Source organism: Topomyia yanbarensis, chromosome 3 (assembly GCF_030247195.1).
Source record: "Topomyia yanbarensis strain Yona2022 chromosome 3, ASM3024719v1, whole genome shotgun sequence".
Classification (NCBI taxonomy): domain Eukaryota; kingdom Metazoa; phylum Arthropoda; class Insecta; order Diptera; family Culicidae; genus Topomyia; species Topomyia yanbarensis.
In genome coordinates, this window is record NC_080672.1 from 146577617 (window position 1) to 146648094 (window position 70478).

Sequence of the window (70478 nt, forward strand, 5' to 3'; positions counted from 1 at the left end):
CGTCCACGGAAACTGATATTAAATCCTCCATCCGACTTCCGGCTCCGGAGTTACGGGTTGTGGAGTGCGATCACATAGAAAACTCCGATTCAAACCGATACCGCGATGAATGCAAAAAGGTGCTCTTATATACTTACCAAGTGTAATAAGAATGAAAGACATTTCCATAATGTTATATTTTACGAACCAGCTATTAAATCATAGTTTGGAGAAATGAGAAAGGCACAATTTCACCTCTAGGTGGATTAAAACAGGTTTTTAAATTCAATTTTACCGTGCCTGGTTTTTCTTTTGCAAAATTTTAGAACTCGAATAAAGATTCATGTATAATAAAATTGTAATTGAAAGGTGTTAATAAAGATAAGCAACTAAAAAATTCTCGTGTTCATGATTGAAAAGGCACAATTGCACCGTTAGGTGGATTAAAACAGTTACTTTTTTTTGAAACTACATTTAAATACCTTTCATTTCACCTATAACCCATGAAAATCGGTTCAGTGGTTCAAAAGTTATGAATTTTTAAAAAAAGTCAACTTTTGAAAAATCACGATTTTTTGAACCCGTCTAACGTGGAAAGCGACACCCTAATGACGAAATAAAAAAATATGTATCTGATATTTTTCGGTAAGGAACGATTCTAGCAAATATTGCAGAATTCTGAGAGATCATATAACTTGTTTCATGGAATGCTATGTATACATATATATATATATATATATATATATATATATATATATATATATATATATATATATATATATATATATATATATATATATATATATATATATATATATATATATATATATATATATATATATATATATATATATATATATATATATTACCGACCTAAGTGTATTCTACTTCACTTTTGTTATGTCTCTGACATTACCTACCCATCTTTTTCAAATAACTTTTTTCCTTTGAAAGTGCCCAACTTGAATTTTTGACGGTTGGTAGGGAACATAATTACCTATCTTGGAAAAAAATATCATCCAAATCAAAGATGGGGTTTTTTTGTAAATCGACTTTCAATTTTTAAAGTCGTTTTTTTTGGTGTAGTAGTCGATGAAATTTTTTTTAATGCTTTTATTCAAAAATTCGACTAATTTTCTTAAAAATCACTCCTACAATATTTTTGTGTAGGATTTGTCATTTTTAAACTAAAGCCATTTGAAAAAAATAAAATGGAAAAAAGTTAGACCCTTTTTAAAAAACAGTCTAGATCATTTTTGGAAAAACTAAGTATGCAAAGCGGCTTTCTGTGACAAAATTCTCGTGTACAGAAAGTTTCATTAAAATCTGAGAGGGTGCTACCACCATTTGTCCGAGTTGGCGCGAAATTCGTCAATAGCGCGAATGGAAGTGCAAGCAACATAAAAATACTGCAAGCAGCACTATAAAATCCATGCGTATGGTGAAAGTTTAGCCTATACACGCACCCGGCAACAGTTCGCTCCAGCATTATGGCATTGTAGGAAATAGTGATTGCTCACGCCATGCACAGTAGTGCACAAAAATAATATAGGCAACACCATGTTAGGAAAACGAGATTGTTTGAAAGGTGCCAGCTGAATAAATAAATTGGATATGTAGCCTTTAGTGTCATAAAATAATGTTTGATGTTGAAATTGTTATGTTAGTTATGTTCCCATAGTAGTTACAAGGCGTCTAATGTTTCGTATCGTTGTAGTTCTGAGGTTTTTGTGTGATTTATTCCAAGTTGGGCTACTTGGGAATCTTAGCCCCACCACTCGTGTTTCTTTGCGGTTTAGTTATTTGATTATTGAAGTGTTCTACCAGTGATGAGGCACACGAGTGGTGTTCTGAGGTATTTTGGGTAGGGAAGCAAACTTCTTTCGGTTTATTTGTGGGTACTTTGATGCATGAAATTGAGTACATCTCGATTCAGTTGTGTCTGCTAGATCGTTCCACTAAACCTTCACTATATCAACCCGCCCTTGGGCCGGGTAACAATAAAGTACGGCAATTGAGCCTTAAAAGAGCTGGCGCTTAAGCAATTTGTTCGGAAAGGTGGGACGGTTGAGTAGAGTAATTCCTTAGCATCGTCAGGAGGCTACAAAATATCAATGTAAAAAGTAGACGATATATTTCGCATTTTGCATATCTTAGACAAATACTTCATTTAATTGCTCCAGTGGTTTAATTTGAAATCTGCGATACACAACACATGCTAAAATTATAACCGGTTGACGACCTACATTTACAACAACCATGTCATGCTGATAGAAATGAGCAGCATCCAACGATCTTTGAATTCGGCATAAATATGAAAGGTTCTTTTCTTTTCCGAACCACCATAATTATCATAAAGAATAATTAAAAAATTTCCCAGTCGAACATATTATTTCAAATCTTATGATTCCGTGGAATATCATTAGATTTGAAATAACATATCCGTAGTGTAGTCACGTCGGTTATAACACAGATATGACTCTTTCAATGTTTTTGCAAAAAATTGTTTGAAAAGACATTGTGATCATTACTTTCATGTCAAATTTGTCAGGGTAATAAAATTATTTAGCTGAACTGTTTAGCCATCGTACCAGCTTGCCACTGCCAGTAAAGAGAAATTAGGATTGTTCCCTTTATACTTCAAAATAGTTTCCAAATATGGATTAAATGCTGCCCTTTAAAAAGTCCTGATTTGCTTTGGAGTTTATTATCATGTTAATTTTTATTGCTCCGAATTGAAACTCACGTGATATAAGATTCTTTTGACAGATGACAAAAATCCACCAAATGCATGTTTGATTTTGCATTTTATGTCATAATCATATTGCTCGCACGTCCTCACGAACTACCAAATTAAAATTGACAGTGCTGTTGTATTACTATATCGCCGCAGCTGCCAACGAGCATAAACAGAAAGGCTATATGATAGACTGGCGGCACTTTTAATCGATTTAAACGTGGTGTTCTTTACTGGTTTTTCTGATGGCTGTCCCAATTTGGGATATCTCTTTAAGGTAAAACCAACTAATGAATCATATCACTCAATGCTCCACCTGTGTTTTGTCAGTCTATTTATGTTTATCCATACTTAAGGTGTTGTTGGTGTGAATCCAGCTGTGAAAAGGAAGTTTGGATGAAACGCATCAAACACGAAAGCCATGTTGCAAGTTTGAGAATTAATCGTAGACATTTCAGAGGAACCATGTATAGCCGATTTGAGTGCGATGTTTATGACTCCATTGGTAACGTTTTACACCGGTGCCTCTGTTCAAATCACGAATGGATCAACGACGCAGGCAGCAGGCACAACGATTCAAGGCAGCCCGTAGATCAAACACCCGTATACGGCAAGATAAATAATCACTTCGCTCATTCCTCAAAACAAGCATCCAACATTTAATGTTCATTTATCATATTTCTTCAATACTATATTTAATATCATTTTTTTTTTGGGTTACACCTTTTCAAATGTTTACAATATTTTAGTGATACAGTTTTGTTATTAGCTTTTCATCTTTTTCCTTTTACATATAAATAAAAGGCTATGCAATCATTCAAAAAAACAATTTTACAACCGAGGCCCGGTGCACAGTGTTTCCAAATATGCAAAACCTGTTTTAATCCACCTAGCGGTGCAATTGTGCCTTTCTCAATCATGAACACGAGAATTTTTTAGTTGCTTATATTGATTAAAAGCTTTCAAATGTATAGATTACAATTTTATTATACATGACTTGACAGCTATATACAAGGAAAGAAATCTTTATTCGAGTTCTAAAATTTTGCAAAAGAAAAACCAGGCACGGTAATATTGAATTGAAAAAAGGAGCGAAATCGGCAGTCCCAAAAAGTCGATTTTCATAAAAAAATGTTTTCGAGATTACATAAAATCTCGACGTTTCATGCATTTTAAAGATGTTTGGCATCAAAAATACGAATTCGATTTCTGAAATTTCATGGGGTCCCCTTGAAAAAAAAAATTGACCTCCGGCATATATGGGAATTTCATATGTGACCGGACGGTTTAGTCTATATTTCCGGACCCATATAAACGATCCGTACGAATTTTATAGACATCTATGTTAATCCCTTCCCTTCCTACCGCTCTCTCGTGTAACAACGTGCTTCATACTTCCTCCTTTTACCCTTAAATGTGTGATGTAATTTTTGAATGACCTTGTAAAAGGGTTTAATAGTCGTTTTTTAAATATATGTTTTTTCATGCAAGAGACAGCATGCGACAAATGGTTATCTCTGTATTTGTTAGCGTTTGCTTTATAGATTCGAATGAATATGGCTTTGTCTGCGGAAATTTTCGGATTGAAGTGTTATTTCATACCAAAATGTTGCTTTTTTGGCACAAAAACTTTCCATAACTCCACAGATATAAGAGATAGAAATAAATTTGCATAACAAAAATTGTGCATTTTCTTATGCCGAATAAAATCTTAGAACATTTTGAAATTCTATAAAAGTACCCTGAAAAGTTATTTTGAAAAAAAAAGATTTTCAAGGGTGTATCATAGAAAACTCCACAAATGTGTATTAAAATCAAAAGATAGATACATAGTCTCTTTGGTAAAGTTGTTTCTTATTATATTCCCTACAACTTTGCTGAATACAGTTTTTTTTAATATTTTCATAAATGACCAAACAAAAATTTGCTTCTCAGCTTTAGGGGGATAATTCACCAAACAAAGACTTTAATAAAATGGGGAATAGTTTATAAACAAACTTTGCTGAAGACACTATAGCTCGAAATTTTTTTTTCGTGGTCAAAACAATTTCGATCACGTTTTTGCCTATTTGGAAACACTGTGCGGTGCAGAGATGCCAACGGTACCGGGAAACTACACTTTTTTCGGTATTTTTACATTTGTACAAGCCGCACAGCTACAGCGACGCATAACTACAGCTTTTGCCAGACCGGTATCACAGTGGCACGACTTAGAACAAAAGGTGGACTAAAGTCCAAACTTTTTCGTATCGGTTCATATAGGACGTTTTTATATAATTTTGGTACGCTGCATTCGTTTTCGATATTAAAACATTTCAAAAATGAACATTTACTATTCATTAGGGTGCCTTAAGTTTTTTTTTCTAAATCGTTCGTAAAATTTGTGTATATTAATTTTCGTGTGCTAAACCGTTTTTGATATTAACATCTGCAAAAAAAATTATACATTAGGGTGGCTTAAAAATAATTATTTTGCTGTGAATGTTAAAAAAAAATTTAAAGACATTTTTGTGCGCTGAATTCCTATGTTGGTTATAGAAAATAGAAATTAACTTTACTATTTATTAGAGTGGCTCAAAAGTAAATATTTTGTCTTTTATAAAGATTTCTTTCATTTATAATTTTGGATTTTATTTTCCGTATTGAAACGAATTGATTCTCATTATGTGGCTTTAGAAATGACTATATTATTTTTAAGGATGAAATAAGATGTGATCAACTAATTATGGAATGTTTAATTCATTAGTGGGTTACTTGGTATGAAAACTCAATTTGTTTCATTTTCAAAACAAACATTTTGAGCGTCTTAGTGGAATGTTGATTACATTCACTAATCAACAAGATGGTTAACGATTTTGTTTTCACAGGTGTGTTTTAAGTTGCTTAGATTGCTTATTTCATACCTTAAATTAAAATAAATCCAAAATTCTTTTTTCGCGTTAATGGTTCGTTTAAAAATCCTTAAAAAATTTAAAATTATTTTATTAGGATAATATCGCATACCCTTAAGCTATATCAGCGCTATGCAAACTCGGAAAAAATAGTCTCACCAAATGACTAGAACTCAACTGTGTTCACTCAATTTGACAGTTATTGCGTAAGTTAACAAACATAGTTCATGAAACATTTTATGACACATTTCAGATGGTTGAAAATATTTACTGAATTTTAAACATTCTTAATTCCTTTACCACTTAAAAACCATACTTCCCATTCGGCTCCTTAGTCTTGATCACTAGTAAAACCCTTGTAGATTATGCTCTAAATGCTATTTGAAAATTGTGCATAAATTAGTGTCATTATTTTAGTCATAAAGTGAATATTCAAATTAAATATCAGTAATAACCATGTGTCTCCATTCACAGTTTTTTCAAATTTTGACTGCTTATAAGCTGCTTATAATTATCGCAAGTTTTCGCAAAACTAGCATAGGCTCATTTTAAAGAGAAAATGAAAAGCTTTCGAATGAGCATAGTGTGATCGCGGGCATTCACGGACGTCGTTGTTGTTATCGCTTTAGAAGTTCGAATTCAATAAAAATCCATGACAAACAGTTATCTAAACACTAACAAAACCAACTAGTGACTTATTTTTGGTGATTTTACGATGTAATTTTATCACACGGATAATTTTGGTGAAGTAATGCAATTCATAAAATCAACCGTTTCTTTGAAAAACGAGAATAACCGTATGTAATTCCTATGGTCAAATAATGCAAAAAACACTTGAGTTATGCCCTTCAAAAAGCTGTCAAAAATTCATTTTGCATTCAAATCACCTAAAATCTCGCGAAAATGTCTCTGATGGCTCAGTTGATACGAGAAAAATACGAGTGAGAATATCGCATAACCTTCATATATGGACTTAAGTCCGGGCTCGTCCCACTGTGATATGGCGGCACGTGCAAACTGAATTGTGGAAAATAGGTTAATTTGAACCTTCTAGCAATTGGAAAACCTTTTCGGTGCTATCCAATCGAAAGAAAACTTCTCTCTATATAAAATTATTTCATTTTTGTATATATTTGCTCGAGCGGAAGTGCTCGTAATTTGGCGACCTGCGGAAAACGTTTCAGTCGGCTGGTCCTTTGTTGAAAACTTTCGTTATTAAAATTACTAAAACAAAAAGTTAACGGGTGGCAACACACATTTTGGATTTTTTTTCTCAACCTGTCAAAAAAAAGACAAACGATTTGATTGAAATCGAAATTAGAAGATACGTTCTCGAATTGTTGATCACCAAATTAGTGAACATTTCAAACCGATCCGTAATTGGATGCTGTCCGGCGAAGCTTCCGTTTGATGTCGGAACAGGCGCGTAGTACGGCGTCTATGTCAACTTTGCTAATGCATTTCGGGATCTTCCACCAATCAACTGTTTGCAATTCGTGGCTCTCACAACAAAAAACTCCCGAAGAAATCTGCGATTGGGCGACACTGAAGCAAATTGTGAAGCGGGTTGTGATTTTTAGGGTACAAATGGGATCGAATGGGTATTCGGGAACGATTTTTTTTTTGCGTTTTTTTTTTTTGGCGAGGGAAGTAACTTGCTTCGTGCAAAACAAAATATTTACCCAAAATAATTTTTATCAACCGGCAAGCGGCATTGAGATTGCAGCGTCGAAAGGTGTTGTAAACAGTCGATGGCGCAACGTTTTCCCCTTTGAAATATTGTACCGTGCACTTTTCGCCGAGATTCTTGTGTTGCTCGTAGAACCGTGCGCTCGCGAAATGCTTTCTTGTTTCGACGGCAAAGAGAGACAGAGAGAGATAGAGAGAGAGAGAGAGAGAGAGAGAGATAGAGAAATACCTCGAAAAAAATCCAACATTTTAGTTGCGGATTTTGATTTTAGTACACTTATAATTAGTGTTATTTCGAATTGCTTTGGCTAACTCAAAATTCTATTATTTAGGATATACTGATCAACTCGCTACATCGTTGTGTAGCATACTTCTCGCATACATAGTCGTCGACATGGCTGTGAGCTAATAAACCGCACGCGTCGACCATCACACCCAGATGCTTCAGCGCACGCATCGATGGGAACGATTCAATAGTAATTCTTCAAAAGGGCTAATGAGACTTTTGTCAACAAACTTATTTCGCTCATTATTCCGCTACCGAGTTGAGTTTCATGAAAAATACACATGAATCAACATCTTTGTCCTTGGTAGAATCAATTTCAAATGTTTTCTGTGTTGAAATGATAACAAATTAGGAGAAATCAGCAAAACAAAAGTTTGTTTACAAATCTTATTAGCCCTATTCAAATGTTGATATGGGATTGTCCCCCGACGCAGATCACAAGCTGGACTTTTTTACGGTTGCTCAATCTCTCTTCCTGTGTGTGTGTGTGTATGCTGTAATTACTTCCTGATTGATTCAGTATTAACTCACCAGCCATCAACTTTACCTAACATTCAGACCAGTTAAAGGTACGCAAATTCATAGGTAGACAGGTAGGTGAAAGCGTGGTAAGCTGAAACGCGCGCTCGAAAAAAAGAGTCGGTCGGCGGTTCGTTGCTATCGAGAAACGAGCAGTTTTGTCCCATGATACGCAAGCTCGGGAGAAAAAGGAAATGCATATATGAAAAAGGGAAACCCAGCGACTGAGCGCGTTGTCGTAACACTGGTCTCTCGCATATCCATCAAAATCGCACATTAAACAGTACGCCCCTGCAACGTGGATGAAAACTATGAAACATACATTTCAAACTAATTCTTTTTTCTAAACATTTGGTGGCCCTGAAAAGGGCCTTTTGTGTTGTAGTGAACGGTAGGGGGCTTAACCACCAAAACCGTACAATGTGCGTCCCTGGCGTTTAAGCGCATAGACGACATCCATCGCAGTGACGGTCTTCCGTTTGGCATGTTCAGTGTACGTCACAGCATCCCGGATAACGTTTTCCAGAAAAATCTTCAGCACACCACGGGTTTCCTCGTATATCAAACCGGAGATTCGCTTCACTCCTCCACGTCGAGCCAGACGACGAATGGCGGGTTTGGTGATGCCCTGGATATTGTCACGAAGCACCTTGCGGTGCCGCTTAGCAACTCCCTCGCTGAGCCCTTTGCCTCCTTTGCCACGGCCAGTCATCTTCTTGGTTGTTGTAGGTAATAACTTAGTAGGCTAGCACAGCACACCTGCAGCAGCGAGATTCCAATACCGAATGTTGCAATTCGGCTTTTTTTTTGCATTAAATTTTTATTAATTTTATTTTTTGTTACATTTCTGTACATTTTTGTTCAGTTTAAATGATACAGTGCTACTTTTCATCTTTGGTAATCTTTCTATTTTTACGTTTTTAATGTTGTGGTAATCTGCTTTAGTTTTATAACTGATTAACAGTTTGATAACTTAACCTAACTTAACTAAACTAAACTATTACGGCTCTAATAGTGAGCTAATTAAGGGATGCAAAGATAGCACACATTTCTCGTGAAATTTATTGCTTACTGCTAATAATGTTTCATGTATAGTGGCAACATTAGCCATCTGATGTACCGTTGTTGTTCTTGTGTGCCATGGCAGGTCTAGAACCATTTTCAAGGTTCTGTTCTGCATGATCTGGATTTTATCTCTATGGGATGCGGCACATCGCCCCCACACAGGCATAGCGTATTTTACAACTGGGAGAATTATCTGGTTGTATATTACTAATTTGTTCTTCTTATTCAAAGCTGACCTTCTTTTTACTAATGGATATAAGCGTTTTATGAGCAAGTTACATTTGTTTTTGATCTTCTCTACATGTGAGCGGAAAAGCAGTTTACGGTCAATGGTGAGCCCCAGATATACCACCTCGGAGGACCAGTCTATAGGCAAACCATTCACGATTATTTTACAATCAGCTGCTGGAGTGTGTTTCGGTGACAAACTGAGCGGAAACAGAATCGCCTGTGTTTTCGACGCGTTGATTTTTATTTTCCAAGTCTGCATATAGATTGCAACAGTGTCCAGACAGCTCTGGAGCTTTTTTGTTAGTTGTTTTGTGTTCCTACCTTTACACAGAATGGCAGTGTCGTCGGCGAAAAAGCACAACTGACACCCATCAGGAAGCTGTGGGAAGTCTGACGTGTACACATTGTACAACACCGGTCCGAGTATACTCCCTTGCGGAACGCCAGCAGGAATGTTGAAACCGTTCGAAAGTGCATCGTTGACGCTAACGTGGAAGCTTCTGTTACACAGGTAGTTTTGTACGATTTTGATCACGTAATTCGGGAAATTGTAACGGTACATTTTGTAGACGAGACCATCATGCCAAACGTTGTCGAAGGCCTTTTCGACGTCCAATAGGGCCATGGCAGTGGATTTCGCAACGGACTTGTTCTTATCGACGATGTTAATCACTCTTTTTAGTTGATGAGCTGTTGAGTGACCTTTGCGGAAACCGAACTGTTCAGGTAGGAAGATGTTGTTGTTTTCGATGTGGGTTAACACGCGATCCAGTATGAGTCTTTCGAAAAGTTGGCTTAGCGCTGAGAGCAGGCTGATAGGACGATAGCTGGAGGGGCTAGTTGGATCCTTTCCCGGTTTCAGTAATGGGATAACCTTAGCAATTTTCCATTCCGATGGGAAATAATGGAGGTCCAGGCACCTGTTTAGGATATTTGCTATGTGAGTGTACGTATTGATGCTGAGTTTTTTCAAAACGATGTTGAAGATCGAGTCGAATCCAGGGGCTTTCATGTTTTTTTGAATATTTCAGCGTAGCAGCGATTTGTTCAGGTTTTATCTTCTGATTCTCGGGTACGTAACACGGAGTGTCATGCAGGGTGGTTATTGTCTCTCGTACGGCTGTTTCCATCGGACTGATGATAGTGTTCCCCAGGTTGTGTGAACAGTGGATGTTTTCTCCAATTGCGTTAGCCTTTTCAGAGGGGGTGACCAGTTGGATATCATTTTGCACTAGTGGTGGAATATTTTGCGGTTTCGATTTTAGGACCTTTGACACCTTCCAGAAGGGTCGAGAGAAGGGATCTAATCTGTTCACCATACTTGCAAAGTTTTCATTTTTTAGCTGATTCACCCTGTCACTGATCAACTCGGACAATTTTTTCGCTACATATTTTTTGGAGAGGTCTCCAGTACGCTGGAATTGACGCCTGGTTTTGTTCCTCTGTCTAATGATCGCTTTCGTCATCGTATCGAGTTTGAGCAGTCTACAACGAATCGGAATGTTTCGCACGCACTGGCTCTCTGTCTCTATCAGAGCAGTCTTCAGTTGATCAATCGCCTGATCAATCTCCTCGATTGATCCTAGGGTTTGGGCCACATTAATACGTTGGTCCACTCTACGCGCGAACTCTACCCAGTTGACGTTGTGGTAGTCCTTTCTCGTCTGTTGTTCCCTACGCACAATACTGCCTCCGATTTGAAGGGAAACGGCATAATTATCAGAGCTGAGATCATTGATCGTGATAGGCTGGTCGATCGCATCCAAATTGGAGAGAAACAAATCCAGAGTGGATGAAATACCAGCAGGAGAAAGAAATGTTGGTTTGTCAGGCGCATGTATCGTGTAGTACCCTAATTGAGAATCGTCGAATAGCAAACATTCATTATTGTTCCTGCGACAGTTCCTCCAAGACTCGTGTCTGGCGTTCAGATCGCAGGCGATTATAAATTTACCGCGAAAACGTGTTAGTTTGGCTAGATCGTTTTTGAATTTTCTTGCCATACCGTTACTGTCGTAACATTGCCTGGGACAATAAGCGGCTATGACATGCAAACCTCCCATATCAGTCGACACTTCAACTCCTATAGCTTCAATTACGGTTGTTTGATAGTGTGGTTGAATCTTATATTTAATGGTGTTTTTGATCACTAAAGCAACACCACCTCCGCCCGAGTGGGTTCGATCAAGCCGTACTATAGAGAAACCTGGCAGACTGAAATTAATTCCAGGTTTTAGATGGGTTTCTGTTATAAACGCGATTTCCGTTTCTAACCGTTCTAGTAACTCTCCTAGCTCAATTTTCTTCCGCAGAATACTACGGGCATTCCAGAGTATACACTTTATCGGATTAGCAAGCATACTGGATAATAAACTGCCCCAACGTCGAAATTTGATCTTGCCTAGTTTGTCAATGTTGCAATTTATCGCACATTTCCGCAAAAATAGGCAGAAGCTGTGCGGCGGTAAACTTGGGCGGAATTTGTTGGTCCTCCGGAGGGGCACTAGATTGGGGACTCACCTGTGGTGTGGCTCTTTCAGCGAAGCCCGATGACGAAACACCGATACCGGCTGGTACCGATGGCCAAGGTTGCGAAACACTGGTTGACTGCTGATTCGAACTCATCAGCGGCTGATGCTGCGATGCTGGAGCGCCGACGACTGGGCGGTGATCTGATGGCAACGATGGAAAATCACCTTCGTTGAAAACTGGTCCTTTATTTGGCTTCCTGTTCGGTTGATGGCGTTGCGAAGCATCTCTGCGAATACGCTTGTAGTCCTCGCGCTTGGGACACAGTTTGTCTGTTGATCGGTGCGCTTCACCGCAGTGTACACATTTCAAGGGGATTTTTCCCTTAACGGGACAATCCAATGTTAGATGGGCTTGGGTACAATTGTTGCATCTTGGCTTGATGTGACAATTGCGTGTACCGTGTCCAAAATTCAGACAACGGGTGCACTGCGTTACGTCACGGTTTGTTCCTCGATAGGGTTCCCATCGGACGACCATACTGCAAATTGTTCTTACTGCTCTCAAAGCATTCAAGGTCACTGTGCCTTTCTTGAAGTGAACTAGATAAAGGCGGTCATAGTACACTTTGGTGTCATCCTTCCGATTTATTGGATATACAACCAACGGTTGAAGTTTGTATCGATCTTTCAGTTCCATTTCAATGTCTTTGCTCTGCATGATTGGCAAACCTCGTATGACAGCCTTGAACGGCTTTTCCGTAGCAACATCGTGCGAGAAATATTCCGCTCCAACCCGATGGAGAAAGCTCTGGGCTCGCTGGTATTCTTCTTTGGTACGCACCATAACTTTGACGCCAATACCGCTCAGTTTATACTCAGCTTGAATCCCAGCTGCAAAAAACTCTTTCCTCAGAGAGGAGAGAGGAAACGATTTAACCACCAGCGGTGGAAATTTGGTCGTAATTGCTTCTGCTGGTGCGTCCTCCAGTGGACCACCAAATCCATTCAGGTCGCTGACGTTCATTGCAGTCCGTGCATGACTGCTAATGACGCTGCCGATTGCCGTTCTTGCTGAACGTACTGACGAAACATCGCTGTCCGGTGGCTTGTTCACGTTACTGGACACATTGGGGCTGCCCACAACTTTTTTGTTACGCTTCGGGTTCGGTTTCGGGCTCGCCTTCGAGCCACCCGATCGTCGTTTATGCTTCGACATTTCGAAAAACACGCGAAATTTTTACGAGCGCGAAAATATAAGACTATCAGCACCGGTGCGTAAGCAAATGCGTGTTTATTTTGATTACGCTAAACGATAATATTTTATTTAGACACCCGTTTTCGCACCGGTCGTTGGTAAATAGGTTGCTAAAATAATAATCTGTTTTTACACCGGTAGTTGTTATTATAGTTACGTTACATTTTTTTGCAATCATGCAATAAAATAATCGTTTTTTAATGATATGGACTTTATTCAGTGAAAAAAATATTGCTAGAAAGAAAATACATTTATTTATTGAATTCAATAAAACCCTTTCAGTAACAAACATCGTTCTCTTTTCTAAAAATATTTTATTGCAATGATTGTAAAATTATTCAAACTGGAAATGTTTATTGAGATTAAAAGTTAATTATTGTTTCAATGAAAAAAATGCTCATACCATTAATTTTGCCGTTTGAAGCAATAAACATTGTATTATTGAATTGAATAAGACATTTTTTTGTTCAAATATGCTAAAATTCTCTATGTAATATAAATTCTAAGAAATGTTATGGGTTCGGAACGGACAACGAATTCTAATAACTAATGTTTACCCAGAACTTATTGTCTGAAGCACATACTACGGAGTCTACTGAACCAGGAGTGTAATGAATCAGGAGTGTAATGAAAAGGATCTCATGCTAGATATTACAAACAAACTTGCGGAGAAGGAACCTTTACGACCATTCAACGATTGTTTTGCGGAAACAGTTTATACGAACGATCAGTTTCGAATACGCTTTCGTTTTTATGTATTTCGAAGCCTTTGAAGAGGAGCTAATACTATATTGAAAAGCCAGAGAAAGTTGGGTTTTACCAAATTATACGGAAGCCATCTGACGTACGTCCTTCAGACGCTGCAGTCAAATATATTCGGATGGGAGAAAAATTGCGCGTTGATGTATGTGAGAATACTGCCATACCCCAGTAGCCTGGCCCAAAATACCTTAAATCTCAGAATCAAAACCTTGCAGCTGAATATGATAGTTTGGGTGACTAATAAGCTTCCCTGAAAATTTCAGCTTATTTGGTACACTGGAAGTGGTTCCGCAAATGGCTCAAAATGTGTATGGGAAAAATTGACCAAATGTATGGAGAAATGCATCACTTTCACATTTTCACATCTAGGTGGCGCTGTAATCGATCAATGCTTTTCGTGAGAAAAATTAAGAATCTTCTTGTAACAACATATCGACTCGTGAAGACTGCAAGTCAATCCAACAAAAACTGATAAAGTTATAAGCGCGCAAAGTTGAGCGTGTCATGAGTTGTAGTTTGGGTGGCTCTGTCGAAAGTGAAAAAAGGTAGATAACTACATGAATTTCAACTTTTAATAACACGAAATGCTGACCATTTGGAAGGGTAGTATCTTGGGCAAACTGGATCAGAATGTCAAGGGCTTTCCGATGAAGAACAGAACAATGCAGAATTATCCCACCAGGTGGCACTAGGGAGTAGGCAAATGACCTATAGTTAACTTATATATTGGGTCATATCTCATGATCGGGAACACTTAGCGGGGTGGACGCTTCGACAAAGTAAATCCTAAAATCCAGGGCTTTCCGACGGAGCATATTTTTATTGTGAATTCTTCCAGTGGGTGGCGCTATAGTGCCTGAGCATTTTTGATACATTTGATATTGGGGCATACCTCGTGGGTGGAAACACTTGACGGGATAGTCTTCGACAAAGTAGACTATATAATCAAGGGCTTGCCAACGGAGAAGTTTTATTTGTCAGTTTTTGTTGGATTGCAGTCTTCACGAGTCGATTTGTTGTTACAAGAAGATTCTTAATTTTTCTCACGAAAAACATTGATCGATTACAGCGCTACCTAGGTCTGAAAATGTGAAACTGATGCATTTCTCCATACATTTGGTCAATTTTTCCCATACAAACTTTGAGCCATTTGCGGAACCACTTCCAGTGTACCAAATGAGCTGAAATCTTCAGGGAAGCTTATTAGCCACCCAAACTATCATATTCAGCTGCAAGGTTTGAAATTTCGCACTTTGCATTTTTTTCATACAACTTTGGGCCACTCTAATACCCCAGGTAATAGACGTTTACACTGATTTTTACATAAATTTTGTAGCCCAAATGTCCATCAGCTGTGGTCATATTGTAGACAGCATAGCCGGGTAAACATATCTGGGTTTTAAGTATATTCAAAGGCAATTTTGAATCGCAGAATAGTGGGCTTATTCATGAATACTTGGTACGCTGGACTATAACCATTCGAAATGAAAACATTACTGTACATTATGTGTATTATAGAGTCCCGTGCAGAGGAATGCGCAACGCTGCCTAAAATGATGCCATCTTCTTTGTTTCTGGCACCGATAATTTTTGCTGCAATTTTGAGTGACTTCAACCGAGTTACACAAATTAATATGGAGTAAATTGAAAACCCACTATTTCGTGGCTTATAGCACTTTATTCTTGATACTATTCCGTGTAATTTATTTTACATTGTTACAAAAAAGCATAATAAACTGAATACAGTGTCTTGTTTCGACGATTGAAATATTTCGCCATGATATTAACTAATACATTTCTTGCTTGTTCTCCGAAAGAAGAATATTTCAATATTAATTCGTCAAAAGGGCGAAAGTGTTTTTTGTAAACAAACTTGTTTCGCTCATTAGTCTGCTGCAGAGTGGAATTTCATGAAAAATATGCGTTAATGTAAATTATTACCCTTCGTAGAAGTAATTTCAATTGTTTTCTGCTTTAAAATTACAGTAAATTAAGAAAAACCATCAAAACAAAAGTTTGTTTACAAATCTTATTCGCCCTTTTGCAAATTTAATATGGATTTGTTTACTTTGCACGATAGGTAGCCCTCTGACTGTTCGATAGGTAGATTTGGGTTCACTCTGTGCGAGCCTTTATAACACAAACAAGCAGAGTTAAAAATATTCAAATTCATTGAATGAAAATTGATCATATTCAGCCGCATTCATTTTCAATATTCAGTGACGCAGCTGAAAACGTCAAACGAACAAACCACCCATTCATCTATGCAGATTTTCATTCGTCTCCGATTATTACACGAAGCGAACGTGCAGCAACGAATCAAACGCATCAAAGTAGGCCTTGACACAATGTAAGCGATGACAATTGTTGTTTTATATGCTTTACCGGCATTTGAAAACATTTTCCTAGATAATTAGTGAAATGAATATATTGTACGATATTCAACTGAATGAATAACATGGATATTTGAATGAATATTTTTTCTATTTACCGCGAGTAGCATCAGGTTCATTTTCAGCCGTCAAAAAAGAGCTTCGATTATTTTTAACTCTGCAAACAAGGCCTTTGGCAACAAGTAGCCGCTAGCCGGCGCTACTATCGGCCAATAGGCTTCCAGTAATCGATATATGAACTTTGCGTGCACCTATGGATAAAGTAAAGTTCAATCGGAAATTCTGGTTGGTTCTAATTGGTATTCGTAATTCGTATTCCGGCCGATTTCCCGAAAAAGCTTAACTGTGTAGTATTCCGGCACCAATAACACAACTAATTCTAATTACAATCGGTTGTATCGCTGGAGCTGAAATACTAACTACAACTACATCTACTTCAAGAAATAAACATTAAGTGCGTACCCTGGAGCAAATTGGTACACACGAATTTGTGGCAAGTTAATACAGATATATATTAACTGAATTCAACATTTTGTCGTCGATACGGTAATTCCAAAGATGGAATCAAATAATGAGTTATTGCTCAAAAATTATAAATTTGATTCCAATTTATCAGTATGGCAAATGACATAACACGGAATCTTGCTTTCAAACAACAGTACTGCGAGGTAGTGCCAAATTTCGCTGCTTACCAAATTGGTCATCAAATCCACATCCATGTATCCACAGTTTGCATAAAATTGTCGGGGTAAGTCAAAAAATATTGCAACGAATTAACAAAAGAGGCTATCCTAGAATTATAGGACATTTCCACATTGTTCGACGCGGAATACTTCTAGTAAATTTATAATAAACGTCTTGAAACAAGCAATTTCATTGTCCAACAATAAATTATAAAGTTAATTAACATTTCGTGTTACTGTTTCTAAGAACAATATTAGAAATGTTGAAATGTATTAAAAAATATCATTTTTATAAGTTAAGCACAACCCCCCACACAGTCTACTCCCGCCCTCCCCTTATTTACAGACTAAGTGAATTGAATTCCAAGTGCATTCACGTTCATGCATTTCACTATACTGTCTATGCTCGCAAGTCAGTCCCATGAAGATAGGAAATCCCATAGAAAACGGGGCAAATAAGCGATCTTGGGTAGTATACAGTAGAAAAACTCTAGAAAGAGAACTGCGGAGACTCCATTTTGGATCGTTTGGATTCGCGTTTAGCTGTCAAAAAACGAATCCAATCGAACATTGGCTATCCTTATAACATTGGACGTGTTGCCATACAATGCCGGGGCATACGTTGCCAAAAATGCTGTTTTTCTCTCCGCAGTTCTCTTACTAGAGTTTTTCTAGTATACAGTCGTGATTCGCTAGTTGGACCGACTGACAAATGTCAAAAACTCTCCAAAGATGTTGGCAGTGTAAATGCATCTGTTCTTATCTCTAAATATCGTCAGATTGATTGTCAAAGTAAATTTGGCACGAGATTTTGATGTTCAGATGCTTTTTAGTTGGACAATGGTCCAACTAGCGGAGGTCCAACTAAAAAGCGGTCCAGTTAAAAAGTGTCCAACCAGCGAATCACGACTGTGCAACCCACAACACAATATTATCCCTCGAAAATATGATGAACCACCGGATGAAATGAGATGGTGATGATGTAACAGGTGTGATCTGTGTCCTGCCATGCGTACCTATTAGCAATTAAATCCAGCGTTTTTGAACTAAGCGCTGTGTGATAAACCATTATCGTTGTGATCTTCTTTTTACTACTGGTCCTGAATTAAAAACTTTGCGCGAGAAAAATACACGCATTTTCTTTCTTCTCGAATCTTAGTTTCCACAGTCCCCACAATCATCACCATTTGTTCGCAGCGATTTTCGATTTTCGTTGGACACTATCATTAGCTTTCGTATTGGCCTCCACATATAAAAATTTTCGGGCTTTTACAAGCTTCAAAGCCAATGAAATTCAGCTTCTTGCTAGCATCCCATCAATCGGATCCTGGGACACATCATGCCCAGCTTGACATAATGCTACATCTTCCAGTTCAATGCAAGCTGCTTAGATGCACTAATTTTTACTTCCACGCAGAAAACATACAGCATAATCAAAACTGTGGGTAATTGAATACAAACAAATACTGTTCATTGTATCAAACGACAAAATAATTGGTGTGAATCGAGGTTTGAAAGTATATTTTCATTAAAGTTACAATAAACTTTTAATTTCAATAATTGTTTTCATTTCTGTAAACTTTAAAAAAATGTTATTGAATTCAATCAAATAATTTATTGTCTCACAACCGATAGTTTTATTTATTGAGCTCAATCCATAATTTTATTTAAAATAAAAATCTTTCACGAGTCGAATCAAAATTCACGCAGAACACTTCTGCATAACATTTATCGCGAGATCCCATTTTTTACATTTTCCTTTGTTTTGCCTCCTTTCTGCGAATAGCAACGTTGGCGTCAGTTGGAAGAAGTTACCAAATATAGACACTCGCTGTAAACCGAAACGATAAGTTTCCATTTCCCAACCTGTTTACCAACCGCCGGTGCGGTGTTGTGTTATGATGACGGTTAGTAAATTGCTTATACCCACGCCCGGTGCTGATAGTCTTACACTACCGACGTAGGACGCCAACTGAGGTTGCAATTCGGCCCATTGAGTAGCGCTTTTTGCCTTTCTCATATAAAGAAAGGCTATGCTATCACTGTAAAAATCGACTTTTTAACCGAGGCCCGGAGGGCCGAGTGTCATACACCATTCGATTCAGTTCGTCGAGATCGGCAAATGTCTGTGTGTGTATGTATGTGTGTGTGTATGTGTGTGTCATTTAAACTCACACAATTTTCTCAGAGATGGCTGAACCGATTTTCGCAAACTTAGTTTTATCTGAAAGGTATAACGCTCCCATAAGCTGCAATTGAATTTTTAGTTGATCCGACTTCCGGTTCCGGATTTACGGGTTGAAGAGTGCGGTCACACAGCAAATTCCCATATAAACTGGTACCACCATGATGTTCAAATGATGTAAAACATATTAAAATTGATGTAAAATTACTCTAGTTTGCGGGTCTGGATCACTAATGATCAATCAAAGCAGCTTTGACCACATTGGCCACCTATGACGGTTCATGACGCCCCCGGGGAACCCGCCAAGTTCCTAAGCTAATATCACACCCATTCCACAACGAATTCTCTACCGATTTTTACAAACTTGCTTTTAAATGAAAGATACAGTAATGCCATTGATTGCTGCTGAATTTCATTCCGTTCCGACTCTTGCTTCCGAAGTTATAGGGGTGTTAGTAAGGATATACTGGAATTTCCCATATAAATCGGTACAATCGTAATACCTCAGAGGGTAAAAACTATTGAAATGGTCACCAAATTACTTCTAATCGCAGATCTAGACCACTGATTGCCAATCAAACATTCTTTGAATATATTGTCCACTATCGACGATTCCGGAAGTCCGGGCATATTCCACAATTAAAGTCACATCGGTTCATCGGTGATGACTGAACCGATTTTCTCAAACCAAGTCTCAAATGGAAGGCAAAATATGCAGTTGAGTATTGCGTCGCCGCACCTCCCCCCCCCCTCCTTGCCCTTACACCTCCCTCCTTCATCACTCCCCTCCTCTTGGACCACCCTCACGCCCGCATTTCCTTCATCCACCTCGTATACCGAAATAAGATGAAGGATTTCTGAAGCATCCTCCACTCCCACTCTACTAACCCCCCATTCCCTACACGTTCAAACCCATTCCACCAACCTTTCCAAATTATAATCACATGAAGATAACATTGAACTCATGCTTATTAAGCTAATCAAATATTATTCTTTTGCCTTTCTTTTATAGAAAGGTTATGCAATTGCTCGGAGGGCCGAGTCTCATATAACATTCGACTCAGTTCGCCGAGATCGCAAAATATCTGGGTGTATGTATGTGTGTATGTATGTATGTATGTATGTATGTATGTATGTGTGAATGTATGTGTATGTATGTATGTATGTATGTATGTGTGTGTATGTGCGGATTTGTTAACAAAATGTCCACATCGGTTTCTCGGAGATGGCTGAACCGATTTTTACAAACTAAGATTCAAATGAAAGGTAAAATATTACCATAGGTTGCTATTGAATTTCATTTTCAACCGACATCTTGTTCCGGATTACGAGTTGAAGAGTATGGTTACAAAACAAAATTTGTTGATTTGTCCACATCGGTTTCTCGGAATTTTCTGAACCGATTGTGACAAACTTGATTTTAAATGAAAGGTTCATCAGCTGCTGTTGAATTTTGTGTGGATCCGAGTTCTGGTTCCTGAATTACAGGGTGATACGTACGATCACGCAGCAAATCCCGATTCTAACGAATTCTGCGATGAATGTAAAAAGGTGGAATTTTTTCCAAAATGTAAACACAACTGTTGAATTTGTAGATCTAGGTCCCCAACAATCATTCAAAGTCTCTTTGGCCACACTGGCCACCATCGACGGATCCTGAAGTATCCAAATTCAGAATAACGGTTATATTGGTTTCTCGGAAATGGCTAGACCGATTTGATCAACTTAGTCTCAAATGAAAGGTGTTGCGTCCCCGGAAACTGATATTAAATTCCATCTCCATCCGACTTCCGGCTCGGGGGTTACGGGTTGTGGAGTACATAGAAAACTCCGATTCAAACCGATACCGCGATGAATGCACAAACGTGCTCTTATATACAGGGGCGGCGAAACACTTTACGTCCGAGTGGGTAGAAAGCATAGGGTTAGGGGTCCATTAGTAAGGATTTTTCTCTTTTCACAAAGCACACGCTTACATTACATTCACATTAAATCACGTTCGTTTACGCAAACGAAATTGTGGTACATCGATGTTTTCAAATATGTGTAGTGCGAGATACATGCGTTGCACATCTAAATTTTTTGAAATGGTTCAAAATTTCGAGTGGGTAATACCCACTCGGTTATTTTCGAGTGGGTATTACTACCCATACTACCCACGCTTTCCGCCGGCCCTGCTTATATATACTTACCAAGTGTAATAAGAATGAAAGACATTTTCATAATGTTATATTGTACGAACCAGCTATTAAATCATAGTTTGTAGAAATGAGAAAGGCACAATTGCACCTCTAGGTGGATTAAAACAGGTTTTTACTGATGCACACACATTCTCAGTCGCCGCCGCATAGGTGCTATCTATATGCTTGCAGATGTGTTGGTTTGAAGGGGAAATAGCGCGAACACGAAGTTCACTGTTGCCACTGTTTTAGTATCTTGGGATTGCCGAAATCTGCTTTATCCGGACTAATGCTGACATGGTAGCATTTTCCCTGGAAAACGATTGCCCGGAAATTGATTCTCCTGAAAAAGAAAGAAAGAAAAAGTAAATCGAAAATAGCAGACTCTACTCTACAAACGGGTTTTTTTTAAACGATTTTTAAAGATTTTCTATACATCCGTCTACATGGTACGTTATTTTGGCTTCTATGGTACTTAAATATCGATATCTGATACTGATCTATGATGGAACAAATTGTTACTGTTGAACAAACCATTTCTGGTTTGATATTCTTCTACTGTTGGAATTTTATTGATTTCTAGGCGATTTTTTGCTCATACATACAGTTTTTCTTTTTGGGAATATTTTTTAGCAAATCTGATGAAAAGCTGAAAAATTCAAGCCTGGCAACACTGGCTCCGGAATGGAAATGGTGGGGGAAGTATAGTAGCCGAATCGAACCGTATACAGAACGAAAAGGCACATGGCACGGACACGAGCGAGACGGGCGATAGTAGTGTGTATTCGCGACTATAAAAAAAATCGGTCGGTCTGTTTTGGTCATCCATCATTCGGTTTTCGTTCGTCGCGTGACGCAGTCGCTTTTCGTAGTAGCTTAGTAGTTCCGCGTATATACTTTTTTTTCTTTCTTTTCGCGTATTTTCTCCCTCTCCGCAAATGGGTAAGCGGAAAAAACCGGCCCGCAGCCCAAAGCACGGTCATCGGAAATCGACCAATGCCACAATCAGCACAATAAAATCTGCAGATGTTACTGCCAGCACGCCGGGGCAACCAGCGAAGAAAATTCGAGAGGATGATGAAACGTCAATACTCTCCGCCAACCATTACAGTATTCTGAGTGAAAATAATACAGCAGTAAATGTCAGCGATCTCAACGGCTTCGGGCAGGAGCAAGAGGAAGAGTATCCCCAAAACACTGTCGCCGTCAAATTACCCCCGCTAATCGTCAAATCGATTCCGCTCGAAAAACTACAGCAGGATCTCCATTCGAAAGGTGTCACGGCTCAGTTCAAGCTCACCAGAATCGGCATCAAGGTGATGCTGCAAACTAAGGACGAATTTACCAAAACTAAAGCACATCTAAAAGAACAAAACGCGCAGTTTTTCACCCATGACATGCCGTCGGAGAAGCCATTCAAGGCTGTCGTAAGAGGCCTACCGGTAATGCGCCCAGAAGACATCAAAGCCGAGCTAATGGAACGGTATAAGCTTCAACCGTTGGCAGTGTACGTCATTGCTAGGAAGCAGCCTGGTAATCACGTGTACAGAGACTGCCTGTACCTCGTACACTTTCGAAAGGGAACAGTGACACTAGGAGCCTTGAAAGCAATGAAAATCATCGGGAACGTCGTTATTTCGTGGGAACCTTATCGTGGTATCCACAAAGATGTCACGCAGTGTATGAAGTGTCTTCACTTCGGACATGGCACACGCAACTGCCACCTGGCCGCTAGATGCAACTATTGTGCAGGTGATCACGAATCATCGAATTGTCCCATCGAAGGGGCTGTAAAATATAAGTGCGCAAACTGTAGAAAACACCATCGCGCAACAGATCGAGCATGCAAATCACGAGAGGATTATAAACGTATTCGGAAGGAAGCGTCGACGAAAAACCAAGCCAACCATCGCCAAAACAAGGTACCACCGTATACAGCAGCTAATTTTCCTACACTCCCATCGATCGGTATGGGTGAACGGATTGCACGCGAAACTATTCAGTACAGCGGACCTCCACCAGGGTTTCAAAGAACCAGCAACACACCAGTTCCAGTTTGGGGACAATCTTCTACTCAACCGAATCCCAGCCCGGATTGCTCGCAGCCAACCCCCAAATATACTTCTGCGGAACTTCTGCCGATTTTCACCACCATGTGGACCAAACTTCAGCAGTGCGACACACGTGCTGATCAAATACGTGTATTGGGCGAGTTTATCATTCAGTATGGGCACTAACACGCTAAAAATCATGCTGTGGAACGCCCATGCTGTCAAATCCAAGCACATGGAATTCATCGAACTGGCGACAAGGGAAGACGTCGATATTTTAATAGTTACTGAAACATTCCTGAAACCTGAGATCAACTTCAGCATACCAGGATACAGCATAGCACGACTCGACCGCACACACTCCAGAGGGGGAGGAGTAGCTATTGCGATCAAAAAACCCATACATTTTACCATTCAACCTCACTACCAAACATCGGTTATAGAAGCGTTAGGTGTGGAGATAGGAACGCGCAGTGGCCCACTTCTGATCATCGCCGCCTACTGTCCCCGTCAATGTTATGACGGTAACGGCCTGGCCAGAAAATTCCAAAACGACCTGGTTAGATTGACGAGGCACCAGAAAAAATTTATCGTTGCTTGTGATCTCAATGCCCGGCATGAAATGTGGGGCAACCATCGGCGAAACAAGAATGGATGCATGCTGTTCGACGAAGCGCAGCTCGGATATTTCGTCGTTAACGCTCCAGATCAACCAACATACCTGTCTCCAGCTGGCGTGCCTTCTACAATTGACATCTTCCTGACGAACCTGAACATACCTAAGCCGAATACCATCAACGAGCTGAGTTCCGACCACTATCCGGTGGTACAGTGCATCGACGAAACCGCCACACGTGGGCCCAGGCAATATCGGAAAGACTATCACCATGTCAACTGGATTGAGTTCCGTCACAGAGTGGACCGTCGAATCTCCTTCGAGGATCCTATTGTAACAACTGAAGACATTGATCGTTCTGTGGAGCAGCTACAACATGCCATCCTCGCAGCTGAAGACGAGTGCGTCCGCAAGGTGCCGGTAGTAGGTAAGCTCATTAAACTTGACCCAACCACACAAAGCATTATCCGAGCAAGGAACGTCTTTAGAAGACAATTCCAACGAACCGGCGATCTTCAAAAGAAAAATGCTGTACAGTACCTTAATCATCTCATTGCACATCATGTTACACAACTTAAAAACGATAGATTCCATAGTGAAATTGAAAACTTAGACCCATACTCTAAACCGTTCTGGAAAGTGACTAAAATATTAAAGTCAAAACCACAGCAGATTCCCCCTTTAAAATCAGGCACTATAACTCTAGTTACACCAAACGAAAAAGTTAACGCTATAGGCAACCATTTTGTAAACTCCCACAATCTCGGTACCTCTATCATCAGCCCGATGGAGGGCGTAGTCAACGATACAATGATCACTTTGGAAAACAATGCTTGCTATGTCCCAGCCAACAAAAAAATCACCATCGACCAAGTAGCATCCGCCTGTCGTCGTTGCAAAAATATGAAGGCTCCCGGCTTCGACTCTATTTTCAACCTCGTATTAAAGAAACTGAGCACAGAAGCATATACACACATCGCCAAAATTTTCAATAGATGTCTCGATCTTTTATACTTCCCCTCGAACTGGAAGTTGGCTAAAGTTGTTCCGGTGCTAAAACCAGGGAAGGATCCCACAAGCCCCACAAGCTACCGTCCAATAAGTCTGTTGTCCGCGATCAGCAAACTTTTTGAAAGAATGCTGTTGGATAGAATACTCGACCATGTGACTAGCAACAACATCATCCCCCCCGTTCAGTTTGGATTCAGAGCCGGTCATTCCACCACTCAGCAACTATATAGGGTAATGAAAATTATCCGCAGAAACAAGGCAGTGTCGAAATCCACAGCGATGGCCCTGTTGGACATCGAGAAGGCCTTCGACAGTGTATGGCACAAAGGTCTGGTTTACAAGCTATACCGGTACAATTTTCCTGTTTACCTAGTCAAAATGATTCAGAGCTACCTGTCAAACCGCTCCTTCAGGATCTCGTTAAACGGTGTTCTTTCAGAAGCGTTTCATATTCCAGCTGGTGTTCCTCAGGGAAGCTTGCTGGGTCCCGTGCTTTATAGCATCTACACGGCGGATATCCCCCAGCTGCCAAATGACTGCTTCCTTTCAGTCTTCGCAGACGACACAGCCATTCTGTGTAAGGGCAGGGTCACGCGTCATATCACCAAGAAACTTCAAGGCTGCCTTGACAGCTTCTGCCAATACTTGAACACATGGAAGATCAAGGTAAACTCCAGCAAAACGCAAGTAATACTTTTCCCATATCGACAATCACCAAAGCTCATCCCACCGAACGACTGCAAAATAGTGCTTAATGGAGTGAGCCTCGAATGGTCGGCCGAAGCGGTGTACCTTGGTCTGACAGCTGACTCCAAACTACTGTTCAGAAGCCACATCCAAAAAATACACAACAAATGTTCTCTATTGATCAAACGTTTATACCCACTAATCAACAGGAGGTCCAAACTAATCAAACAGAACAAGCTAGCAATTTATAAACAAATAATTGCACCCGTGATATGCTACGCAATGCCAGTTTGGGTAACCTGTGCCAAAAGTCACAAAAACAAACTTCAAATTCTACAAAATAAATGTTTGAAGATGATCCTGAATCTACCATGGAGAACACGAACAGCAGACGTACACAGATTAGCCAATATAGACACCATAGAAGACCAACTAAGAAAAGCATGTGAAAATTTCACAACCAAATGTTCAAATTCGGAGTATCAAATCATACAAAGTTTAGTAGTTTAGGTTAGTTTTAAGGCCCTTAATCATTCAACAATCAGTTATAAACGACCAATTAGGCTATGCAAAAACACAATCAAACGAATATCATCCCACAACAAAGCTGAAAAAAAAATTTTTTTTGTGTCACTTAAAATGTAAAACTTCACAGAAATGTAAAGAAAATGTACCAATAAAATATTGAATGTAAAAAAAAAAAAAAAAATTGTTTTGGTCATCATTCGTCGTTTGAACAGCATCACAGTGGTAGCAGAGCAGCATTTTCGCGACATGGCCCGTACGAAACAGACCGCCCGCAAGTCCACCGGAGGGAAAGCTCCCCGCAAGCAGTTGGCAACGAAGGCTGCCCGTAAAAGTGCCCCAGCTACGGGTGGCGTTAAGAAGCCCCATCGCTACCGACCAGGAACCGTCGCGCTACGAGAAATTCGTCGCTATCAGAAGTCGACAGAGCTACTAATCCGCAAGCTGCCCTTCCAGCGTCTGGTTCGTGAGATCGCGCAGGACTTCAAAACCGATCTGCGCTTCCAGAGCTCAGCCGTCATGGCCCTTCAAGAAGCCAGCGAGGCTTACCTGGTTGGTTTGTTCGAGGATACCAATCTGTGCGCTATCCATGCCAAGCGAGTGACCATCATGCCGAAAGACATCCAACTGGCTCGCCGGATCCGTGGGGAGCGGGCCTAAATTTGGTGTGTGCCCAGAACGAAAAAAAACAGCAACAAACGGTCCTTTTCAGGACCAACCAATCATATTTTACTAAGAATTATTAGCAGAAATTTTCCGTTTCCCTCCAAAAATGCTCAGGCACCTGCATGGCTGTGTGTGTGCGTGTGTTAGAAAGCACGCGGATGGGGGGATTTTTTGCCAGCACCACCTCGTACCGATCGACAGTAGTAGCGTGTGCAAAACAGGACCCATTGAGGGAAAACTTGCGCGGCCGATTTGTGATTTAGCACCAATTCGATGAGTGAGAACTTTTGAGAGATAAGAGTGCGGGGTTAAATGAAATTGTCAATGCCATGATAATTATTATTAAGTGTCTGACGAGCATTGCAAAGAAACTTGTGCAATGCTCACAGAAATGTACGTTGATGATTATCGGAGTGAAAATCAAATTAACTCTTTTTATCAGAAGAAAATAGTCGCCCTGAAAAGGGCGGTTTTTTCGGCTAGAAAGGAGCGGGATTTAGGTTGCTGCGGAGGCCCTCTTTTCAGTCTTCTTCGGCAGCAGAACGGCCTGTATGTTAGGCAACACGCCACCCTGGGCAATGGTCACGCCGGAGAGCAGTTTGTTTAGCTCTTCGTCATTTCGAATGGCCAGCTGCAGATGACGGGGGATGATTCTGGTCTTTTTGTTATCGCGAGCAGCGTTTCCTGCCAGCTCCAGTACTTCGGCGGCAAGATATTCCATCACAGCTGCCAAGTAGACGGGTGCTCCGGCACCGACACGTTCAGCATAATTTCCCTTCCTCAGCAGACGGTGAATTCGGCCAACAGGGAACTGGAGACCGGCACGAACTGAGCGGGATTTTGGCTTTCCCTTCACTTTTCCTCCTTTACCGCGTGCAGACATTGTTGTAGGTTTATCGCTGTGCGTGTGTAGTCACGTAGACAATACGAGTAACACTGATGCCACTCGCGCACACAGCACCCCTTGTTATGCATTCGCTTCATTGCACATCGTTCGCCAAAGGGGCGGAGTAGCGAACGAACGAAACGCGCTAAACACAAAAAAGGACGAACCTTCGTCTCGCTACACGATCGTATATAAGCGATATGTAGTGATTTTTGCTACCAATCAGTCAGCGCAGTTCGCATCGAGAGCGTTAACAGCAGCAGCAGCAGCACCACCACGTCGTTACTATGGCACCGAAAGCCAGCGGAAAGGCTGTGAAAAAATCCGGCGGCGGCGGTGGCAAGGCACAGAAAAACATCGCCACAAAAGCAGGAGGAGGAGAGAAGAAGAAGCGAAAGCAACGGCGCAAGGAAAGCTACGCTATCTACATCTACAAGGTGCTGAAGCAGGTCCATCCGGACACCGGTGTCTCGTCGAAGGCGATGAGCATCATGAATAGCTTCGTGAACGACATCTTCGAGCGTATTGCTAACGAAGCATCTCGTCTGGCCCATTACAACCGACGGTCGACGATCACCTCCCGCGAGGTACAGACCGCCGTTCGTTTGCTGTTACCAGGAGAGCTGGCGAAACATGCCGTATCGGAAGGTACCAAGGCCGTTACCAAGTATACCAGCTCGAAGTAAATCGTCGCCCGCCCCGCCGCCGGATGCCGCACACCCCATCGTCATCGGCCCTTTTCAGGGCCACCAAAACACGTTCTGGTAAAGATTTTTTTTTTTTAGTTTTATTTACGTGACTTTAAATTGTAAAATTCATTCGTCACGTTACGATAAAAGATAATTACATGTCATTTAACAAAATAATAATTTATAAGTTATATAAGTTTTATAAGTTTTTCTTCTTTAATAAAATTCAGCAGTCTATCTTCGTGTTCTGGTCCTAGAATTTCTCCTAGTGTCAAGTTGTTCAGGAACCTATCCCTGTTCTGCTGGTAGCGCTGGCAATCTCTTAGAAGGTGTTCAACCGTCAGGTCCACTCCACAGCATTGCGGCTTCTCTTTCCGGTCGAATAGATACCCGTGAGTGAGCATAGTGTGCCCTATGCGAAGTCTGGTGAGGACAGTTTGCTCCGAGGAATCGGACAGGTCTTTCCCCGCCATGGTCGTTGGTTTTATCCTCCGGGTAAATTTATCACACGTTCTCCACTGGTTCTCCCAAGCTTGTCGAAGTAATAGTTTGGTGAATTTGTTGAAATCTTTAGCTGGTACCGGTACGTTGTCGCATTCTTTCATTCGTCCTTCTCCAGCTAGACGATCGGCTTTCTCGTTCCCTTCAATGCCGGAATGACTTGGCACCCAGCAGAAACTGATGTTTTTGTTTGCTGAGACTTCTTCTACCGCTTGTATCCATGGGTGTCTTGATTTTCCATGTTCCAACGCTTGTAGGCAACTGGCTGAATCGCTGAAAATGACTGTGTGCTCGGAATTTGGTGCAGTCTCTGAAGCTACCAGTAACGCAAGCGCCTCTGCAGAAAATATTGAACAGCAACCGGGAATCCGCATGGCAATGTTCGTATTTCCACCGAACACTCCAAGTCCAACGCTATCCTCGTTCAGGGATCCATCTGTGAAAAACTTCACTGATGATGAGTATTGGCTCTGCTGAATTTCGTAGAAGATTGCTTGTGCTTTGGATGGGGCTTCGTGAGCACGGGTTTGATGCTTTATTCTCCAGTCGATTGTAGGTGCATCAGCGTTCCAAGCCCGATCGCTCAGCTTGCTAAGAGCGCTGATTGAAGGTATACTCTGGCCTGTTAGTTGTTTTAACCATTCCGACGCTCTCCTAACCATGGGGCAGACGAGAGAATCCTCAATGGGAGATTTCTCCAGCCAGCTGGTCTGGTAAAGAGTTGAATTGAAATGTGTACACATAGTTTATATAAACATTAGTTGTTGTTGTTTGTTTGTTTCATTAGAGCAAAAACGTCGTTGTCATTTTTGTTTCTCTGTCCATTTTTCAAATCATCACCAAATCAATTGCTGTAGTTTGTGGAAGTAGTCTTTCCCCTTACCGCTAGTTGATTGTTTTTGCACGTGCCGCCATAGACGGAAAACGGTCTTTTTGTCGTCTATTCTATTCAGTTTAAAACAGCCCATTATATGACCCCCAGCGTGTGAAAATTCTGCCGCAAAAAGAACACACTTCTGGATCATACTTGTTAATACAATAAACTTCCCAGTCTTCAAACTTTTGATCTTCGTTGAACCCGTACCCAACACAATTTGTAATCTCAAAGTTGATCGATCAATACAATACGTTCGTCAATTTAGGCTAAACAAAATCGGTAATTATCGTTCGTTCGTTTGTTTATTGTGCGAGCCAATTTTTCTCTGTTTTATTATAGCCAAAATAAGCGCGTTGTTTGCTAATCAGAGTAATATTATACTTGCTCTGTTTGTTTGTTAAGGCAACAGAAAACCACGGCCTACTATTAATTTACCTGTACGTGTATCTGAGCAAGAAACCGCGCCTATTTACTATAGTGATTTGTGTAATCAAGCCTAACAACTGATTTATCTTGCCAATCGGCGGGCCAGTTGAATGCGGGTGTGAACGCGCGCTGCTGCTCAAGCTAGAAAACTCATGGGGGGAACGGAGCATCAATCAATTCTTTACAATTTTGTTAGTCCTGAAAAGGACTGTTGTTTTGGGGGGACGCGCACGTTGTCGGGAATTTACTTCCTGCCGGCGGTGACCTTCTTCGGGGCGGTGGCGGCCTTCTTTGGCTTAGGTGCCTTCGGCTTGTTCGCTGCAGCCTTCGATGGTTTGGTGGCTTTCTGTTTAGTGGCAGCCGTTACCGCCTTTGCAGGGGCAGCAGCTTTTGCTTTCTTCGTAGCCGATTTCTTAGCGGCCGGGATCGCCGCCTTTGGCTTGCTGGTCTTCTCACCACCACCAGCCGGCGGATTTTTCTTCTCCCCGGATTTAGTAGCCGATTTCTTCGGTGGTTTCTTATCGCCAGCCGGTTTCTTTGCTTCGACCGTCACCTTAAACGATCCGGAAGCACCGGTACCCTTGGTCTGGGTGATGTTTCCCTTCTCGACACCCGTTTTCAAAGCCTTCCGGATAAACGGAGCCAGCCGGGCGACGTCACACATGTAGTTGGCGGCGATGTACTTTTTGATCGCCTGCAGTGATGATCCGCTCCGTTCCTTCAGGGTCCGGATGGCAGCCAGAACCATCTCACTCACTGGTGGATGGGTTGAAGATTTTTTCGGTTTCTTGGCGTCACTCTTGCTAGCCTTGGCCGCCTGCTTCGGTGGTGCTTTGGCAGCTGGCGGAGAGGCGACGACGGCAGGGGCCGTAGCAGCAACGTCGATAGCAGTTTCAGCCATTGCGTGTTCGTTTGGTTATCTTCCACACACAGTTGTAGACGACGAGTTGATGGATGCACGATGATGCAAGTCTGCGAATATGATAACCGGGGGTCCGGTGTCTGTTGTTTAGGATCGTATTCATCGGCTCTGTTTGGGAACGCGTAGATGACGGTTGAAAGTTACTATTCGATCGGTGCCGGTAAAATTTTACGGACTGTTGTTTTAAATCAACCAAAATCGAATTACTGCTTGTGAAAAGTACACTGGAAGTTTGCATTCAATTTACTGCACTGTCCGCACCGTCCAAACTAACACCCGCTGAACATTCTGTTTTAAGCGTATGGCCGAATATTATCAAATCATGTATCCGACTATGGCGGCACGTGCAAACTGAATTGTGGAAAATAGGTTAATTTGAACCTTCTAGCAATTGGAAAACCTTTTCGGTGCTATCCAATCGAAAGAAAACTTCTCTCTATATAAAATTATTTCATTTTTGTACATATTTGCTCGAGCGGAAGTGCTCGTAATTTGGCGACCTGCGGAAAACGTTTCGGTCGGCTGGTCCTTTGCTGAAAACTTTCGTTATTAAAATTACTAACACAAAAAGTTAACGGGTGGCAACACAAATTTTGGATTTTTTTTCTCAACCTGTCAAAAAAAAAAAAGACAAACGATTTGATTGAAATTAAAAGATACGTTCTCCATTGTTGGCCAAAAATTAGTGAACATTTCAAACCGATCCGTAATTGGATGCTGTTCGGCGAAGCTTCCGTTTGATGGCGGAACAGGCGCGTAGTACGGCGTCTAGGTCAACTTTGCTAATGCATTTCGTGATCTTCTACCAATCAACTGTTTGCAATTCGTGGCTCTCAAAACAAAAAACTCCCGAAGAAATCTGCGATTGGGCGACACTGAAGCAAATTGTGAAGCGGGTTGTGCTTTTTAGGGTACAAATGGGTATTCGGGAACGATTGTGTTTTTTTTTTGCTTTTTTTTGCGAGGGAAGTAACTTGCTTCGTACAAAACAAAATATTTACCCAAAATAATTTTTATCAACCGGCAAGCGGCATTGAGATTGCAGCGTCGAAAGGTGTTGTAAACAGTCGACGGCGCAACGTTTTCCCCTTTGAAATATTGTACCGTGCACTTTTCGCCGAGATTCTTGTGTTGCTCGTAGAACCGTACAACGCGCTCGCGAAATGCTTTCTTGTTTCGACGGCAGAGACAGACAGAGAGAAATACCTCGAAAAAAATCCAACATTTTAGTTGCGGATTTTGATTTTAGTGCTCTAATCATCAGTGTTATTTCGAATTGCTTTGGCTAACTCAAAATTCTATTATTTAGGATGTACTGATCAACTCGCTACATCGTTGTGTACATGGCTGTGAGCTGATAAACCGCACGCGTCGACCATCACACCCAGGCGCTTCAGCGCACGCATCGATGGGAACGATTGTCCCCCGACACAGATCACAAGCTGGACTTTTTTACGGTTGCTCAATCTCTCTCTCTCTCTCTTCCTGTGTGTGTGTGTTGTAATTGCTTCCCGATTGATACAGTACTAACTCACCAGCCATCAACTTTACTTTTATCATTCAGACCAGTTAAAGGTACGCAAATTCATAGGTAGACAGGTAGGTGAAAGCGTGGTAAGCTAAAACGCGCGCGCTCGAAAAAAAGAGTCGGTCGGCGGTTCGTTGCTATCGAGAAACGAGCCGTTTTGTCCCATGATACGCAAGCTCAGGAGAAAGAAAAAGGAAATGCATATATGAAAAAAGGGAAACCCAGCGACTGAGCGCGTTGTAGTGTTACGACGGTCTCTCGCATATCCATCAAAATCGCACATTAAACAGTACGCCCCTGCAACGTGGATGAAAATTATGAAGGATACATTTCAAACTAATTCTTTTTTCTAAACATTTGGTGGCCCTGAAAAGGGCCTTTTGTGTTGTCGTGAACGTCGTGGTAGGGCTTAACCACCAAAACCGTACAATGTGCGTCCCTGGCGTTTAAGCGCATAGACGACATCCATCGCAGTGACGGTCTTCCGTTTGGCATGTTCAGTGTACGTCACAGCGTCCCGGATAACGTTTTCCAGAAAAATCTTCAGCACACCACGGGTTTCCTCGTATATCAAACCGGAGATTCGCTTCACTCCTCCACGTCGAGCCAGACGACGAATGGCGGGTTTGGTGATGCCCTGGATATTGTCACGAAGCACCTTGCGGTGCCGCTTAGCGCCTCCCTTGCCGAGCCCTTTGCCTCCTTTGCCACGGCCAGTCATCTTCTTGGTTGTAGGTAATAACTTAGTAGGCTAGCGCAGCACACCTGCAGCAGCGAGATTCCAATACCGAATGTTGCAATTCGGCCCATTGAGTAGCGCTTTTATACTGATGCACACACATTCTCAGTCGCCGCCGCCTAGGTAGATTACCATTTTGCTATCTATATGCTTACTCGTGATGTGTTGGTTTGAAGGGGAAATAGCGCGAACACGAAGTTCACTGTTGCCACTGTTTTAGTAGCTTGGGATTGCCGAAATCTGCTTTATCCGGACTAATGCTGACATGGTAGCATTTTTCCTGGAAAACGATTGCCCGGAAATTGATTCTCCTGAAAAAGAAAGAAAGAACAAGTAAATCAAAAATAGCAGACTCTACAAACGGTTTTTTTTCTTCTTTTTTTAATTATAAAGATTTTCTATACATCCGTCTACATGGTACGTTACATTGGCTTCTTTGGTACTTAAATATCGATATCTGATACTGATCTATGATGGAACAAATTGTTACTGTTGGACAAACTATTTCTGTTTGATATTCTTCTACTGTTGGAATTTTATTGATTTCTAGGCGATTTTTTGCTCATACATAGTTTTTCTTTTTAGGAATGTTTTTTTGCAAATCTGACGAAAAGCTGAAAAATTCAAGTCTGGCAACACTGGCTCCGGAATGGAAATGGTGGGGGAAGTATAGTAGCCGAATCGAACCGTATACAGAACGAAAAGGCACATGGCACGTACACGAGCGAGACAGGCGATAGTAGTGTTTATTCGCGACTATAAAAAAAAATCGGTCGGTCTGTTTTGGTCATCATTCGTCGTTTGAACAGCACCACAGTGGTAGCAGTAGTAGAGCAGCATTTTCGCGCCATGGCCCGTACGAAACAGACCGCCCGCAAGTCCACCGGTGGGAAAGCTCCCCGCAAACAGTTGGCAACGAAGGCTGCCCGTAAAAGTGCCCCAGCTACGGGTGGCGTTAAGAAGCCCCATCGCTACAGACCAGGAACTGTCGCGCTGCGAGAAATTCGTCGCTATCGGAAGTCGACAGAGCTACTAATCCGCAAGCTGCCCTTCCAGCGTCTGGTTCGTGAGATCGCGCAGGACTTCAAAACCGATCTGCGCTTCCAGAGCTCAGCCGTCATGGCCCTTCAAGAAGCCAGCGAGGCTTACCTGGTGGGTTTGTTCGAGGATACCAATCTGTGCGCTATCCATGCCAAGCGAGTGACCATCATGCCGAAAGACATCCAACTGGCTCGCCGGATCCGTGGGGAGCGGGCCTAAATGTGGTGTGTGCCCACCCCCCAGAACGAAACAGCAACAAACGGTCCTTTTCAGGACCAACCAATCATATTTTACTAAGAATTATTAGCAGAAATTTTCCGTTTCCCTCCAAAAATGCTCAGGCAGGTGGCTGTGTGTGTGTGTTAGAAAGCACGCGGATGGGGAGATTTTTTGCCAGCACCGCCACCTCGTACCGATCGACAGTCGTAGCGTGTGAAAAACAAGACCCATTGAGGGAAAATTTGCGCGGCCGATTTGTGATTTAGCACCAAATCGATGGGTGAACTTTTGAAAGATTGAGTGCGGGTTAAATGAAATCGTCAATGCCACATGATATGAAGGGAAACTATTATTAAGTGTCTGACGTGCATAGCAAAGAAACTTGTGCAATGCTCACAGATTTCTGTACGTTGATGATTATCGAAGTGAAAATCAAATTAACTCTTTTTATCAGAAGAAAATAGTCGCCCTGAAAAGGGCGGTTTTTACGGCTAGAAAGGAGCGGGATTTAAGTTGCTGCGGAGGCCCTCTTTTCAGTCTTCTTCGGCAGCAGTACGGCCTGTATGTTAGGCAACACGCCACCCTGAGCAATGGTCACACCGGAGAGCAGTTTGTTCAGCTCTTCGTCATTTCGAATGGCCAGCTGCAGATGACGGGGGATGATTCTGGTCTTTTTGTTATCGCGAGCAGCGTTTCCTGCCAGCTCCAGTACTTCGGCGGCAAGATATTCCATCACAGCTGCCAAGTAGACGGGTGCTCCGGCACCGACACGTTCAGCATAATTTCCCTTCCTCAGCAGACGGTGAATTCGGCCAACAGGGAACTGGAGACCGGCACGAACTGAGCGGGATTTTGGCTTTCCCTTCACTTTTCCTCCTTTACCGCGTGCAGACATTGTTGTAGGTTTATCGCTGTGCGTGTGTAGTCACGTAGACAATACGAGTAACACTGATGCCACTCGCGCACACAGCACCCCTTGTTATGCATTCGCTTCATTGCACATCGTTCGCCAAAGGGGCGGAGTAGCGAACGAACGAAACGCGCTAAACACAAAAAAGGACGAACCTTCGTCTCGCTACACGATCGTATATAAGCGATATGTAGTGATTTTTGCTACCATCACCACCCACCATCACCAGAAGTTCCGTTTGTAACGCGAGCAGATTAAGACGTGTATTTAATAGTTGGAAAGTGGTAAAGTTGAAAAGTCGTACAGTTGGATCGGCCTCATGGGCAAGCGCAAAAAGAAAATACCGGGTGCTAGCCCCAATTCGGCTAATGTCACAGCTAGCACGCCAGAGCAATTACCAAAGAAGCAGTGCAATTTTGATGACGTTGAGTCCGTTCTATCGAAAAATCGGTTCAGCATCCTCAGTGAGGAAACGGCCAACAATATTAGTGACCTGAACGGGTTCGGGGATACAGATGCAGGCATACAAAAACCCGCAGCACCCCGCCGAGAGAAACTTCCACCAATTGTTGTACAGTCAATTCGGTTGGACAAATTATCGGAAATCATCAGTTCGATGAAAATCGTTGCAGAGTATCAGCTGACCAGGACAGGGATCAAGGTGATGACCCAGTCGCGCGAGAGTTACGACAGAATTAGAGGCTATCTGAACAAACATAATGCAGAGTATTTCACCCACGACGTAGTATCTGAAAAACCATTCAAGGTGATTGTCCGAGGTCTACCAAACATGAAGACGGATTACATAAAATCAGAGCTGGAGGAGCGGTACAAGCTGAAACCGATTGAAGTGTATGCAATAACCAGAAAGCCGGATGATAAAAAAACTTACAGAGATAGTTTATACCTTATCCACTTCAAGAAAGGCACTGTTACTCTCGGGGCGCTGAAGGCAGTGCGCTCATTGTTCAACATCATCGTTTCATGGGAAGCGTATAGAGGAACATGGAATGACGTCACGCAGTGCATGAGGTGTTTACACTTTGGTCATGGATCTAGGAACTGCCGCATGAAGGTACGATGCAATGTGTGCGCTCAACAACACGAAACAAAAAGCTGCCCAGTCGCAGACGTTGCTGCCTACAAATGTGGAAATTGCCTTAAAAATCATCGAGCTACTGATCGTGCGTGCCCAAAACGCGAGGAATACAAACGTATCCGTAAGGAGGCTTCAAGTAAAAATCAACCAGGACGAAGGCCAACTAAAGGGCCGATGCTGACACCGGAAAACTTCCCGCCCCTCCCTTTGCAGGGAAACCAACACAACGGTCGTGTTCAGAATTGGAACACTCATCAACCGCCCGGTCCCTCCCCCCAGCAACAACAACAAGAGCCCGCAGTCTGGCCCTCTACGAGCAATCGCAACGAAACAGAAGCAGGAAATGCACCAATGTTCACCGCTGAGGAATTGCTACCAATTTTCAGCACGATGTGGACTAAAATGAATCAGTGTCGCACGCGAGCGGACCAAATCCTTTGTCTTGGTGAATTTCTAATTAAATATGGACATTAGTGAATTCAAGATTCTCCTTTGGAATGCCCACGCTGTTAAAAACAAAGCCGTGGAACTACTTGACCTGACGGTAAGAGAAGAAGTGCAAATAATCGTCATCACAGAAACATACCTGAAGCCCGGTGACAATTTCAGTCTCCCGGGATATACTGTAACAAGGCTCGATCGGACACACTCAAAGGGAGGAGGTGTAGCCATCGCAATCAAACAACCAATCAAATTCACGACGCAGCCACACTATCGAACATCCACAATCGAAGCATTGGGAATCGAAATAGACACCACAAATGGACCACTCCTAATTATTGCTGCCTACTGCCCCCGGCAGTGTTACGAAGGACAAGGTAAAGCGCAACAATTCAAGAACGACCTGGTGAAACTGACGCGGCACAAGAAAAAATTCATCGTAGCAGGCGACATAAACGCGAAGCATGAAGCATGGGGAAACCATCGCCGAAACAAGAACGGTAATCTACTTTTCGACGAGTTACAATTGGGATACTTCTCGGTTCAGGCTCCAAACGAACCAACGTATACATCGCCGGCTGGTGCCCCGGCTATCATCGATATTTTCCTCTCAAACGTTACGGTCTGTACACCATCAACAATCAACGAGTTGAGCTCCGATCACCTACCAGTCATACTGCGGGTTGGTGGTGAAGCAGCAGTTCGACAGCGTCGAGAACGGAAGGACTACCATCGTGTAAACTGGGTGGAATTCCAGCGAAGAGTCGACGCCAGAATCGACAGCGAAGCCCAGCTAGAGTCCATCGAAGACATCGACCTTGCGGTGGCAAATCTTCAAAATGCCATTGCGACCGCCGAAGAAGAATGCGTCCCTAAGGTAGCTATCGTAAGTAAACAACTCCAACTCGATCCTGAAACGAAAAGTATCATCCGAGCTAGAAATGTGTTTAGGCGACAGTTCCAGCGTACTGGAGACTTGTCAAAAAGGTCAGCAGCTAATTACCTAACCAGTTTAATAGCCTTTCATGTCCAGGAACTCAAAAATTCTAACTTCAGGCAGGAACTTAGCAAAATGAACCCCTACTCAAGGCCATTTTGGAAGGTGGCAAAAGTGCTTAAAAGTAAACCACAACAAATTCCACCTCTCAAGTGCAATGATAGCCTCCTTGTAGCTCCCTTGGAAAAAGCAAATGCAATAGCAACACAATTGTCCCAAGCTCATCTGTTAGGTAGCAACATAATTAGCCCCATGGAACAAGCAGTTGCAGACACCTTGTCCATCCTGAATAATACCCCATGCTATGTTCCTGAAAACAGAAAAATCACAACTGAACAAGTAGTGTCAGCGCTCAAAGGTTCCAGAAACATGAAGGCACCCGGTTTCGATGCAATTTTTAACCTTGTCCTCAAGAAGCTTAGTATATCTTCCCTTGCCCACATAGCAAAAATTTTCAACAAGTGTCTTGACCTTAATTACTTCCCGTCCTGCTGGAAACTGGCCAAAATTGTCCCAATCTTGAAGCCGGGTAAAGACCCCACAAGCCCGAAGAGCTACAGACCCATTAGCCTGTTGTCCGCTCTAAGTAAGCTGTTTGAGAGGCTAATACTCGACCGTATCCAGACCCACGTGCTAAATAACAACATCATCCCCCCAGAACAGTTCGGTTTCCGTAAAGGACACTCGACATGTCATCAACTATATAGAGTAACGAAGATGATTAAGAGGAACAAAGCTGTTGCTAAGTCCACCGTCATGGCTCTTCTCGATGTAGAGAAAGCCTTGACAATGTGTGGCACGAAGGACTGATCTTTAAACTCTACAGATACAATTTCCCAAATTATCTGATAAAAATGGTACAAAGTTACTTGAAGGATAGAAAATTTCGAGTGTCCCTAGGCGGAGTCCTCTCAGAAAGTCTCCTCATACCTGCTGGCGTCCCTCAGGGCAGTTTATTGGGTCCCATAATGTACAGCATTTACACATCTGATGTTCCCCGACTTCCGGATGGTTGCTACCTGTCTCTCTTTGCTGACGACTCAGCAATAATGGTCAAAGGAAGATCGACCAAAACTACTACTAAAAAGCTGCAGGAATGCCTAAACTCGTTCCAGGAATATGCGTCTACGTGGAAAATCAAGCTGAATGCGAGCAAAACACAAGTGATCATTTTCCCATATAATCGCTCCCAACGATTGGTTCCCAATGAAAGCTGTAAAATTGTCATGGGGGGTTCTACGATAGAATGGTCCCTTGAAGTTGTATATCTGGGACTCACGATAGACCAGAAACTGCTCTTCCGTTCCCACTTGGAAAAAGTAAAAACAAAATGCAGCAAAATTGTTGGAGCACTATTCCCCCTAATCAATAGAAACTCTCGAATGTGTTTGAAAAATAAAATGGCAATATACACGCAAATCATTTCCCCTGTTATTTGCTATGCGATGCCAATCTGGCAAACAGTAGCAGGATCTTACAAAAGGATCCTACAAGCGTTTCAAAACAAAACGCTACGAATTATATTAGATTTGCCATATAACTCAAGAACCAATGAACTGTACAACCTCTCGGGTGTCCAGACCATAGAACAACAAATTACAAATTCTTGTAACAAATTCCAACAAAAATGTTTGCAATCAGAACACGAAACAATAAATACACTCTTCGAGTAGATAGGTTTAGTTTTAAGTTAGTTAGTAAGTAGTTTTAAGGAACATAAAAATCAACATTTGCTCTAAAGCAAAACACACTAGAAAGAATAAAAAGAACAAATTAAACGAAATCATAAATTAGAAAAACGAAGATGAAAAGTTGACAACTGAATCACTTGATATGTAAATCATACACAAATGTAAAATTGAAGAAAATAAATTATAATTGAAGTTAAAAAAAAAAAAAAAAAGTTTTTGCTACCAATCAGTCAGCGCAGTTCGCATCGAGAGCGTTAACAGCAGCACCACCACGTCGTTACTATGGCACCGAAAGCCAGCGGAAAGGCTGTGAAAAAATCCGGCGGCGGCGGTGGCAAGGCACAGAAAAACATCGCCACAAAAGCAGGAGGAGGAGAGAAGAAGAAGCGAAAGCAACGGCGCAAGGAAAGCTACGCTATCTACATCTACAAGGTGCTGAAGCAGGTCCATCCGGACACCGGTGTCTCGTCGAAGGCGATGAGCATCATGAATAGCTTCGTGAACGACATCTTCGAGCGTATTGCTAACGAAGCATCTCGTCTGGCCCATTACAACCGACGGTCGACGATCACCTCCCGCGAGGTACAGACCGCCGTTCGTTTGCTGTTACCAGGAGAGCTGGCGAAACATGCCGTATCGGAAGGTACCAAGGCCGTTACCAAGTATACCAGCTCGAAGTAAATCGTCGCCCGCCCCGCCGCCGGATGCCGCACACCCCATCGTCATCGGCCCTTTTCAGGGCCACCAAAACACGTTCTGGTAAAGAGTTGAATTGAAATGTGTACACATAGTTTATATAAACATTAGTTGTTGTTGTTTGTTTGTTTCATTAGAGCAAAAACGTCGTTGTCATTTTTGTTTCTCTGTCCATTTTTCAAATCATCACCAAATCAATTGCTGTAGTTTGTGGAAGTAGTCTTTCCCCTTACCGCTAGTTGATTGTTTTTGCACGTGCCGCCATAGACGGAAAACGGTCTTTTTGTCGTCTATTCTATTCAGTTTAAAACAGCCCATTATATGACCCCCAGCGTGTGAAAATTCTGCCGCAAAAAGAACACACTTCTGGATCATACTTGTTAATACAATAAACTTCCCAGTCTTCAAACTTTTGATCTTCGTTGAACCCGTACCCAACACAATTTGTAATCTCAAAGTTGATCGATCAATACAATACGTTCGTCAATTTAGGCTAAACAAAATCGGTAATTATCGTTCGTTCGTTTGTTTATTGTGCGAGCCAATTTTTCTCTGTTTTATTATAGCCAAAATAAGCGCGTTGTTTGCTAATCAGAGTAATATTATACTTGCTCTGTTTGTTTGTTAAGGCAACAGAAAACCACGGCCTACTATTAATTTACCTGTACGTGTATCTGAGCAAGAAACCGCGCCTATTTACTATAGTGATTTGTGTAATCAAGCCTAACGACTGATTTATCTCGCCAATCGGCGGGCCAGTTGAATGCGGGTGTGAACGCGCGCTGCTGCTCAAGCTAGAAAACTCATGGGGGGAACGGAGCATCAATCAATTCTTTACAATTTTGTTAGTCCTGAAAAGGACTGTTGTTTTGGGGGGACGCGCACGTTGTCGGGAATTTACTTCCTGCCGGCGGTGACCTTCTTCGGGGCGGTGGCGGCCTTCTTTGGCTTAGGTCCCTTCGGCTTGTTCGCTGCAGCCTTCGATGGTTTGGTGGCTTTCTGTTTAGTGGCAGCCGTTACCGCCTTTGCAGGGGCAGCAGCTTTCGCTTTCTTCGTAGCCGATTTCTTAGCGGCCGGGATCGCCGCCTTTGGCTTGCTGGTCTTCTCACCACCACCAGCCGGCGGATTTTTCTTCTCCCCGGATTTAGTAGCCGATTTCTTCGGTGGTTTCTTATCGCCAGCCGGTTTCTTTGCTTCGACCGTCACCTTAAACGATCCGGAAGCACCGGTACCCTTGGTCTGGGTGATGTTTCCCTTCTCGACACCCGTTTTCAAAGCCTTCCGGATAAACGGAGCCAGCCGGGCGACGTCACACATGTAGTTGGCGGCGATGTACTTTTTGATCGCCTGCAGTGATGATCCGCTCCGTTCCTTCAGGGTCCGGATGGCAGCCAGAACCATCTCACTCACTGGTGGATGGGTTGAAGATTTTTTCGGTTTCTTGGCGTCACTCTTGCTAGCCTTGGCCGCCTGCTTCGGTGGTGCTTTGGCAGCTGGCGGAGAGGCGACGACGGCAGGGGCCGTAGCAGCAACGTCGATAGCAGTTTCAGCCATTGCGCGTTCGTTTGGTTATCTTCCACACACAGTTGTAGACGACGAGTTGATGGATGCACGATGATGCAAGTCTGCGAATATGATAACCGGGGGTCCGGTGTCTGTTGTTTAGGATCGTATTCATCGGCTCTGTTTGGGAACGCGTAGATGACGGTTGAAAGTTACTATTCGATCGGTGCCGGTAAAATTTTACGGACTGTTGTTTTAAATCAACCAAAATCGAATTACTGCTTGTGAAAAGTACACTGGAAGTTTGCATTCAATTTACTGCACTGTCCGCACCGTCCAAACTAACACCCGCTGAACATTCTGTTTTAAGCGTATGGCCGAATATTATCAAATCATGTATCCGACTATGGCGGCACGTGCAAACTGAATTGTGGAAAATAGGTTAATTTGAACCTTCTAGCAATTGGAAAACCTTTTCGGTGCTATCCAATCGAAAGAAAACTTCTCTCTATATAAAATTATTTCATTTTTGTACATATTTGCTCGAGCGGAAGTGCTCGTAATTTGGCGACCTGCGGAAAACGTTTCGGTCGGCTGGTCCTTTGCTGAAAACTTTCGTTATTAAAATTACTAACACAAAAAGTTAACGGGTGGCAACACAAATTTTGGATTTTTTTTCTCAACCTGTCAAAAAAAAAAAGACAAACGATTTGATTGAAATTAAAAGATACGTTCTCCATTGTTGGCCAAAAATTAGTGAACATTTCAAACCGATCCGTAATTGGATGCTGTTCGGCGAAGCTTCCGTTTGATGGCGGAACAGGCGCGTAGTACGGCGTCTAGGTCAACTTTGCTAATGCATTTCGTGATCTTCTACCAATCAACTGTTTGCAATTCGTGGCTCTCAAAACAAAAAACTCCCGAAGAAATCTGCGATTGGGCGACACTGAAGCAAATTGTGAAGCGGGTTGTGCTTTTTAGGGTACAAATGGGTATTCGGGAACGATTGTGTTTTTTTTTTGCTTTTTTTTGCGAGGGAAGTAACTTGCTTCGTACAAAACAAAATATTTACCCAAAATAATTTTTATCAACCGGCAAGCGGCATTGAGATTGCAGCGTCGAAAGGTGTTGTAAACAGTCGACGGCGCAACGTTTTCCCCTTTGAAATATTGTACCGTGCACTTTTCGCCGAGATTCTTGTGTTGCTCGTAGAACCGTACAACGCGCTCGCGAAATGCTTTCTTGTTTCGACGGCAGAGACAGACAGAGAGAAATACCTCGAAAAAAATCCAACATTTTAGTTGCGGATTTTGATTTTAGTGCTCTAATCATCAGTGTTATTTCGAATTGCTTTGGCTAACTCAAAATTCTATTATTTAGGATGTACTGATCAACTCGCTACATCGTTGTGTACATGGCTGTGAGCTGATAAACCGCACGCGTCGACCATCACACCCAGGCGCTTCAGCGCACGCATCGATGGGAACGATTGTCCCCCGACACAGATCACAAGCTGGACTTTTTTACGGTTGCTCAATCTCTCTCTCTCTCTCTTCCTGTGTGTGTGTGTGTTGTAATTGCTTCCCGATTGATACAGTACTAACTCACCAGCCATCAACTTTACTTTTATCATTCAGACCAGTTAAAGGTACGCAAATTCATAGGTAGACAGGTAGGTGAAAGCGTGGTAAGCTAAAACGCGCGCGCTCGAAAAAAAGAGTCGGTCGGCGGTTCGTTGCTATCGAGAAACGAGCCGTTTTGTCCCATGATACGCAAGCTCAGGAGAAAGAAAAAGGAAATGCATATATGAAAAAAGGGAAACCCAGCGACTGAGCGCGTTGTAGTGTTACGACGGTCTCTCGCATATCCATCAAAATCGCACATTAAACAGTACGCCCCTGCAACGTGGATGAAAATTATGAAGGATACATTTCAAACTAATTCTTTTTTCTAAACATTTGGTGGCCCTGAAAAGGGCCTTTTGTGTTGTCGTGAACGTCGTGGTAGGGCTTAACCACCAAAACCGTACAATGTGCGTCCCTGGCGTTTAAGCGCATAGACGACATCCATCGCAGTGACGGTCTTCCGTTTGGCATGTTCAGTGTACGTCACAGCGTCCCGGATAACGTTTTCCAGAAAAATCTTCAGCACACCACGGGTTTCCTCGTATATCAAACCGGAGATTCGCTTCACTCCTCCACGTCGAGCCAGACGACGAATGGCGGGTTTGGTGATGCCCTGGATATTGTCACGAAGCACCTTGCGGTGCCGCTTAGCGCCTCCCTTGCCGAGCCCTTTGCCTCCTTTGCCACGGCCAGTCATCTTCTTGGTTGTAGGTAATAACTTAGTAGGCTAGCGCAGCACACCTGCAGCAGCGAGATTCCAATACCGAATGTTGCAATTCGGCCCATTGAGTAGCGCTTTTATACTGATGCACACACATTCTCAGTCGCCGCCGCCTAGGTAGATTACCATTTTGCTATCTATATGCTTACTCGTGATGTGTTGGTTTGAAGGGGAAATAGCGCGAACACGAAGTTCACTGTTGCCACTGTTTTAGTAGCTTGGGATTGCCGAAATCTGCTTTATCCGGACTAATGCTGACATGGTAGCATTTTTCCTGGAAAACGATTGCCCGGAAATTGATTCTCCTGAAAAAGAAAGAAAGAACAAGTAAATCAAAAATAGCAGACTCTACAAACGGTTTTTTTTCTTCTTTTTTTGTCGTGACTAACGACTTACCTTTCAATATAGGGGCCCCTTTTCAAAATTTCGGAAGAAAAATGATGTAAGATTTTGAACGCTTATATCTTTTGTTGTACTGAATGGATTTAATCAATTTCTTCGGCATTTTGTCGAAAATATTTGTACCAATGTTGTATTAAATTTTGGAATATGTAGGACATTCATTATCAACGGAAACATAGTGTTTTGAATAATCTTTCGAAAACGACTAGGAAAAGTGAAAATTTTCAGCCCATCCCGCACACAGCCGTCAATATTGTGCAGCAACCGAACAATAAAATAATGAAAAGTTTATATATAGGTCCACTACATGTTTGTTCCTATGATTATTCGTATTGGGTTGCTTGACGAGAGCAGTTGGCGGGGGAAAGCCGGCATATTAGTTTTGGTTATGCCATTAGAAGCCGGACGGAAAGGAAAGGCCCATGCACGCCATGAGAACGAGCGAGACAGCGATAGTAGTGAATATTAGCGAAAGCGTTACGTACAATTTGAACCTTAATAACTTATCTTCTACTAAACGGATTGCCAATCTTGTTTCATAAATCGGAAGGAAAACGTTCAACGCTTGCTACCGATACGTTGTTTGCTATATAAAATTTGTTTAAATAGTTCAAAAACTACTTTAAATGAGAATCAACATTAATGATAAAACCTATAAATAGGGGTGTCGCAGCTTTTCTCAAAGCCAGACGTGTGTAAGACGCAGTGCATAACAGACGTGCGTGGTCGTGAGAAGCTGCATCGGACGACCAATCAAATTGGCTACCACCGGAGAGAGGAAAAACGGTGGTGGCGGTGAGAAGGCCAAAAAGCCAAAGGCTAAGAAACGCAGTCACTGAAAAGGCGGTAGTAACTGCCACTAAAAATGCTACCAAAACATCGAAGGCTGCAAAGCGTACTCATTCGGTGTGAGCTACGAAAGGGGAAAGATCGTATGGATGTACGCAGTAAAAACAATCGTCGGCAAGGTTTGAATTGTTTCAAAAGATTCCCGTCTTGTATCAACATAGTTATCTACAAACCGTCCTTATTAGGACGAATGCAAAATGGAAAAAGAATTTAATTAGAAAGTTTCTTTTATTAACCAGTATTAAGTTTGCGCTTGGTAATTCTGTACTTTTACCAGTGAATCATGAGAAAATGTTTTTCTAATCTACAAATCCGAAGGTTTTTGCAAATCCTTCCAAGAAAATCAGTGAATGTGGCAACTCTGCCACTAAGCGAAAGCTACACCAAAACGAATGATGAAAATATTTTCATTTATCGAACAAAAGGACGGCCTTCCATCTGCATTGTAAAGTCTATAAATAGGAACACCATGATGAAAACTGTGCTCATTCGGTGTGAGCTGCGAAAGGGGAAAGATGTATGTACGCAGTAAAAACAATCGTCGGCAAGGTTTGAATTGTTTTAAAAGATTCCCGTCTTGTATCAACATAGACAAACCGTCCTTATTAGGACGAATGCAAAATGGAAAAAGAATTTAATTAGAAAGTTTCTTTTATTAACCAGTATTAAGTTTGCGCTTGGTAATTCTGTACTTTTACCAGTGAATCATGAGAAAATGTTTTTCTAATCTACAAATCCGAAGGTTTTTGCAAATCCTTCCAAGAAAATCAGTGAATGTGGCAACTCTGCCACTAAGCGAAAGCTACACCAAAACGAATGATGAAAATATTTTCATTTATCGAACAAAAGGACGGCCTTCCATCTGCATTGTAAAGTCTATAAATAGGAACACCATGATGAAAACTGTGCTCATTCGGTGTGAGCTGCGAAAGGGGAAAGATGTATGTACGCAGTAAAAACAATCGTCGGCAAGGTTTGAATTGTTTTAAAAGATTCCCGTCTTGTATCAACATAGACAAACCGGCCTTATCAGGACGAAGGCAAAATGGAAAAAGAATTTAATTAGAAAGTTTCTTTTATTAACTAGTATTAAGTTTGCGCTTGGTAATTCTGTACTTTTACCAGTGAATCATGAGAAAATGTTTTTCTAATCTACAAACTCGAAGGTTTTTGCAAATCCTTCCAAGAAAATCAGTGAATGTGGCAACTCTGCTACTAAGCGAAAGCTACACCAAAACGAATGATGAAAATATTTTCATTTATCGAACAAAAGGACGGCCTTCCATCTGCATTGTAAAGTCTATAAATAGGAACACCATGATGAAAACTGTGCTCATTCGGTGTGAGCTGCGAAAGGGGAAAGATGTATGTACGCAGTAAAAACAATCGTCGGCAAGGTTTGAATTGTTTTAAAAGATTCCCGTCTTGTATCAACATAGACAAACCGTCCTTATCAGGACGAAGGCAAAATGGAAAAAGAATTTAATTAGAAAGTTTCTTTTATTAACTAGTATTAAGTTTGCGCTTGGTAATTCTGTACTTTTACCAGTGAATCATGAGAAAATGTTTTTCTAATCTACAAACTCGAAGGTTTTTGCAAATCCTTCCAAGAAAATCAGTGAATGTGGCAACTCTGCTACTAAGCGAAAGCTACACCAAAACGAATGATGAAAATATTTTCATTTATCGAACAAAAGGACGGCCTTCCATCTGCATTGTAAAGTCTATAAATAGGAACACCATGATGAAAACTGTGCTCATTCGGTGTGAGCTGCGAAAGGGGAAAGATGTATGTACGCAGTAAAAACAATCGTCGGCAAGGTTTGAATTGTTTTAAAAGATTCCCGTCTTGTATCAACATAGACAAACCGGCCTTATCAGGACGAAGGCAAAATGGAAAAAGAATTTAATTAGAAAGTTTCTTTTATTAACTAGTATTAAGTTTGCGCTTGGTAATTCTGTACTTTTACCTGTGAATCGTAAGAAAATGTTTTTCTAATCTACAAACCCGAAGGTTTTTGCAAATCCTTCCAAGAAAATCAGTGAATGTGGCAACTCTGCCACTAAGCGAAAGCTACACCAAAACGAATGATGAAAATATTTTCATTTATCGAACAAAAGGACGGCCTTCCATCTGCATTGTAAAGTCTATAAATAGGAACACCTTGATGCGAAGCGTACTCATTCGGAGTGAGCTGCGAAAGGGGAAAGATGTATGTACGCAGTAAAAACAATCGTCGGTAAGGTTTTAATTGTTTTAAAAGATTCCCGTCTTGTATCAACATAGTTATCTACAAACCGTCCTTATTAGGACGAATGTAAAATGGAAAAAGAATTTAATTAGAAAGTTTCTTTTATTAACTAGTATTAAGTTTGCGCTTGAGAATTTTGTACTTTTACCAGTGAATCATAAGAAAATGTTTTTCTAATCTGCAAACTCGAAGGTTTTTGCAAATCCTTTCAAGAAAATCAGTGAATGTCGCAACTCTGCCACTAAGCGAAAGCTACACCAAAACGAATGATGAAAAGATGGGTTGGTGATGTATATGACATAACAGGGGTGTCGTGACCACACTTCGAAGTTATTTCAAATCTTGCAAAGCATAAATTGACATAATTTCAATGATTGTTCCTTTATGAATGAAATGACAAATTTTCAGGTCAACGCGGCAATAACTTTGCAATTTATAGAACAATTTTATATTTTTAGTTATCATATATTAACTATCATCTCTTCCAAACAACTTAACCCTCTGCTGCCAACCCCGTGGTTTTGCAGGGTTAAGGAGAATCATTGTAAAATGTCCAATACATGATTTTATGTTGTTACCTCCACTAAAACCACTTCAGAACACTCCCACCTGTCATACATGCACATTGTCTGCTTGTTGAAATCATTATATGAAATTATTGACCTGTATTCAATGCGGAGAACTCGGTAATAAAATTGTTTTGCTGAATATACTAACGAACGGGATCCCCAGGAAAATTTCGCTGAGCCCGGTGAATCGAACTTAATGCGTAAAATTTAGCCATTTGAAAGAGATACAAGCAGAATTTTAAGAATATGATCATCGCGGTTATGTCCCGGACATTACCCGCTCCTAGTTTTTTGCTAAGTGTGTTCATTTCTGTACGAAAAAGATTCCGATGGTTGTTTCGAGAGATTTTAACATTGATATTTCAAAGCAAGAAAATTGTTCATTTCATGAATGAATGTCTCAACCAGCTTAGAATCCAGCGCATCCCCTATCAACGCAGACGCCAACAATAAAGGTTCTTTTCAAAACCACCATAATTATTATAAAGAATAACTTGAAACATTCCCACATATTTCATTGAGTATCATTCGATTTGAATTACAAGTCAAACGAGTAGTCACGACACTCCGGTTATGTCCTAGACATTACCCACCCATCTTTTAATTATAAAGATTTTCTATACATCCGTCTACATGGTACGTTACATTGGCTTCTTTGGTACTTAAATATCGATATCTGATACTGATCTATGATGGAACAAATTGTTACTGTTGGACAAACTATTTCTGTTTGATATTCTTCTACTGTTGGAATTTTATTGATTTCTAGGCGATTTTTTGCTCATACATAGTTTTTCTTTTTAGGAATGTTTTTTTTGCAAATCTGATGAAAAGCTGAAAAATTCAAGTCTGGCAACACTGGCTCCGGAATGGAAATGGTGGGGGAAGTATAGTAGCCGAATCGAACCGTATACAGAACGAAAAGGCACATGGCACGTACACGAGCGAGACAGGCGATAGTAGTGTTTATTCGCGACTATAAAAAAAATCGGTCGGTCTGTTTTGGTCATCATTCGTCGTTTGAACAGCACCACAGTGGTAGCAGTAGTAGAGCAGCATTTTCGCGCCATGGCCCGTACGAAACAGACCGCCCGCAAGTCCACCGGTGGGAAAGCTCCCCGCAAACAGTTGGCAACGAAGGCTGCCCGTAAAAGTGCCCCAGCTACGGGTGGCGTTAAGAAGCCCCATCGCTACAGACCAGGAACTGTCGCGCTGCGAGAAATTCGTCGCTATCAGAAGTCGACAGAGCTACTAATCCGCAAGCTGCCCTTCCAGCGTCTGGTTCGTGAGATCGCGCAGGACTTCAAAACCGATCTGCGCTTCCAGAGCTCAGCCGTCATGGCCCTTCAAGAAGCCAGCGAGGCTTACCTGGTGGGTTTGTTCGAGGATACCAATCTGTGCGCTATCCATGCCAAGCGAGTGACCATCATGCCGAAAGACATCCAACTGGCTCGCCGGATCCGTGGGGAGCGGGCCTAAATGTGGTGTGTGCCCACCCCCCAGAACGAAACAGCAACAAACGGTCCTTTTCAGGACCAACCAATCATATTTTACTAAGAATTATTAGCAGAAATTTTCCGTTTCCCTCCAAAAATGCTCAGGCACCTGCATGGCTGTGTGTGTGCGTGTGTTAGAAAGCACGCGGATGGGGAGATTTTTTGCCAGCACCGCCACCTCGTACCGATCGACAGTCGTAGCGTGTGAAAAACAAGACCCATTGAGGGAAAATTTGCGCGGCCGATTTGTGATTTAGCACCAAATCGATGGGTGAACTTTTGAGAGATTGAGTGCGGGTTAAATGAAATCGTCAATGCCACATGATATGAAGGGAAACTATTATTAAGTGTCTGACGTGCATAGCAAAGAAACTTGTGCAATGCTCACAGATTTCTGTACGTTGATGATTATCGGAGTGAAAATCAAATTAACTCTTTTTATCAGAAGAAAATAGTCGCCCTGAAAAGGGCGGTTTTTTCGGCTAGAAAGGAGCGGGATTTAGGTTGCTGCGGAGGCCCTCTTTTCAGTCTTCTTCGGTAGCAGAACGGCCTGTATGTTAGGCAACACGCCACCCTGGGCAATGGTCACGCCGGAGAGCAGTTTGTTTAGCTCTTCGTCATTTCGAATGGCCAGCTGCAGATGACGGGGGATGATTCTGGTCTTTTTGTTATCGCGGGCAGCGTTTCCTGCCAGCTCCAGTACTTCGGCGGCAAGATATTCCATTACAGCTGCCAAGTATACTGGTGCTCCGGCACCGACACGTTCAGCATAATTTCCCTTCCTCAGCAGACGGTGAATTCGGCCAACAGGGAACTGGAGACCGGCACGAACTGAGCGGGATTTTGGCTTTCCCTTCGCTTTTCCTCCTTTACCGCGTGCAGACATTGTCGTAGGTTTATGCGTGTGTAGTCACGTAGACAATACGAGTAACACTGATGCCACTCGCGCACACAGCACCCCTTGTTATGCATTCGCTTCATTGCACATCGTTCGCCAAAGGGGCGGAGTAGCGAACGAACGAAACGCGCTAAACACAAAAAAGGACGAACCTTCGTCTCGCTACACGATCGTATATAAGCGATATGTAGTGATTTTTGCTACCAAGACCATTCTCGTTTTTGCATCGGAAGAGTTAAGACGTGATTGTTTTTGGTCTTACGGTTAGTTTTCGCGAAGTGATGTCTAAACGCAAACGGCGTTCGGGTGGCTCGAAGGCGAGCCCGAAATCGAACCCAAAACGGAAAAACGCAATGAGCAGCCCTCAAGTGCCTGGAAATTCGGGCAGCAAACCGGTTGGTGAAATGATGTCAGTGCATTCAGCACAAACGAATCGTATTAGTGTTATCAGCAGTCGTGCCCAAACTGCAACGAACGTGAGCGATTTGGACGGCTTTGGTGGTCCAATGGAGGATCAGCAAGAGGCAGAAATTGCAGTGAAATTGCCGCCGCTGGTGGTAAAATCGATCCCGCTCGCCGCGCTGAAAAAGCAGCTGGCGGAAATTGGTGTAAAAGCAGAGTACAAACTAAGTGGCGTCGGTATAAAAACAGTTGTACATACAAAAAGTGACTATCAGAATGCCCGGAATTATCTAAATAGAGTTGGTGCAGAATATTTTTCACATGATTTTGCATCGGAAAAACCATTCAAAGCAGTAGTGCGCGGTCTTCCATTTATGGCAATCAGTGAAATTGAACTTGAACTAAAAGAACGGTACAAATTGCAGCCGCTGGGCGTCTTTCGCATGGCGCGAAAAGAAAAGAAAATGGCGTATCGTGATTGCTTGTATCTTGTGCATTTTCAAAAGGGTACAGTATCGCTAAATGCATTGAAAGCTGTGCGTTCACTGTCGAGTATGGTGGTTCGCTGGGAGGCCTACCGAGGCACAAATCGTGATATCACTCAGTGCATGTGCTGTTTAAATTTCGGACACGGCACACGTAATTGCCACATTAAACCGCGGTGTAATTATTGTGCACAAGCTCACCTTACTACGGAGTGTCCGATTGAGGGTGCAGTGGCTTTTAAGTGTGTTCACTGTGGGAAGGGGCACCGCTCGACCGATAAACAGTGCAGTAAGCGTGAAGAATATAAAAGCATACGTAAAGATGCATCGCAAAAACACCAGCCGGGCCGAAAACCGAACAAAGAAGTGATTTTTAGTGAAAGTGATTTCCCATCGTTACTGCCAAGTCAACGTAAGAATGGAGTACCAGCATCGCAGGCACAGTGGCAGCAGCAGCCACAGCAGCTACGCCAGCAAGCGGAGAAATATCAGCAGCAGCATTCATCGTCAATTTCAAAGCAGCAACCGGCATCTGTTCGGCAAGCGTGGCAGCCGACGTCGGCCGAAGTGGTAGCTTCGTCATCGCCAAACATATTCCTGCCTCAGGTGAGTCCCAATCAATGTTCCCCTCAATTGGACCAACAACTTCCGCCCAAATTTACTGCCGCACAATTAATGCCTATATTTGTGAAAATGTGTGAAAAATTGCAACAATGCCAAAATAGGCAGGAACAAATTTGCGTACTGGGACAGTTTGTGATTCAATATGCTTGTTAATCCTCTGCAATTGATTCTTTGGAACGCCCGCGGATTACTGCGGAAACGAATTGAACTTGGTGAATTTCTGGATCGGCAAGGAATAGACATTGCCGTTCTAACCGAAACAAATCTGAAACCCGGGATAAATTTTAGCATCCCAGGATTTTCTACTGTGCGCATGGATCGAACCCACTCGGGCGGAGGTGGTGTAGCTTTGATCATAAAAAATAATATCAAATATATAATCCAACCACATTACCAAACATCAATTATCGAGACTGTTGGTGTTGAATTGGAAGGCGATATGGGAAAGTTTCTCGTGATAGCTGCATATTGCCCATTCCAGTGTTATGAAACCAATGGGAATGCAAGGAAGTTTAAAAATGACCTCCAAAAATTGTCGAGATCCCGGAAAAAATTCATAATAGCTGGTGACTTTAACGCTAGACACGAAACATGGAAAAATCACCGTAGAAATCAAAATGGTCGCCTTCTTTTCGAAGACTCTCTGACTGGACACTATACAATTCATGCCCCCGACGAACCAACTTTTCTATCTCCAGCTGGAATCTCGTCAACACTGGACATTTTCTTGTCAAACATGAATGAGATTTCCCACCCAAACACAATACAGGACTTAAGCTCTGATCACTTTCCGGTTTCACTTCAAATTGGTGAGAACATACGAGTAAGGGAACGAATTATTAGAAAGGATTATCATAATGTAAACTGGGTTGAGTTTCAACGCCGGGTGGATCGTGAACTAATTGATGATATTGCTTTAAATTCAACGGAAGACATCGACCTAGCCATTGAAAATTTTCAGCTGGCATTGACGCAGGCGGAAGCTCAGTGCGTTAGAAATATTCCAGTGACTGGTAAAATTCTGCAGATCGACACAATGACCAAGGCCATTATCAGGCAACGCAACAAAGTAAGACGCCAGTTTCAACGGACAGGAGATTTGGCCAAAAAATATGTGGCAGGAGGACTATCGAAAATAATTGCTGAAAGGATAGAACAAATTAAAAATAACAATTTCAGCAACGAGCTGCGTAAACTTGATCCATACTCGCGCCCGTTCTGGAAAGTCTCCAAAATCTTGAAGTCCAAACCGCAACAAATTCCACCGTTGAAATCAAATAACATTACCATGATTACACCAGTGGAAAAGGCTAATGCTATTGGGGAGCATATCCTTAGCTCACACAATCTAGGCAATTCGATGGTTAGCCCCATGGAACAAGCTGTTCGAGAAACAATCCTCACTTTGCAAGCTACGCCATGCTATGTTCCCACTAATAGGAAAATTACTAGCGAACAGGTAACATCTGCACTGAAAATTTGCAAGAATATGAAGGCACCTGGTTTCGACGCGATACTAAATCTCATGCTGAAAAAGCTCAGTACCAACGCCCATGCCTGTATAGCACGAATACTGAACAGATGTTTGGATCTTCACTACTTTCCATCGGCATGGAAAACAGCGAAAGTTGTGCCGATACTGAAGCCTGGTAAGGACCCCACCAGCCCTTCTAGCTATCGCCCCATCAGCTTACTGTCGTCCTTCAGTAAATTGTTCGAAAGGTTAATCTTGGATAGAGTTCTACAGCACATTGAGATGAACAACATTCTGCTTCCGGAACAATTCGGTTTTCGTAAAGGCCACTCGACAACGCAACAGCTTCAAAGGGTTACGAATACCATCGATAGAAACAAAGCAGTATCCAAATCCACAGCCATGGCGTTACTGGACGTGGAGAAAGCATTTGATAATGTTTGGCACGACGCTCTAGTATTCAAAATGTACCGGTACAATTTTCCCAACTATGTGATCAAGATAGTCCAAAACTACCTAAAAAATAGAAAATTCCATGTTTCAATCCTCAACACTCAGTCTGATGCATTTGATATCCCTGCTGGAGTTCCACAGGGCAGCCTACTCGGCCCTATACTATATAGTCTCTACACCTCTGACTTCCCCCGATTGCCTGAAGGATGCCAACTGTGTCTTTTCGCCGACGATACTGCTGTCCTATGTAAGGGCCGTAAAACGCGACAGCTAACGAAGAAACTCCAGGATTGCCTCGCCACTATTACAACGTACATGGACACATGGAAAATAAAAATAAATGCGGCTAAAACACAAGCAATACTGTTCCCATTGAGTCTCTCCCCCAAGCACATTCCACCTGCGGACTGTAAAATAAAAGTAAATGGCACTCAAATTGAATGGTCCAATGAGGTAGTGTACTTGGGACTCACGTTCGACAAAAAGATGCTCTTCAGTTCCCACATCGAAAAGACCAGGAATAAATGCAGCCTATTAGTGAAGAAATTATATCCTCTGATTAAAAGAAAATCAACACTAAACATTAAAAACAAAATAGCCGTGTATAAACAAATCATTCTGCCCACAATGTGTTATGCCATGCCAATATGGCAAAGGTGTGCAAATACTCATAAAAACAAGCTGCAGGTTCAACAAAACAAATGTATAAAAATGATTCTGGATCTTCCATGGCATACGAGCACTACAACAATTCACGAGCTAGCAGAAATAAAAACTATAGGAGAAAGTATCAACGCTATACGAAGCAAATTTATAGAAAAGTGTTCCACTTCGGAATTCCCACTAATTAACAGTTTGTTTAATATTTAGGTTAAGTTAGTATAAGTAGTCTTAAGTTAAATAACATAACTGCAAAAGTTGACCCACTACCATATCGAAAGAAAAAATTTAAAAATGTATATACACAATCAAAACGAAGATGAAAAGCAAAGCTGTATCACTTACTATGTAAAACATACAGAAATGTAAACCGAAATTAACCAATAAAACTTTAATTGTCAAAAAAAAAAAAAATTGTCATTTTTGCTACCAATCAGTCAGCGCAGTTCGCATCGAGAGCGTTAACAGCAGCACAACCACGTCGTTACTATGGCACCGAAAGCCAGCGGAAAGGCTGTGAAAAAATCCGGCGGCGGCGGTGGCAAGGCACAGAAGAACATCGCCACAAAAGCAGGAGGAGGAGAGAAGAAGAAGCGAAAGCAACGCCGCAAGGAAAGCTACGCTATCTACATCTACAAGGTGCTGAAGCAGGTCCATCCGGACACCGGTGTCTCGTCGAAGGCGATGAGCATCATGAATAGCTTCGTGAACGACATCTTCGAGCGTATTGCTAACGAAGCATCTCGTCTGGCCCATTACAACCGACGGTCGACGATCACCTCCCGCGAGGTACAGACCGCCGTTCGTTTGCTGTTACCGGGCGAGCTGGCCAAACATGCCGTATCGGAAGGTACCAAGGCCGTTACCAAGTATACCAGCTCGAAGTAAATCGTCGCCCGCCCCGCCGCCGGATGTCACACACCATCGTCATCGGCCCTTTTCAGGGCCACCAAAACACGTTCTGGTAAAGAGTTGAATTGAAATGTACACATAGTTTATATAAACATTAGTTGTTGTTGTTTGTTTGTTTCATTAGAGCTGAAAAGGTTGTCATTTTTTTCTCTGTCCATTTTTCAAATCAAATGTGTTTTGCTGTAGTTTGTGGAAGTAGTCTTTCCCCTTACCGCGCTAGTTGACTGTTTTTCGTTAAGACGGAAAACGGTCTTTTTGTCGTCTATTCTATTCAGTTTAAAACAGCCCATTATATGACCGACCCCCAGCGTGTGAGAAAATTCTGCCGCAAAAAGAACACACTTCTGGATCATACTTGTTAATACAATAAACTTCCCAGTCTTCAAACTTTTGATCTTCGTAGAAACCGTACCCAACACAATTTGTAATCTCAAAGTTGATCGATCAATACAATACGTTCGCCAATTTAGGCTAAAAAATTGGTAATTATCGTTCGTTCGTTTGTTTATTGTGCCAGCCAATTTTTCTCTGTTTTATTATAGCCAAAATAAGCGCGTTGTTTGCTAATCAGAGTAATATTATACTTGCTCTGTTTGTTTGCTAGGGCAACAGAAAACCACGGCCTACTATTAATTTACCTGTACGTACGTTTATCTGAGCAAGAAACCGCGCCTATTTACTATAGTGATTTGTTTAATCAAACTAACGACTGATTTATCTTGCCAATCGGCGGGCCAGTTGAATGCGGGTGTGCTGCTCAAGCTAGAAAACTCATGGGGGGAACGGAGCATTGACGGAAAATAAGCATCAATCAATTCTTTACAATTTTGTTAGTCCTGAAAAGGACTGTTGTTTTGGGAGGACGCGCACGTTGTCGGGAATTTACTTCTTGCCGGCGGTGACCTTCTTCGGGGCGGTGGCGGCCTTCTTTGGCTTAGGGGCCTTCGGCTTGTTCGCTGCAGCCTTCGATGGTTTGGTGGCTTTCTGTTTAGTGGCAGCCGTTACCGCCTTGGCAGGGGCAGCAGCTTTCGTTTTCTTCGCAGCCGATTTCTTAGCGGCCGGGATCGCCGCCTTTGGCTTGCTGGTCTTCTCACCACCACCACCAGCCGGCGGATTTTTCTTCTCTCCGGATTTAGTAGCCGATTTCTTCGGTTTTTTCGCTGCACCCGATGGTGGTTTCTTATCGCCGCCAGCCGGTTTCTTTGCTTCGACCGTCACCTTAAACGATCCGGAAGCACCGGTACCCTTGGTCTGGGTGATGTTTCCCTTCTCGACACCCGTTTTCAAAGCCTTCCGGATAAACGGAGCCAGCCTGGCGACGTCACACATGTAGTTGGCGGCGATGTACTTTTTGATCGCCTGCAGTGATGATCCGCTCCGTTCCTTCAGGGTCCGGATGGCAGCCAGAACCATCTCACTCACTGGTGGATGGGTTGAAGATTTTTTCGGTTTCTTGGCGTCACTCTTGCTAGCCTTGGCCGCCTGCTTCGGTGGTGCTTTGGCAGCTGGCGGAGAGGCGACGACGGCAGGGGCCGTAGCAGCAACGTCGATAGCAGTTTCAGCCATTGCGCGTTCGTTTCGTTTGGTTTTCTTCCACACACAGTTGTAGACGACGAATTGATGGATGGACGATGCACGATGATGCAAGTCTGCGAATATGGTAACCGAGGGCCCGGTGTCTGTTGTTTAGGATCGTATTCATCGGCTCTGTTTGGGAAAGCGTAGATGACGGTTGAAAGTTACTATTCGATCGGTGCCGGTAAAATTTTACGGACTGTTGTTTTAAATCAACTCGAATCGAATTACTGCTTGTGAAAAGTACACTGGAAGTTTGCTTTCAATTTACTGCACTGTCCGCACCGTCCAAACTAACACCCGCTGAACATTCTATTTTAAGCGTATGGGCGCATATTATCAAATCATGTATCCGACTATGGCGGCACGTGCAAACTGAATTGTGGTAAATAGGTTAATTTGAACCTTCTAGCAATTGGAAAACCTTTTCGGTGCTATCCAATCGAAAGAAAACTTCTCTCTATATAAAATTATTTCATTTTTGTATATATTTGCTCGAGCGGAAGTGCTCGTAATTTGGCGACCTGCGGAAAACGTTTCGGTCGGCTGGTCCTTTGCTGAAAACTTTCGTTATTAAAATTACTAAAAAGAAAAAGCTAACGGGTGGCAACACAAATTTCGGATTTTTGAAGTAGAATACTTCTAACGTTTCAATATGGGGTCCCGTTTCAAAAATTTCAGTTGAGAAATTTTCCCAGGTTTGAAATGCGAATATCTTCCGTTCTATTGGACGAAATCGCAATATTTTTGCACTATCTGATCGGAAATTTGTGCACGTATTTCGTATTAAATTTCGGAATTACTGCGACTACTATAAATAAACCAAAACAAGGATTTTCAGAAAATCCTTCGGAAACAGCGAGGAAAACGCGCAATTTGCCAGCATATCCCACGCAGAGCCGTCAAAAAGGAGCATGTAAGCGTTTCATTACATACGGGAATGTTATATATACAGGACACGCGAGCTTGTTTTGTATCAGTGGGTGCTCGCTTACCACACGAGCAACATGCTTGTCCGGACGGTACAATGAGCGGTATCATATTTGCGTTCCCGTACCAAGCGTCATCGCAAGGTTCTTCGTGATAAAATCCAGGGAATCACCAAATTCGGCGTCTGGCTCGTCGTGGTGGTGTAAAATGCATCTCCAATTTAATCTACGAATGCTGATGGTGTGCAGAAAAATGTCATCCGAGATGCCTTGACCTACACTGAACACGTCAAGCGCAAAACCGCAATGAATGTCGTCTATACTCTGAAGCGGCAGGGACGCACTTTGTATGGATTTGGTAGTTGAAAAGGTAGAACTCAATTGTATCATTATAAAAAAGGCCCTTTTCAGGGCCACCAAAACCATTTCAAAGAATAAGTTTGCATTTTCTGTTTCATGGACTGTTTCTCCCTGGAGAGCAATTTGGGTTAAACCCTAAATTATGATTTATTTCAGTACGTAAATTGCAAATATGGTCAGAAACAAACTGGAGTGAAGTGGAAAACATTTTTACTAGGCGCATTCAAAAAAGGTTCCAATTCTCAAACATTTTACCAAGGTGCCGTATTACATTACTCTCTTTACCCTGAGTGTTCGATAATCTCCGTAGTGGAAACACAATTTCAATTTTGTTCTTTATCAAAAATATGTCGTCGACCAACAAAGGGGTGGAGCTACGACGAACACATATTGAGGACAACACAAAAAAGGTCGAGCTTACATTGTGCTGTAGTCAGGTATAAAAACTCAGCATGCTGTTGCTCACGATCAGTTCGTTTCCAGCATCAGCATACAGCAGTTCGTTTGCAGCATCTCCCGCAAAATTCAAACCGCAGTCCGCGTGCTGCTGTCAGAAGAGTTGGCCAAGCACGCCGTCTTCGATGGCACCAAAACTGTTACCATATACACCAGCACCAAGTAAATTTTGAACACTGCCCAAAGAAAAGGCCCTTTTCAGGGCCATCAATTTATCGACAAAGAATGAAATTGAAGTTTTGTTATTACAAGCATCAGCTTGTCAAGAGCGTTGGATGGTAAGTGAGCCACTTGTGAACAATACCGTCGCTTTCACGAGAATGGCACAAAATCAAAAGTTATTTGTGATTTATAGACATTTTAGTGTAATGATTCAATTTACAAAATTCGAACGTTTTCTAACGTTTCTATAGGTGCTCCGTTTCAAAATTTTCGGCCAGAATGCTGCCTGTTTTTTCAAACGTGAAAATCTGCTGTTGTATTGAATGAAAACCTTCGATTTTTGCGCTGATTGGAAATAGTTGTGACTAATTCTGTAGAATGTACAATTACTGAAATAACGGATTTTGTGAAAGCAGTGGTTGGTCCGTACAATTCGATTCCAAGCGAGCCAGACTAGTTTTCGTTGGAAGGTCCACCTCTGACAATAGAAGTAAACTATTTTATTTTGAATTCAACTACAACTTCTTGAAAACAGCACAGCTAAAAAACTTTTGGGAAAAACGCGCAAGCCTAAATTTTCCACTATAATGGAAACTGCCTGTGCCCCCGCCGCACAGCATCATCAAGATTGATAGTAATTCAAGCCGGGAGGAAAGAGGTTGTAAGGCAATGGAAAACGAAAATTTCATTTATATCTTACTGGAATATAATTGGCTGGTCCTGAAAAGAACTTGTTGGTTTGTGGTTTATATTGGGTCACAATTTAGGCCTGCTCGATTGCTGATAGCTGTGAATTTCTCGCAGGGCGACAGTTTCTGTTCAGTAGTGATGAGGCTTCCTAACGCCAACCGTGACTGGGGCACTTTTACGCGGCCTTCGTTGCTTACTGCTTGCGGGGAGGCTTTCCTCCGGTGGACTTACGAGCGGTATGTTTGGTACGGGCCATTTATCAACAAAGAATCGAATTGAAATTTTGTTATTACAAGCATCCGAAAGTAGCTTGCCAAGAGCGTTCGATGGCAAGTGAGCTACTTGTGAACAATATCGTAGTTTTCACGTAGAATGACACAAAATAAAAAGTTATCATTTGTTTGTTTGTTTACAGTTTCGTGTTTACTAGGCGCATTCAAAAACGGTTTCAATTCTCAAACATTTTACCAAAGTGCCGTATTACATTACTCTTTTTATCCTGAGTGTTCGATAACCTCCGTATTGGAAACACAATTTCAATTTTGTTCTTTATCAAAAATATGTGGTCGACCAACAAAGAGGTGGAGCTACGAAGAACACATATTGAGGACAACACAAAAAAGGACGAGCTTACATTGTGCTGTAGTCAGGTATAAAAACTCAGCATGCTGTTGTTCACGATCAGATGTCTTGATCTACTGTACTTTCCGTCAAGCTGGAAATTGGCAAAGGTCATCCCACTGCCGAAATCGGGTAAAGATCCTACAAGTCCTACTAGTTACCGTCCAATCAGCTTATTGTCGTCGATTAGCAAGCTTTTTGAAAAAATGATACTAGACAGAGTCCTTGAGCACGTGAACAACAATAGAATAATCCCTCCTGTTCAGTTCGGCTTCCGAGTTGGTCATTCGACGACGCATCAGCTGTACAGAGTCATGCAGATAGTGCGCAGGAACAAGGCCGTGGCAAAATCAACCGCAATGGCCCTGCTAGACATTGAGAAGGCCTTCGACAATGTCTGGCATGATGGCCTGATTTACAAACTGTACAGATACAACTTTCCGGTATATTTAATCAAAATCATTCAGAACAACCTATCAAATCGCTCATTCCGGGTTGCATTGAATGGTGCTCTCTCGGATAACTTCCAAATCCCAGCAGGTGTTCCGCAGGGCAGCTTGCTTGGTCCCGTGCTTTACAGTATATATACCGCCGACATTCCCGAACTGCCTGACGGTTGCTTCCTATCACTCTTTGCGGACGACACGGCCGTCCTCTGCAAAGGGAGAGTAACCCGCCATGTTACCAAAAAGCTGCAAGACTGTATCAATAGCATCTGTACCTACATGACCACGTGGAAGATAAAGCTAAACTACTCCAAAACGCAAGCTATGCTTCTCCCATATAGCTTGTCTCCAAGGCTAAAACCACCAGTCGATTGCAAAATAGTAATCAATGGCTCTACCGTGGAGTGGTTAGAAGAGGCTGTCTACTTGGGACTGACCATTGATCCAAAGCTGTTATTCAGTAAACACATTGAAAAAGTGAGAAACAAATGCAATCTCCTAATAAAAAAATTATACCCTCTTATGAACAAACGATCCAAAATGAATCGGAAAAACAAACTTGCTATATATAAGCAAATAATTGCACCGGTCATGCACTATGGCATGCCCATCTGGGCCACCTGCGCTAAAACCCACAAGCTGAAATTACAGGTTGTCCAAAACAAATGCTTGAAGATGATCCTTGATTTGCCATGGGACACAAGGACAACTGAAGTGCATAGATCTGCTGATGAAAAAACCATCGAAGAAAAAATAGTCGACTCTTGTGCAAAGTTCAGAAATAGCTGCATCAACTCAGAGCACCTTCTGATACAAAATCTTATAGGTTAGTTTAGGTTAAGGATTAGGTTAAGGTTATCAGTAAACAACTACTGTTACAAAGGAACAACTTGGCTATGCGAAAAACTGAATATTATTGCTACACAAAACAAAGATGAAAATTTTTATAAAAATTGCGTCACTTAAAATGTAAATTATAACAGAAATGTAAAATACAAAAGAAACAATAAAATATTTAATGTAAAAAAAAAGATGGGTGGGTAATGTCTAGGACATAACCGGAGTGTCGTGACTACTCGTTTGACTTGTAATTCAAATCGAATGATACTCAATGAAATATGTGGGAATGTTTCAAGTTATTCTTTATAATAATTATGGTGGTTCTGAAAAGAACCTTTGTTGTTGGCGTCTGCGTTGATCGGGGATGCGCTGGATTCTAAGCTCGTTGAGACATTCATTCATGAAATGAACAAATTTCATATTTTCTTGCTTTGAACTATCAATGTTAAAATCTCTCGAAACAACCATCGGAATCTTTTCCGTACAGAAATGAACACGCTTAGCGAAAAACTAGGGGCGGGTAATGTCCGGGACATAACCGCGATGCTCATATTCTTAAAATTCTGCTTGTATCTCCTTCAAATGGCTAAATTTTGCGCATTAAGTTCGATTCACCGGGCTCAGCGAAATTTTCCTGGAGATCCCGTTCGTTAGTATATTCAGCAAAACAATTTTATTACCGAGTTCTCCGCGTTGAATACAGGTCAATAATTTCATATAATGATTTCAACATGCAGACAATGTACATGTATGACAGGTGGGAGTGTTCTGAAGTGGTTTTAGTGGAGGTAACAACATAAAATCATGTATTGGACATTTTACAATGATTCTCCTTAACCCTGCAAAACCACGTGGTTGGCAGCAGAGGGTTAAGTTGTTTGGAAGAGATGACAGTTAATATATGATAACTAAAAATATAAAATTGTTCTATAAATTGCAAAGTTATTGCCGCGTTGACCTGAAAATTTGTCATTTCATTCATAAAGGAACAATCATTGAAATTATGTCAATTTATGCTTTGCAAGATTTGAAATAACTTCGAAGTGTGGTCACGACACCCCTGTTATGTCATATACATTACCAACCCATCTTTTTCCATTTTGCCTTTGTCCTAATAAGGACGGTTTGTGGATAACTATGTTGATACAAGACGGGAATCTTTTAAAACAATTCAAACCTTGCAGACGATTGTTTTTACTGCGTACATCCATACGATCTTTCCCCTTTCGCAGCTCACGCCGAATGAGCACACTTTTCATCAAGCTGTTCCTATTTATTGACTTTACAATGCAGATGGAAGGATGTCCTTTTGTTCGATAAATGAAAATATTTTCATCATTCGTTTTGGTGTAGCTTTCGCTTAGTGGCAGAGTTGCCACATTCACTGATTTTCTTGGAAGGATTTGCAAAAACCTTCGGGTTTGTAGATTGGAAAAACATTTTCTTATGATTCACTGGTAAAAGTACAGAATTACCAAGTGCAAACTTAATACTAGTTAATAAAAGAAACTTTCTAATTAAATTCTTTTTCCATTTTGCCTTCGTCCTAATAAGGACGGTTTGTGGATAACTATGTTGATACAAGACGGGAATCTTTTAAAACAATTCAAACCTTGCAGACGATTGTTTTTACTGCGTACATCCATACGATCTTTCCCCTTTCGCAGCTCACGCCGAATGAGCACACTTTTCATCAAGCTGTTCCTATTTATTGACTTTACAATGCAGATGGAAGGACGTCCTTTTGTTCGATAAATGAAAATATTTTCATCATTCGTTTTGGTGTAGCTTTCGCTTAGTGGCAGAGTTGCCACATTCACTGATTTTCTTGGAAGGATTTGCAAAAACCTTCGGGTTTGTAGATTGGAAAAACATTTTCTTATGATTCACTGGTAAAAGTACAGAATTACCAAGCGCAAACTTAATACTAGTTAATAAAAGAAACTTTCTAATTAAATTCTTTTTCCATTTTGCCTTTGTCCTAATAAGGACGGTTTGTGGATAACTATGTTGATTCAAGACGGGAATCTTTTAAAACAATTCAAACCTTGCCGACGATTGTTTTTACTGCGTACATCCGTACGATCTTTCCCCTTTCGCAGCTCACACCGAATGAGCACGGTTTTCATCATGGTGTTCCTTTTTATTGACTTTACAATGCAGATGGAAGGACGTCCTTTTGTTCGATAAATGAAAATATTTTCATCATTCGTTTTGGTGTAGCTTTCGCTTAGTTGCCACATTCACTGATTTTCTTGGAAGGATTTGCAAAAACCTTCGGGTTTGTAGATTGGAAAAACATTTTCTTATGATTCACTGGTAAAAGTACAGAATTACCAAGCGCAAACTTAATACTAGTTAATAAAAGAAACTTTCTAATTAAATTCTTTTTCCATTTTGCATTCGTCCTAATAAGGACGGTTTGTGGATAACTATGTTGATACAAGACGGGAATCTTTTAAAACAATTCAAACCTTGCCGACGATTGTTTTTACTGCGTACATCCATACGATTTTTCCCCTTTCGCAGCTCACACCGAATGAGTACGCTTTGCAGTCTTCGATGTTTTGGTGGCATTTTTAGTGGCAGTTACTACCGCTTTTTCAGTGACTGCGTTTCTTAGCCTTTGGCTTTTTGGCCTTCTCACCGCCACCACCTCCACCAACGTTTTTCTGCTTCTCTCCGATGGTAGCTGATTTGATTGGTCGTCCGATGCAGCTTCTCACGACCACGCACGTCTGTTATGCACTGCGTCTTACACACGTCTGGTTTTGAGAAAAACTGCGACACCCCTATTTATAGGTTTTATCATTAATGTTGATTCTCATTTAAAGTAGTTTTTGAACTATTTAAACAAATTTTATATAGCAAACAACGTATCGGTAGCAAGCGTTGAACGTTTTCCTTCCGATTTATGAAACAAGATTGGCAATCCGTTTAGTAGAAGAAAAGTTATTAACGTTCAAAATGTACGTAACGCTTTCGCTAATATGCACTACTATCGCTTTCTCGCTCGTTCTCGTGGCGTGCATGAGCCTTTCCTTTCCGTCCGACTTCTAATGGCTTAACCAAAATTAATATCCCGGCTTTCCCCCACCAACTGCTCTCGTCAAGCAACCCAATACGAATAATCATAGGAACAAACATGTAGTGGACCTTTATATAAACTTTTCATTATTTTATTGTTCATTTGCTGCACCATTTTGACGGCTCTGTGCGGGATGGGCTGAAAATTTTCACTTTTCCGAGACGTTTTCGAAAGATTTTTCAAAACACTATTTTTCCGTTGATAATGAATATCCTACATATTCCAAAATTTAATACAACATTGGTACAAATATTTTCGACAAAATGCCGAAGAAATTGATTAAATCCATTCAGTACAACAAAAGATATAAGCGTTCAAAATCTTACATCATTTTTCTTCCGAAATTTTGAATAGGGGCCCCTATATTGAAAGGTAAGTCGTTAGTCACGACAAAAAAAATGTTCACGATCAGTTCGTTTGCAGCATCTCCCGCAAAATTCAAACCGCAGTCCGTTTGCTGCTGTCAGAAGAGTTGGCCAAGCACGCCGTCTTCGATGGCACCAAAACTGTTACCATATACACCAGCACCAAGTAAATTTCGAACACTGCCCAAAGAAAAGGCCCTTTTCAGGGCCATCAATTTATCGACAAAGAATCGAATTGAAATTTTATTACAAGCATCAGAAAGTGGCTTGCCAAGAGCGTTGGATGGTAAGTGAGCCACTTGTGAACAATATCGTCGCTTTCAAGTAGAATGGCACAAAATAAAAAAGTTATTTGTGTGATTTGTAGACAGGTTAGTGTAATGATTCAATTTACAAAAATGTAGAATGTTCAATTACTGAAAATAACAGATTTTGTGAAAGCAGTGGTTGGTCCATACAATTCGATTCCAAGCGAGCCAGACTAGTTTTCGTTGGAAGGTCCATCTCTGACAATAGAAATAAACTATTTTATTTTGAATTCAACTACAACTTCTTTGAAAACAGCACAGCTAAAAAACTTTTGGGAAAAACGAGCAAACCTAAATTTTCCACCATAATAAAAACTAGTGCCCCTGCCGCACAGCATCATCAAGATTGATAGTTATTCAAGCCGGGAGGAAAGGGAGATGGAGGTTGTAAGGCAATGGAAAATTTCATTTATATTAATAATACTTTATAATTGGCTGGTTCTGAAAACAACTTGTTGGTTTGTGGTTTATTTTGGGTCACAATTTAGGCCCGCTCGATTTCTGATAGCTGTGAATTTTTCGCAGGGCGACTGTTTCTGTTCGGTAGCGATGAGGCTCTTAACGCCAACCGTGACTGGGGCACTTTTACACGGCCTTTGTTGCCAACCAGCCCCCTGTCAAGGACGACGTCTCTGTACAGCCAGCATCACTGCCATGAAAGGCAAAACATTGATTTTGAACCGAATGATTAGAAGCTGTATTTAGTTACAAAATGTCGATTAAATTAAATTATTAAATCATCCCACAAGATGCAAAACGTCGTGTGGAATGCTTGAATATCGAGCATAGTGCCGAACATAATTCTTTGTTTGGGGCTTTATAGCTATAACGCCCCATATATGTCGGTCGCTGTCAAACTCCATATGATGGTATAGGGTTGCCAGGGGGTTGTTGCCAATTGCTTGCGGGGAGCCTTTCCTCCGGTGGACTTACGAGCGGTTTGTTTGGTACAGGCCATGTAGCGAAAAATGCTGATCTGCTACTTCTCTGATGCTGGTAGTAGGACAACGGTCAAACGTTCGTTTGCGTGCCTTCATTCATAAAAGTTCAACAATATTTTCAAAGAATGTTGCAAATTGTCAACTTGATAATTCCAAAAATACTCCAAATAAACTATGAATGTGCTAAAGTCGACAAAATCGCATAGAAATTGCTTATTCCAGAGCAGAATTTACCGGTCTAAAGTGTATTCTACTTCACTCCGGTTATGTCTCTAACATTACCCACCCATCTTTTTTTTTTCGCAACCTGTCAAAAAAAAAACTAGGAGTGGGTAATGTCCGGGACATAACCGCGGTGTTGACGTAGGACTAAACTTGGGCATATCATATGACATTCATGGATAATTTGAACCAATGCACTTTTTGAATGAATGTTTACGGAAATTTCATGTCGAATGAGATTGCCACATTCACTGATTTTCTAGGACTTGCAAAAACCTTCGGGTTTGTAGATTAATTTGATAAACATTTGCTTATATGAATCACTGGTACATGTACAGAAGAATTGACAGGCGCAAACTCAATCCAAGTTATTAAATGGAACTTTCTAATTCAATTCTTTCTCCATTATGTTTTCATCCTAATAAGAACGGTTTGCAGATAACTATTTTTGGTGATACCAGACGAGAATCCTTTCTAACGATTCGAACCTTGCCCCCGAATTCGCTTCTGCTGCGTATATACATGAACCCCTTTCGCAGCTCACATCGAATGAGCATTGTATATCGCAATGCGATCTCTTTTATAAACTTCTTAGTGCAGATGGAAGTCCATCCTTTTGTGCGACAAATGGAAATATTTTCATCATTCTTTTTGGTGTGGCTTTCGCTTAGTAGCAGGGTTGCCACATTCTCTAATGTTCTTGAAAGATTTGCGAAAACCTACGGGTTTGTAGATTGATTCGATAAACATTGGTTTATATGTGTCACTGATAAAGTACAGCAGACTTGACAGGCGCAAACTCAATCCAAGTTATTAAATGGAACTTTATAATTCAATTCTTTCTCCATTATGTTTTCATCCTAAAAAGAACGGTTTGCAGATAACTATTTTTGGTGATACCAGACGAGAATCCTTTCTAACGATTCGAACCTTGCCCGAACTCGCTTCTGCTGCGTACATACACGAACATTCCCCTTTCGCAGCTCACATCGAATGAGCATTGTATATCGCAATGCGATCTCTTTTATAAACTTCTTAGTGCAGATGGAAGTCCATCCTTTTGTGCGACAAATGAAAATATTTTCATCATTCTTTTTGGTGTGGCTTTCGCTTAGTAGCAGGGTTGCCACATTCACTAATGTTCTTGAAAGATTTGCGAAAACCTACGGGTTTGTAGATTAATTCGATAAACATTGGTTTATATGTGTCACTGATAAAGTACAGCAGACTTGACAGGCGCAAACTCAATCCAAGTTATTAAATGGAACTTTATAATTCAATTCTTTCTCCATTATGTTTTCATCCTAAAAAGAACGGTTTGCAGATAACTATTTTTGGTGATACCAGACGAAAAGCCTTTCTAACGATTCGAACCTTGCCCGAATTCGCTTCTGCTGCGTACATACACGAACATTCCCCTTTCGCAGCTCACATCGAATGAGCATTGTATATCGCAATGCGATCTCTTTTATAAACTTCTTAGTGCAGATGGAAGTCCATCCTTTTGTGCGACAAATGGAAATATTTTCATCATTCTTTTGTCGTGACTAACGACTTACCTTTCAATATAGGGGCCCCTTTTCAAAATTTCGGAAGAAAAATGATGTAAGATTTTGAACGCTTATATCTTTTGTTGTACTGAATGGATTTAATCAATTTCTTCGGCATTTTGTCGAAAATATTTGTACCAATGTTGTATTAAATTTTGGAATATGTAGGATATTCATTATCAACGGAAAAATAGTGTTTTGAAAAATCTTTCGAAAACGTCTCGGAAAAGTGAAAATTTTCAGCCCATCCCGCACAGAGCCGTCAAAATGGTGCAGCAAATGAACAATAAAATAATGAAAAGTTTATATAAAGGTCCACTACATGTTTGTTCCTATGATTATTCGTATTGGGTTGCTTGACGAGAGCAGTTGGTGGGGGAAAGCCGGGATATTAATTTTGGTTAAGCCATTAGAAGTCGGACGGAAAGGAAAGGCTCATGCACGCCACGAGAACGAGCGAGAAAGCGATAGTAGTGCATATTAGCGAAAGCGTTACGTACATTTTGAACGTTAATAACTTTTCTTCTACTAAACGGATTGCCAATCTTGTTTCATAAATCGGAAGGAAAACGTTCAACGCTTGCTACCGATACGTTGTTTGCTATATAAAATTTGTTTAAATAGTTCAAAAACTACTTTAAATGAGAATCAACATTAATGATAAAACCTATAAATAGGGGTGTCGCAGTTTTTCTCAAAACCAGACGTGTGTAAGACGCAGTGCATAACAGACGTGCGTGGTCGTGAGAAGCTGCATCGGACGACCAATCAAATCAGCTACCATCGGAGAGAAGCAGAAAAACGTTGGTGGAGGTGGTGGCGGTGAGAAGGCCAAAAAGCCAAAGGCTAAGAAACGCAGTCACTGAAAAAGCGGTAGTAACTGCCACTAAAAATGCCACCAAAACATCGAAGACTGCAAAGCGTACTCATTCGGTGTGAGCTGCGAAAGGGGAAAGATCGTATGGATGTACGCAGTAAAAACAATCGTCGGCAAGGTTTGAATTGTTTTAAAAGATTCCCGTCTTGTATCAACATAGTTATCCACAAACCGTCCTTATTAGGACGAATGCAAAATGGAAAAAGAATTTAATTAGAAAGTTTCTTTTATTAACTAGTATTAAGTTTGCGCTTGGTAATTCTGTACTTTTACCAGTGAATCATAAGAAAATGTTTTTCCAATCTACAAACCCGAAGGTTTTTGCAAATCCTTCCAAGAAAATCAGTGAATGTGGCAACTAAGCGAAAGCTACACCAAAACGAATGATGAAAATATTTTCATTTATCGAACAAAAGGACGTCCTTCCATCTGCATTGTAAAGTCAATAAAAAGGAACACCATGATGAAAACCGTGCTCATTCGGTGTGAGCTACGAAAGGGGAAAGATCGTACGGATGTACGCAGTAAAAACAATCGTCGGCAAGGTTTGAATTGTTTTAAAAGATTCCCGTCTTGAATCAACATAGTTATCCACAAACCGTCCTTATTAGGACAAAGGCAAAATGGAAAAAGAATTTAATTAGAAAGTTTCTTTTATTAACTAGTATTAAGTTTGCGCTTGGTAATTCTGTACTTTTACCAGTGAATCATAAGAAAATGTTTTTCCAATCTACAAACCCGAAGGTTTTTGCAAATCCTTCCAAGAAAATCAGTGAATGTGGCAACTCTGCCACTAAGCGAAAGCTACACCAAAACGAATGATGAAAATATTTTCATTTATCGAACAAAAGGACGTCCTTCCATCTGCATTGTAAAGTCAATAAATAGGAACAGCTTGATGAAAAGTGTGCTCATTCGGCGTGAGCTGCGAAAGGGGAAAGATCGTATGGATGTACGCAGTAAAAACAATCGTCTGCAAGGTTTGAATTGTTTTAAAAGATTCCCGTCTTGTATCAACATAGTTATCCACAAACCGTCCTTATTAGGACAAAGGCAAAATGGAAAAAGATGGGTTGGTAATGTATATGACATAACAGGGGTGTCGTGACCACACTTCGAAGTTATTTCAAATCTTGCAAAGCATAAATTGACATAATTTCAATGATTGTTCCTTTATGA

The 70478-nt window shown here is 41.5% G+C and overlaps 12 protein-coding genes across 12 annotated transcripts; 4 read left to right on the forward strand and 8 right to left on the reverse strand.

Annotated features, from left to right (window-relative positions):
- Nucleotides 1-8501: 8501 nt before the first annotated feature.
- LOC131687271 (histone H4-like) lies at nt 8502-8813 on the reverse strand. The gene has a single exon (XM_058971345.1). The coding sequence runs from the start codon at nt 8811-8813 to the stop codon at nt 8502-8504; it is 312 nt and encodes a 103-aa protein (XP_058827328.1).
- A 17652-nt stretch (nt 8814-26465) lies between these two features.
- Nucleotides 26466-26876, forward strand: LOC131689521 (histone H3). The gene has a single exon (XM_058974663.1). It carries the CDS (start codon nt 26466-26468, stop codon nt 26874-26876), a length of 411 nt encoding a protein of 136 aa, XP_058830646.1.
- Nucleotides 26877-27378: 502 nt separating this feature from the next.
- Nucleotides 27379-27765, reverse strand: LOC131687272 (histone H2A-like). The gene has a single exon (XM_058971347.1). The coding sequence runs from the start codon at nt 27763-27765 to the stop codon at nt 27379-27381; it is 387 nt and encodes a 128-aa protein (XP_058827330.1).
- Nucleotides 27766-28151: 386 nt separating this feature from the next.
- On the forward strand, nt 28152-28454 carry LOC131693665 (histone H2B, gonadal; the record flags this gene model as incomplete). Its single annotated transcript, XM_058981699.1, has 1 exon — nt 28152-28454. A coding segment is annotated over one exon (303 nt), but the record flags the coding sequence as incomplete, so codon positions are not given.
- Nucleotides 28455-33120: 4666 nt separating this feature from the next.
- Nucleotides 33121-33521, reverse strand: LOC131687273 (histone H4-like). The gene is made up of 2 exons (XM_058971348.1): nt 33477-33521; nt 33121-33435 (listed from the first exon to the last, which is right to left on the reverse strand). Exons 1-2 carry the CDS (start codon nt 33519-33521, stop codon nt 33121-33123), a joined length of 360 nt encoding a protein of 119 aa, XP_058827331.1.
- Nucleotides 33522-34299: 778 nt separating this feature from the next.
- Nucleotides 34300-34710, forward strand: LOC131691750 (histone H3-like). The gene has a single exon (XM_058978379.1). It carries the CDS (start codon nt 34300-34302, stop codon nt 34708-34710), a length of 411 nt encoding a protein of 136 aa, XP_058834362.1.
- A 508-nt stretch (nt 34711-35218) lies between these two features.
- LOC131687274 (histone H2A-like) lies at nt 35219-35623 on the reverse strand. Its single transcript, XM_058971349.1, has one exon. It carries the CDS (start codon nt 35603-35605, stop codon nt 35219-35221), a length of 387 nt encoding a protein of 128 aa, XP_058827332.1. The 5' UTR covers nt 35606-35623.
- A 5613-nt stretch (nt 35624-41236) lies between these two features.
- Nucleotides 41237-42098, reverse strand: LOC131687275 (histone H1A, sperm-like). The gene is made up of 2 exons (XM_058971351.1): nt 41565-42098; nt 41237-41338 (listed from the first exon to the last, which is right to left on the reverse strand). The coding sequence occupies exons 1-2, from the start codon at nt 42096-42098 to the stop codon at nt 41237-41239; spliced, it is 636 nt and encodes a 211-aa protein (XP_058827334.1).
- Nucleotides 42099-44057: 1959 nt separating this feature from the next.
- Nucleotides 44058-44458, reverse strand: LOC131687276 (histone H4-like). Its single transcript, XM_058971352.1, has 2 exons — nt 44414-44458; nt 44058-44372 (listed from the first exon to the last, which is right to left on the reverse strand). Exons 1-2 carry the CDS (start codon nt 44456-44458, stop codon nt 44058-44060), a joined length of 360 nt encoding a protein of 119 aa, XP_058827335.1.
- Nucleotides 44459-49533: 5075 nt separating this feature from the next.
- On the forward strand, nt 49534-49944 carry LOC131692006 (histone H3). Its single transcript, XM_058978830.1, has one exon. The coding sequence runs from the start codon at nt 49534-49536 to the stop codon at nt 49942-49944; it is 411 nt and encodes a 136-aa protein (XP_058834813.1).
- Nucleotides 49945-50460: 516 nt separating this feature from the next.
- Nucleotides 50461-50853, reverse strand: LOC131687277 (histone H2A-like). The gene has a single exon (XM_058971353.1). It carries the CDS (start codon nt 50845-50847, stop codon nt 50461-50463), a length of 387 nt encoding a protein of 128 aa, XP_058827336.1. The 5' UTR covers nt 50848-50853.
- Nucleotides 50854-56583: 5730 nt separating this feature from the next.
- LOC131687278 (histone H1A, sperm-like) lies at nt 56584-57435 on the reverse strand. The gene is made up of 2 exons (XM_058971354.1): nt 56875-57435; nt 56584-56631 (listed from the first exon to the last, which is right to left on the reverse strand). Exons 1-2 carry the CDS (start codon nt 57433-57435, stop codon nt 56584-56586), a joined length of 609 nt encoding a protein of 202 aa, XP_058827337.1.
- Nucleotides 57436-70478: the final 13043 nt, after the last annotated feature.

Bases quoted from the DNA above. Each gene is read 5' to 3' on its own strand.
- LOC131689521 (XM_058974663.1), top strand. From the start codon at position 26,466: ATGGCCCGTACGAAACAGACCGCCCGCAAGTCCACCGGAGGGAAAGCT.
- LOC131687271 (XM_058971345.1), bottom strand. From the start codon at position 8,813: ATGACTGGCCGTGGCAAAGGAGGCAAAGGGCTCAGCGAGGGAGTTGCT.
- LOC131687272 (XM_058971347.1), bottom strand. From the start codon at position 27,765: ATGTCTGCACGCGGTAAAGGAGGAAAAGTGAAGGGAAAGCCAAAATCC.
- LOC131687276 (XM_058971352.1), bottom strand. From the start codon at position 44,458: ATGGGCCGAATTGCAACATTCGGTATTGGAATCTCGCTGCTGCAG. The intron at 44,373-44,413 runs GTGTGCTGCGCT...CCTACAACCAAG, and splicing joins TTGGAATCTCGCTGCTGCAG to AAGATGACTGGCCGTGGCAA.
- LOC131687278 (XM_058971354.1), bottom strand. From the start codon at position 57,435: ATGGCTGAAACTGCTATCGACGTTGCTGCTACGGCCCCTGCCGTCGTC. The intron at 56,632-56,874 runs GTAACGGCTGCC...TGAGTTTTCTAG, and splicing joins CTGCTGCCCCTGCCAAGGCG to CTTGAGCAGCACACCCGCAT.
- LOC131687277 (XM_058971353.1), bottom strand. From the start codon at position 50,847: ATGTCTGCACGCGGTAAAGGAGGAAAAGCGAAGGGAAAGCCAAAATCC.
- LOC131687275 (XM_058971351.1), bottom strand. From the start codon at position 42,098: ATGGCTGAAACTGCTATCGACGTTGCTGCTACGGCCCCTGCCGTCGTC. The intron at 41,339-41,564 runs GTAACGGCTGCC...TGAGTTTTCTAG, and splicing joins CTGCTGCCCCTGCAAAGGCG to CTTGAGCAGCAGCGCGCGTT.
- LOC131687274 (XM_058971349.1), bottom strand. From the start codon at position 35,605: ATGTCTGCACGCGGTAAAGGAGGAAAAGTGAAGGGAAAGCCAAAATCC.
- LOC131691750 (XM_058978379.1), top strand. From the start codon at position 34,300: ATGGCCCGTACGAAACAGACCGCCCGCAAGTCCACCGGTGGGAAAGCT.
- LOC131687273 (XM_058971348.1), bottom strand. From the start codon at position 33,521: ATGGGCCGAATTGCAACATTCGGTATTGGAATCTCGCTGCTGCAG. The intron at 33,436-33,476 runs GTGTGCTGCGCT...CCTACAACCAAG, and splicing joins TTGGAATCTCGCTGCTGCAG to AAGATGACTGGCCGTGGCAA.
- LOC131692006 (XM_058978830.1), top strand. From the start codon at position 49,534: ATGGCCCGTACGAAACAGACCGCCCGCAAGTCCACCGGTGGGAAAGCT.